Raw genomic sequence first — 72,089 nt, 5'->3', positions numbered from 1 at the left:
AACAGAATTAAAAAATGTGCCTCTCACGGTCACTACCTGGGGTTCCGGAGGGCAGGGGCCCCTGGGGGTGACGGAGGGACGTGGATCAGTGTCTCACCCTGAAAAACAATAATGGGAAGCCTACTGTTTGTCCCTGTCTGTGGTCTCAACATTCTGCATGCTCACAAAGCCTTTGTGAAGGATAACAACAGAGGAAGCAAATTAACTTTCTTATCCTTCCTGCCAGTTCGTTCTCAGAGGCCCCAAGTTGATTCTTTCAGGATATGTGTGGCTGTAACGGAGATGGGTAATAACCTACAGAAGCTACTTAAATAGTGTGTAAAATATGTATTTTCTAGAGAGGTAAGCTACAAAATATGTAATATAATCATATAAGGACTGCAGAAAATGCCATAAGACGTTATATAAGGTGATGTCCTCTACATCTCTCAATGTGGTATTATCAACACAGGAACCTAATAGCTTGTATATATTATGTTTGATCCTCTCTGACAGTGAGAACAGCTGTCCGTCTTCTCCATATGGGTCCACATGCTGCGTGGCCAGATCAAGTGCACATTGTTCAGTATTGTGCAGGGGCAAAGTTGGATGACCCAAATATGTTTTTCAAGTCACTTCAAGTATTCACCTTTCTGTTTTTGTTGTCATATTGTAAATTATTTGAACATTGCTTGATGTGCTTCTCGGCCAGAACGGGTCCATCTTTATATCAATAAACCTTCTGGAACTTGTTTAACCAGATGTGAAAAATTAACAATGATGGCCATTATAGCCCTATCTCTATAGAACATTTATAATAATTATAAGCAGGAAACAACTATTAATAAGACATTTGACATTTGTTCTTAAAGCAAAGCTATTACATTGTTAAAAACATAACTGGTCCATTCCCCATGAGCATTGTACGGGGGTACATTTTGCTTAATCTAGTGGTCTCCAGTGTGCTAGTTGCCTATGTCAGGGAGGCACGCAGACTTCCCTGGTAGTTTATAAAGAGATCCCAGAGCTCAGGGGAGTGGCAGTGCGGTCATGCCTCCCTCACTTCCTCCGGCTCAGAGAGCTGTTTCCAGGCATGTATGTGTTTAGCTTCCACCAGAGGTGTCCTGATTGTTTACTCACAAACATGTGCTGACAAATAGACGTGGCTCTGGACAGAATTATGGGTGGTTTGTTACATTTTATTGTTAACAGATTGGAGTTTTGTCAGCGGATCAACCAGCGGAACAATGTGTACTGTACATTTTGGGGAGGAAGCCCAGCAGTGCACATCGGAAAATAACCAAGGGAAACATATCCAATCTATATCCTATTTGAAGGTTTATTGCCTGTTTGAGGGATTGCAGGATTTACATTATCACTACTTACAGCATTTGCCCTAGGGATACAGACACTATGCCTTGCAGTGGGACTGCTGTAATCCTTTCTGACTTTGACATTTTGTCTGTTTCCCCAGTCATGACTTTACATTAAATTCATCATATTTTTCCCCCTTTTCAAGTTCTCGTCAAGTGGGTGGTGTTGAATGTGGGGCACACTGTTTGATGGGATTTACTGTGAAGTGCAGGTGTCGTGGCGCTGTGGACTGAGTGGTACCATTGTGAGATGAACAATGGCGTGAAAAGCTTGGGAACTGCTGCTCCGCTATTGTTCCTCTTCAGGATGTCCTTCAGGAAAATTACAGAGAGGTCAAGCAAACGACACACTGTACACTGCGGGGGGGGTTGAATTTTATAATTTAATGTTTCTGGAAGAACCCTGGACGACATTCCATGCATATATGTCTGTGTGTCTCTGAAAGTGTTGACGTGTGTGTGACTGATCTTTCAATACATAATATTAAGCCAAAACACAGCACAAAATGCAGTATATCATGTTTAAATCCCACATCCAAAAACAAAGACAAAACAAATAAATTTACTGGCTTCATACTGCTGTCTTAGTAATTGTTTGCTTACTGTGTACATAATGCGGCCCAACTTTACTGTATCCACAGGGCATAAGCAGCAGAGCCAGGGTAGGATAACAAAGCCTCCACACAGGCGTCAATGCGGTCACTGGGCTGGAAGATGTAATGCCCACTGTCTGGAGCCAGCCACAAATTACCCAGTCTACATGAAGCTCCTGTGATTCCTTATGAGCCATGTTTTTCGTATACTGTTAATATACAGCCAGACGCTGAGTATACACAGTGTTTGTTTAGCCCCCTTGAATAAAACCCAAGAAGAGGAAATCTCCTCTCTATCTATCCATACATTGGAATCCACCCAGCACCAAGCAGGCCTGATGGAATATACACTGCAGGCAAGACAGTACAGCACAGCACAGCACACAGTTATACAGTTGAAGTCAGAAGTTTACATACACCTTAGCCAAATACATTTAAACTCAGTTTTTCACAATTCCTGACATTTAATCCTAGGAAAAATTCAATGTCTTAGGTCAGTTAGGATCACCACTTTACTTTAAGAATGTGAATGTCAGAATAATAGTAGAGCGAATGATTTATTTCAGCTTTTATTTCTTTCATCACATTCCCAGTGGATCTGAAATGTACATACACTCAATTAGTATTTGGTAGCATTGCCTTTAAATTCTTTCACTTGGGTCAAACGTTTCAGGTAGCCCTCCAAAAACTTCCCACAATAAGTTGGGTGAATTTTGACCCATTCCACCTGACAGAGCTGGTGTAACTGAGTCAGGTTTGTAGGCCACCTTGCTCGCACATGCTTTTTCAGATTGCTCACAAATTTTCTATAGGATTGAGATCAGAGCTTTGTGATGGCCACTCCAATACCTTGACTTTGTTGTCCTTAAACCATTTTGCCACAACTTTGGAAGTATGCTTGGGGTCATTGTCCATTTGGAAGACCCATTTGCGACCAAGCTTTAACTTCCTGACTGATGTCTTGAGATGTTCCTTCAATATAGCCACATAATTCCCCCTCCTCATGATGCCATCTATTTTGTGAAGTGCACCGGTCCCTCCTGCAGCAAAGCACCCCCACAACATGATGCTGCCACCCCCGTGCTTCACGCTTGGGATGGTGTTCTTCAGCTTGCAAGCCTCCCCTTTTCCTCCAAACATAATGATAGTCATTATGGCCAAACAGATCTATTTTTGTTTCATCAGACCAGAGGACAATTCTCCAAAAAGTACGATCTTTGTCCCCATGTGCAGTTGCAAACCGTAGTCTGGCTTTTTTTATGGCGGTTTTGGAGCAGTGGCTTCTTCCCTGCTGAGCGGCCTTTCAGGTTATGTCGATATAGGACTCATTTTGCTGTGGATATAGATACTTTTGTATATGTTTCCGCCATCATCTTCACAAGGTCCTTTGCTGTTGTTCTGGGATTGATTTGCACTTTTCGCAGCAAAGTACGTTCATCTCTAGGAGACAGAACGCGTCTCTTTTCTGAGCAATATGACGGCTGTGTGGTCCCAGTGTGTTAATACTTGAGTAATATTGTTTGTACAGATGAACGTGGTACCTTCAGGCGTTTGTAAATTGCTCCCAAGGATGAACCAGACTTGTGGAGGTCTACCATTTTTTATGAGGTCTTGGTTGATTTCTTTTGATTTTCTCATGATGTCAAGCAAAGAGGCACTGAGTTTGAAGGTAGGCCTTGAAATACATCCATAGGTACACCTCCAATTGACTCAAATCAGAAGCTTCTAATGCCATGACATAATTTTCTGGAATTTTCCAAGGTGTTTAAAAGCACAGTCAACTTAGTGTTGGTAAACTTCTGGCCCACTGGAATTGTGATGCAGTGAATTATAAGTTAAATAATCTGTCTGTAAACAATTGTTTTAAAAAATGACTTGTGTCCTACACAAAGTAGATGTCCTAACCAACTTACCAAAACTATAGTTTGTTAACAATAATTTGTGGAGTGATTGAAAAACTAGTTTTAATGACTCCAACCTAAGTGTATGTAAACCTCCGACTTCAACTGTTCATGACTGTGAAGAGCACAATAATGTTTTTCATTACACAGCACATGCTATCTTAAATACAGACAACATCTCATGCAGAAACAGTGTACTGTAGCGACCTTATTTCCCACATCGATCACTTCTTGACGATGACAACCCCCTGTGGAATCTGCCACTCAGTATAACTGTAACAATCTCATTGTTAAACAGAAAACATCTGCACAGTGTGTTGTTCCTTCCCTCTTTGTTCTTAGTTAATGATGCCTTTCAACAGTCACAGCTATTAATAATCCGGAATTGGAAGTTCCTGACGCAGGGAGTCGGAAAGTAATTACACCAGGAAGTGACCCATGTCTGCGTTTACAGTTCTCAAAGCAAGGCCTTGAGGAGGAACTCCTGTAACAAATAAGGCCAAACAATCCCCCCCAGCAACAAGTGCTGCATGTCTCTCTGGCTCAGGCAGCACATTGACAAAGACTGAAAGGTCAATGTTCAAACACCAACCGAGTCCAAAATTGTAGTTACAAAAATGAAAATGAGCTAAAACAACATCTGTTTCAGATAACGACTGATACTCCAGATTATATACATCATGGTCAATTGTTTGTCCTGCACTTTGTTAAAGTAGATGTCAGAAACCCTGGATTTTCATCTTCATAAAAAAACATTATTAATTCTGAAATTCTGAAAAATATTAATAATATTCCACCCATGAGTTCAGAGCTAGCGTATTTTTGTCATTGACTGCAGGGAAGAGTTAAACAAATATAAAATAAAAATATCCTAACTCCCTGTATTCTGACACATTGGCCTGTGAATAATAGTTATCTAAATTGTACTCAAATAAAGTTACTTTCTCTAGGGGTGGAGATGACTTCCAGGAAACATTCACACTCGTTTTGGGCAAAGTCTGAAAAAAAACATGAATAAATCAACAGAAGGCTGTAGCATCAATGACAGGCTATAATTAGAGGGTGTTGATGCTCATAAAACCTCAATTCAAAAATAAAGCAAATAAAAGAAGCCAGACTATAACTTCCTATAACTTATAACAGACTATAACTGGGCAAATTACAGTCAATATTACAATAGAGAAAGGCTATATACAGTGTGTGCAAATGAGATAGGATAAGGGGGAGAGGTAATAAATAGGCCATAGTGGCGAAATTATTACAGTATGACAAATTAAACACGGGGGTGATAGATGTGCAGAAGATGAGTGTGCAAGTAGCGATACTGGGGTGCAAAGGAGAAAAATAAATCAAATAAATAACAATATGGTGATGAGGTAGTTGGATGGGCTATTTACAAATTGGCTATGTACAGGTGCAGTGATCTGTGAACTGCTCTGACAGCTGATGCTTAAAGTTAGTGAGGGTGAAATTAGTCTCCAGCTTCAGTGATTTTTTCAGTTCGTTCCAGTCATTGGCAGCAGAGAACTGTAAGGAAAGGTGTCCAAAGGAGGAATTGACTTTGGGGGTGACCAGTGAAATATACCTGCTGGAGTGCGTGCTGCGGGTGGGTGCTGCTATGGTGACCAGTGAGCTGAGATAAGGCTTTACCTAGCAATGACTTATAGATAACCTGGAGCCAGTGAGTTTGGCAACGGATATGAAGAGAGGGCCAGCCAACGAGAGCATACAGGTCGCAGTGGTGGGTAGTATATTGTGCTTTGGTGACAAAACAGATGGCACTGTGATAGACTGCATCCAATTCGCTGAGTAGAGTGTTGGAGGCTATTTTGTAAATGAAATTGACGAAGTCAAGGATCGGTACGATAGTTAGTTTTACGGGGGTATGTTTGGCAGCATGAGTTATGGATGCTTTGTTGCGAAATAGGAAGCCGATTCTAGATTTAATTTTGGATTGGAGATGCTTAATGAGTCTGGAAGGAGCGTTTACAGTCTAACCAGACACCTAGGTATTTGTAGTTGTCCACATATTCTAAGTCAGAACCGTACAGAGTAGTGATGCTGGACGGGTGGGTAGGTGTGGGCAGTGATCAGTTGAAGAGCATACATTTAGTTTAGCTTACATTTAAGAGCAGTTGGAGGCCACGGAAAGAGAGTTGTATGGCATTGAAGCTAGTCTGGAAGTTAGTTAACACAGTGTCCAAAGAAGGGCCAGAAGTATACAGAACAGTATCATCTGCGTAGAGGTGGATCAGAGAATCACCAGCAGCAAGAGCGACATCATTGCTGCATACAGAGAAAAGAGTCGGCCTGAGGATTGAACCCTGTGGCACCCCCATAGAGACTGCCAGAGGTCCGGACAACAGGCCCTCCGATTTGATACACTGAACTCTGTCTGAAATGTAGTTGGTGAACCAGGCGAGGCAGTCATTTGAGAAACCAAGGCTGTTGAGTCTGCCAATAAGCATGTGGTGATTAACAGAGTCAAAAGCCTTGGCCAGGTCAATGAATACAGCTGCACAGTACTGTCTCTTATCGATGGCGGTTATGATATCGTTTGGGACCTTGAGCATGGCTGATATTTTTAAGACGTTCTTGGGACATTGTGCCCCGTGGAGGTTTTGTCGAAGTCCCGGTTTTTCCCTGGGAAGTTCCCAAGGACATTTTTAGGATGTTCTTGGGACGTTGTTTCATGGTTCCCTGGAAGGTTTTGTCTAGTTCCCGGTTTGTCATGGGGATGTCCCTGAGAGCATTTGTAGAATGTTCATGGGATGTTGTTCTCCTGAAGATCCCCTTAACTTTATTGAGACATTGTGTCATGGTCCCTTAGAGGTTTTATCTCGTTCCCAGTTTGCCCACAAGGATGTTCTTGGGACATTGTGGCATGGTCCCCTGAAGGTCTCCTGAACATTCTTGGGATGTTGTGTCATGGTCCCCTGGACATTTTTGTCTCGTGGGGTTCCCAGGTGTCCCAAACCATTATAAGTAAAGTAATGAAATGGTATGGGGGGTTTAAGGTAAGTGGTATGCTGTTCAGCTAAAATAGTGTAAATATCTTTAATCTTAGTACTGACTTATCCTAGTACTGATTTGAACTCCTAACCTCTGGATTTGGAGTATGCTGATCTTTCTGCTGAACCATAAAGTCTGTAGAATTTCCCTTACACATTCATTACCCATGTGCACTCAGCAAAATAGTACCACCTGCACAGCTATTTTAGTTATCAGTTAATCTGATTATTATTCCTTGATTTCATGTACTTATTTGAGCAACTTGAGTTTGGATTTTCAGTATACTGTAGTTGTCTAATGTTGGTGGGGCATATTATTCTGTTTTAACGTTGCTCCTGAATCACTATGATAAATATAATAGTTTTTCTTGAATGTATTTTTAACAGAGTTGAGATTTACTTTGAAGTGCAAAGAGTAGGAATAGGCCTACAGGTGAAATCAGTCATTGATACAGACATGGTGGTGTAGTAGGACGTTTGAAATGCTGTGAACTGAGAGATTGTGACTTCAAATCCCAGGTGAGGACTGTAATCGTATGTCAAAGTAAGTAGAATATGTACGTTGAAAACACTATGTGTAAAGCACTGTTTGTGTGTGCCCAGTATTGCTAAAAGACAAAGAGCTGTGTGAATGGCTCAGTGGTTCACCAATCATGGCCTTGATGGGGTTGGCAACAGTTACAAGGGATGATGTGTAATGAAGTTTGTTTGCGATCATCAGGTGACGTCCACGGCACAACCTGGGAACTACACAAAAACTTTCAGGGGACTATGACACAATGTCCCAAGAACATCCTAAAAATGTCCTCGGGGACACCCTAAAAATGTCCTCGGAGACGTTCCGGGGGAGTCCTAATGACTCATTTTGGTTTTCAGGGTAGGTGCCATAATTCCTACGTTTTCTTGTAAATTGTCACAAGGTACTGAAAATGGCCTTTCAGAAGGGTGTTGAAAGCTCTTGGTGACATATCCCATGCTCAGGGTGTGTTTAAGCTGAGCTCTGTGTCTGTGTTTGTGTCTGGTAGCTGTCAGTAATAACACAGTTAAATCAGCTATGGGTGGCCGTGATACTCTCCAGAGAGCTAGTTTGATATGAATTACCTTCCTCAGACTCAAACCGACAATTACCACAATACCTGCACATGCCAAGTCATTTGAAATGTTAGTACAAAACACTTATTACTGTCATGAGTGTCACAATGATTATCATTATTCTCTGGCCCTCTAAGTGAGGTCTGAGAGTCAGAAAGGCTAAGACTATGGTATTTACCAAATCACTGAGACAAAACCCAGCCCCAAAATTGTATAAATAGCAAATCTAAAGCATGTGGACAATTTTGGACTTAAAAGAATAAATAAAGCTTTATAAAGTCACCCATATCATGAGATGCAATTATCCTGCGGAAGATAGAAATGCCACAAATAACAGATCAGGAGACATTAAGAGGAGGGTGCGACAGATGCGGAGGCTTCATGTTCTCGTTTGATGGGAGAGAAACGTGATTATGAAGTGGACATCGCTTCTAAAAGAAGCAAACCATAAACCACGCAGATAAACAACAACAAAACAAGACCAACAGCAACTAGAAAATAACACATTCATCCACGTTCAACCAATGCCACTAATTGTCACTTTATAGTATCCAGAACTGAAAGAGTTCTTCCTGACCATGTGAGCTGACCAGAATGGGCATTAGCTATTGGCTGCACTCTTTGACAAAAAGGGTTCCAAAAGGGTTCTTGAACTGTCCTCATAGCAGAACCCTTTTTGGTTCCAGGTAGAACCCTTTTGGGAAAGGGTTCTACATGTGTGCCAGCTGAAGAACCCTTATAGGTTCTAGATAGCAGCTTTTTTTCGAAGTGCGTATGTCCTCAGGTTACATGTTACGTGGACAGCAAAACTCCTGGCCCTACTCATGACTGAACAATGGATGGTGTTCTAAAAGAAATATGTGGTTGAATAATATTGTTTCATATTACTGGGCATGGCAGATCTGTCCCTCAGTATCCCTGCCCCCTGGTGTTGCAGCCAACAGGCATCAGGGATATGAAATAACAGGGAGAAATGTGAATCAACATGATAACACTAACCCCAGTCATCCTGGTACGGCCTAAGAGAGGGTGGGATCCACCCGTCTGCTGTTATATCACTGTGAAAACAGTTATCCTACAGCAGGGTAGTCTGTTTCATAAACATGAAATGATATTGCACCCTTTTACTCTGCGTGTTAGATGTCTTTGTTACAACGACTCTCCTTCAGTCTCTACCAGTCCAAAGCAGATCAGAATGAGATTCATTCCCTCATGGATTATTTGGGCTGTAAATAATCAGATACATTCAAATCATATGTGTTTACTGTGCCTGTAAAACTACTTTTGGTAGCCGGTGATATGTTTTGTAGCAATTTTCTGTCATTTTATAATTGTAAAAACAATATGCCACACTATGGGTATTAGAATTGAATTGTTATTATATGTAATGGTGTTTACTAGTGACAACATCATGCTTTTAATTAATTGCATTAATATCTAGCACAATACATGTCACCACCATTGCAATAACTCTATGAGGGTTGAGACATTTTGTGCATTTCCAAATTGGACAATGACATATTTCTGTTGAAAGTATACACTATTGATAACTAATTTCCATGAGATCTTATCAGGAGGGGAGAGCACCTTCTCACCCTTACTCTGTCTCGGTCATAACGCTCCCAACATTCCTGGCTTGCATAGTTCCCTGGGAGGCCATTCACAATGATACCTCTATGGAATAGAAGCATTATTACAGTAAAATGAAATATTAATGGGATTTAGGATGTTTCATGGCTTCACTGTGGCTCAACATATTCCAGGGCTGCTGCATAGGTCACCGAAACGGTTACAGTAGCACGCAGAGAGGATTGCTTTCTGATACACCGACTGTGGATGTACTTACACAATATATAATCTCGTGGGTTTTTTTCGTCTGTGAGATGCAAAGAAAAGAGAAAAGTGAGGTGATATTTCAGAAAAGAGAAAAGTGAGGTGATATTTCAGAAAAGAGAAAAGTGAGGTAGTATTTCAGAAAAGAGAAGAGTGAGGTGGTGTCACGAATATCACCGAAGGTGGCTCCCCTTCCCGTTCGGGTGGCGCTCGGCGGTCGTTGTCACCTGTCTACTAGCTGCTACCGATCCCTTTTTCCCCTTTTCGTTTTGTTTTGTCTAATTGGTTTCACCTGTTCCTTGTTGGGGATATTTAAGTTCTATTAGCCCGGCTGTATTCGTGCTGGCTTGTTTGCTGTTTTATCTAAGAGTTTCCTGTTTTTGTTGGGATTATCGCTGTCTAGCGTATGTACCAGTTTTGTCTTGATTAGGTTGTTTTACGCCTGTGTTTCGGCGTTACCTGTTTGTGCCTGTTACTATACGGACAATAAAGCATTTTCCCGAATCCTCTGCTCTCTGCGCCTGACTCCACACCCATCACTCTTCGAGCGTTACAGGTGATATCTTTGCAGCCTGTGAACACACCAGACATGGCAATCATGTGTCTGATTTCCTGCGCCTCTGGTTGTGACTGAGTGCTGACGTACGTAACGTGTCTGTGAAAGCCTTTGGGGAGTGTGCACTGTCCATCAGCAGTTCCTCAGCTGTGCGCTTCAGCACTGTCTTATGGAGCTACTCCAGACAAGTTTCAATTGCAAGGTGGACGTTTGGAATCATAATTATCCGTCTGCCTCTTAGAGCCTTGTGTAGTAAGACAGAGCTTAGCTCTCTGTGTGTGTGTGTGTGTGTGTGTGTGTGTGTGTGTGTGTGTGTGTGTGTGTGTGTGTGTGTGTGTGTGTGTGTGTGTGTGTGTGTGTGTGTGTGTGTGTGTGTGTGTGTGTGTGTGTGTGCGTGCGTGCGTGCGTGCGTGTGTCAGTGGAGGCTCCTCAGAGAAGGAAGGGGAGGACCATCCTCCTCAGTTAAATTTCATAAAAATAAAAACATTAGAAACATTAAAAAAGTTATCATTTTTCGATACAAATATATTTAGTATAGTTTTATGTCACCAAATAACTGATTGTTTTGCAATGAAGGTCTACAGTAACTTCTGGGGTAGCACCATGGTGTAGCAGGAGGACAGATAGCCTCCGTCCTCCTCTGGCTACATTGACTTTTTTTTCTTCCTTTATTTAACTAGGCAAGTCAGTTAAGAACATATTCTCATTTTCAATGACAGCCTAGGAACAGTGGGTTAACTGCCTGTTCAGGGGCAGAACGACAGATTTGTACCTTGTCAGCTCGGGGGTTTGAACTTGCAACCTTCCGGTTACTAGTCCAACGCTCTGCCGACTTCAATACAAAACCAAAGAGGCTTGTAGGCCTCACCCCCTTCCATAGACATACATGGTAATTATGAACACTTCCAGAGGACGTCCTCCAACCAATCAAAGCTTTTGCAGTATGAGCTAACATGTTGTTCATCTAATCATAGATTTAGGATCAGAGAACAATCCTAGTGTGTTGTATTGGAACTGTGCCACAGAGCATTATGGGAGTTCTATCTGTCGAGAAGCTTGATGAAATTGTTGGATTAAGAGTGAAGAGTGATAGTTGAGCATTTTTGGGATATTATTCAATTCAAATTGTTTTTTTTTTCAAATTACAGGAGATGAAGTAGGTACAGTATATACCCTGGTTTTAGAATAAATCAATTGTATCCAGTTAGGGCAATTTATTTTAAAAAAAATCTAAGGCCAATGTGGACAAATGTTGAGGACTTTTTGTTGAAGAACCACTTTCATTCTCTGAGGTACACAGAAAAGGTGCGAATTAAAAGCAAGAGTCCACCTTTGCCTGACATCAGTTTCAAGTAGAAGGATGTTAGGTGAGGACGTTCAATACCAACTGATATTAAAAAAAAGTATAGCTGGTTAACAGGGAGCCTTTCATCAAGCCGCCTGTATTGCTGGCCCTGCCTGCCTTTTGGAAAGTCTGAGCCTTGGTGGGTACAGTGACCTGAAGAACATTGATCGTTCAGATAAACGGCAAAACAAAAGAAGGGAGCATATAAATGCCCACATCAGATTCAAGATTCTGGGAAAAAGAAGTTGGTTTGGTAGGGAAGTTCCGGCAACAAGGGCAACTACAAGGAGCTTGCAGAGGTTATTGCACGTTACTATGTCTTACTTACTGAACATATTGAACTTTCAAATGTCTTTTCTAGGATGTAGAAATCCAAAATTATGAGCCGGAATTAATCAGTCAACATAATAGTGAGGACAGATATGAGTACATTTTTACAAGGCCTACAGTACCAAACATGCAAAAAACATGCTCAGCCCTGTGAGCTCTATTGTCTATCAGTTGTTGTCTGTGTCTGGGTGAAGGAAATCCCCCTACTATTCTAGTCTAAATATAATGTATATGAACAAATATAAGGTAGCTGCAGTTTGACAGAGTTTTCATCCCTCCAGGGCCAGGAGTTCTTTTAAACCATGTGACCTGATTAGGAAAAACTGGTCCCATCATAGCCCATATAAACCAGTGATCAATCACTGTCATACCTTATAGGGTCCAGAGTTTTCCTGGTCAGGTTAACAGATAAGGGAAAACTCCAGGCACCCGGAGGTAAAAAATTCCCCACCACTTTTGGGACCTATGATGCCACCAGACTGCTTGCATTGCAGGTGTTATCAGGTGTGTGGATGATCAGGGCTTTATTCAGGAACGTTCCTTGAGCTACTTTGATGTGTCAAGTGGGCGAGATGTGCAGTCTGTGTTTGACTTCATGAATTTTGAGATGTCTGAGTTTAACATCATGTTCAAACCTACAATGGTGCAGCTGTAATGGAATGTATCTGCTATCCTGTTCCCTGATTTAAGAGGTGATGACCACTCCACTCCACTATCATTGTCAACTCTCTCCTGACATGAACTGAAGCCATGTCTCATGTGCCCTCTCATCCATTGGCACATTGCATGTTTCCTCTCCAAGCACTGTGAGTAGCCCTATCAATTTTCTGTCATTACTGTATGTAGAGTCAATCACATACACAAAAACAATCATGTTATTATACATCATGATTGTTTTTTGTATTCTCAGTCAAATCCTGTCCTCCACTGGTCAAGCCTCTGAACACCTCAACTCATGCCTCATACCCTCGTTCAATTACTGCTATGATCCCTTTCCTACACTGTTAGTAGCCCTCTCATTCAGATTCACCATACTATTGTACTATAAATGTCTTTATTAAATGCTTCAGGTTCAAATTATTTTTGACGATTTTTGAAACACACTTTGTCGTCTCCATGCGTTCTACGCCTATACCGCGGGTCTCCCATCCTCCTCAATTTTTCAAGTCACCAGTCTCCACTGGTCTGTGTGTGTTCATATTTCTTATTTCTCACGTGTTTTTTTCCAGTATTACATTATTGATTATTGCATTGTTGGGTTTTGGGTTCGCAAGAAAGGCATTTCCCTGTACTTGTGCATTTGACATTACAACTTGAACCATGAAATTGAAACTGTGTGTCTGTGTGCCTGTGTGTGAGTGACATTGCATGTCCCCCTGTGTGTCTGTGTGCCTGTGTGTGAGTGACATTGCATGTCCCCCTGTGTGTCTGCGACATCTCCCTGAATCCCTGCACGTTGCTCCTTTGTCCCCAATGTCCTCAAATGGCTCCACTTCCGTCAGTGGCATGGCTATGGGAAGAAAAATAGCTCTGGGCTGATCAAAGGCCATGGGAGAAGCTCCCTAACATTGAGGAATTAGAGAGGTCAGACCAGACTTTCTGGAGAAAAAAAATGTGTGTTTACTGTTTTACAGCCATCAAGGCCAAGCAAAGCACATTCTAAACATTATGTTTCCCCACCAAAAAGTATTGTCTCTGTATTTGGCTTCTTTTACAAGCGATGGAAAATGTAATTAAAATATTTGTTTGGCCGCTCCAGATTTAAATGAAAGTGACCAGTGCTTTTTATGACAACTTTTTCTCACCATAAAGTTTGGGAATCATAACTAATTGCTTGTTGAGTGCTTGAAAAGAAAAATACAGACCTAATGTGCATGTCCTATGCAGTCTCGGTTTTCTTCTGTGTCACACAGATTAGTTACCAAAGTAACAGAGGCATTACTTTTTCATACATTTGACTATTTAGATCACGTGAAGAAAGGCAGAATTTCACAGCGTAAGAACAGGACATCCTGTAGGGCCCATAACAACTCAGTCATACTGTAGAATTGCACTACATGTGAATAGGGTGAGTCAGTTCATGAACAAGAACTTTAACTGTGTGGGTGAATGGGCAGTTCAGCACAAAATATTTCATGACTGGCTTTCTGCAACGTAAGCAAATGGAAAACACATTGAATGGGTCCAGAAAAAAACAAAAAACAAAACTTGCTCGGGAGTGGGGAACATCTCTTTTCAGACATAATGACAACAGGCAGTCATTGCCTTTATATTCATCACAGTCTCGGTTATTAAATCAATGGTAAATACTGTACTTAAAAGTGCCAACATATCAGTTCTGCCCACTAATTGCTGCAGTTTTCACACTCCTACCCCTCAGTAACTGTTGTCAACACTGCATTGCAAACCATGTGTTTTCCCTATGATCTTACTAGAGGTGGCTGCTGCTATGCTCAAAGACGTCACAACGGGAATGTCACACGCTGAAGCCAAGCAGGTCGTGGCAGGGGAGAGGCCAGCACTTTTAGCCGACAGTCAAGTGTTAATGCATTGAAGGGATGTGTATAGGAGTCCCCCTTCCAGTGCCTGGCTGACTTTTATACTGGATGTGAAATGGGGTCCTACGTACGTGTTGACAAGCTGTAAACTGAGATCCAAATGAAATTATTCCCCCTATTCAGTTCCAGTCGCACTCAACTCTGTCTCAGTGTGGCTGTGGCTTTATTAACGTTCCACTTCAATTCTGTGACTGCGGTTTTATTAACAGCCACCCATTACTGCCGGAGGTGGGAGCCAAGCAGTTTGAGCAATAGAGTCAGTCACTCACTACGCATGCAACACAGCTAAGCATTTAACACAGGGCCGTATTTTGGGGTATTTCGTTACTTTAACAGAACGTTTCCTAAAAGTTCAAACGGCTACATAGAATTTTACATGTTGGTAATGTTCTACGAACGTTCTCCAACTGGTTTGACATTGGGAAGAGACAACTTTTACTTGTATTGTATTTTTTTTCTTGGAATAAATGGTATCAGTCAATATGGGGAGGGAGAAACCCTTTGTATTCTGCACCAGGATCAGAGAACTCCTGTTGTATATGGGACACCATAAAGGAAGGTATGACCACTCTGACATGTTTTCCAAGTTAGCCCCATTACCACCTGACAAAATTCCAATTTGCACAGTAGGAATGACAATGAAAATGAAAAGATGCACATTGTTATATTAGCAGAACACTTCTTCTATGGTATTATGTAACATTTTTTGTATTCTACGTGGACCTGTTACTACATTTAAAAGTTACCAAAATGGCCTCCCGGGTGGCGCAGTGGTCTAAGGCACTGCATCGCAGTGCTAGCTGTGCCACCAGAGAATCTGGGTTTGAGCCCAGGCTCTGTCGCAGCCGGCCGCGACCGGGAGGTCCATGGGGCGATGCACAATTGGCCTAGCGTCGTCCGGGTTAGGGAGGGTTTGGCCGGTAGGGATATCCTTGTCTGATCTCGCACTAGCGACTCCTGTTGCGGGCCGGGCACAGTGCACGCTAACCAGGTTGCGTGGTGCACAGTGTTTCCTCTGACACATTGGTGCGGCTGGCTTCTAGGTTGGATGCGTGCTGTGTTAAGAAGCAGTGTGGGTTGTGTCTCGGAGGACGCATGGCTCTCAACCTTTAGTTTAGAATATCTACATGAATTCAGCCATTGTATTGTCATATTACTCTGTAGGCTACTGACCTGTTCAAAGCTTCCTCCGGCATCTCACCATACATCTGCATGTACAGTAGTGATTAAACTCAACCTGCAGGAGGTTTATTTGTTGTGATTTAGTATGGGGAAGGTTCTGACAGATGGGTGTCTCCGTTCACAGCATCAACAAAACTCTCTCTATCCTCTATCTTGTAAAGTGTATTCAGGTGCCTTGGCCGCATCCACTAATTGGCCACACCTGACCTTATTGACTGCTTGTTTCCATTGAAATGGGCTCTGTTTGAATAGACTGAAATTAACAGCTTCGCAACCTAAAAATAAATGTTCCCAGAACAGGTAAAAGGTTCACTTCTGTTCTCAGAATTTTTAAAAAACCGGTCGGAAAATGTATGGCTTTGTTCACACAACCAATGTGAAACCAAGAACATACAATCCCACAACTTCCAATGAACCAAATGCACTAGCTGGGTGGTGTCCAGTGGGAACAAACGGGGACAGTATATGCTGCTACAGTATGAGGTCACAGCCACACATAAGGGTAAACCCTGACCTCGACTCCTCTTCTTGTTGATATGCCGCTGCACTCGACGAACCATCCGCTTCCCACAATGGCACAAATACACGTGACCCACATGGACAAAAGTGGAGTCTGCTGAGGGGAGGACCGCTTATAATAATAGCTGGAACGAAGCGAATGGAAACCATGTTTGATGTCTTTGATACAATTCCACCTATTCCGCTCCAGCCATTTCCACGAGCCTGTCCTCCCCAATTAAGGTGCCAATAACCTCCGGTGATGGACACGTACTTCAACACATGGGAACTTGTGTCCAAGAACACGGTGCACTGGTGTTACACTTCTGACATCGCTGGCCAGGTTTACTATCTAATACTGTAGCTCTATGCATTATATGGAGAGTTATTTCAGACCGGGGTGTGGAATCTGGATGTATATAATCACACAACTTCAGCTCATAAACATATGCATGAACTCTAAGAGCTGAATTGTAAAGCAGTTTATACACTATGACTAAATTGAATGACTCAATGAATAGTATTGTATGTGTGCCATATTTTAGCATCCTCATCAATACATGGCACCATTGGAGCTATTTTCATGCCTCCATGAAATGCATCCAAGAGTAGATTATGTAACATTGTTTGGAAAAGTGGCTGGGTCTGCTACGTCATGGTTATCATAAACCCCCTTAGAGCTGGTTACTGCATTGCGCAATCATGCAACAGTGTTTTCAATAACAGTGTTGAGCCTGAACAGTTATGGTTCGGCAGACATTAGTCTTTCTCCTAAGTAATTAACTATTTCTCCTAGACTTGCCAAGATAAGCAGGCTTATATTTGATTTGTTTATAGTGTTGGCTGACTTTTTTCTCTCTCAGCTCTGCAGATGAAATGTCTTGGCAGTACCCATGAAACTCTTAATGGTGTGGATGATTATCTTAAGGCAGGAACTAACTCGTGCGACCATTGACGTGAGGCAGTTTTATATGATTTCAGTCCTGCTACTAGCTATTACTGGAACTCTGTTCAGATAAAAATTCACCATTTATTCAATTCAATTTCCCTTTCTTACTGTATGGGTTTTTTTCCAGCAGGGTGGGGATACTCTGGGGAGCATTCTGAAATACCCCTTTTCAGCATTTTATGTGGACTCTTCAAAATGTGTTTCTCCTACCTTTTTGATTAAAAAATGCATTACTTGTTAAACAAAATCACTTTCTCTGAGCAATTGTGGAGAATACAATATAGCTCAGTATTGGAATTATTTTATAGTCTTTATTGCTCATCTTTATCAAGGGTGTCAATCATTTCAGACCCCACAGTATGTTGTTGGAAATGAAGATTAGTCTGTTAGCACTGCTGAAACGTTAATGCACTTCCGCAAGGTCAAATCTGCAAGGTCAAATCTGCAAAGCATTCATGTACACTTTACACACTTGCCTACTTAAAAAAGGTTTAAAAAAATAAAAATGAATTAAAAGACATCAAGTCGCTCAGCACTGCTATTTTTTACGTTGGTGTTGTCAGATAATCTGACAATTATTGACTTGATTCTTAATCAACTTTTTCCATAGTGCAGAAATGTATTCTTGCCATTAAATCTGTGCCAATCTCTGTCATGCCCACAGACCTGGTGGTGTAGCAGGGCATTCAGGTCATTAGGTTGTGAGTCAAACCCCAAGTGAGGTACAGTTTCCAGTACCAGCATTCATCAGCATACTGTTCTTTTACAGAAATAATACCTTAATTCAGCAGTATAAATGAAGTCACTTATTGTTGTGTACCATACAATTACAGGAACCTTTTAACAGTGTAGAATTTCATGGCATAAAAGGAACACATGGTGGAGAGGGAAATAACTATCACACCAGTAAAGAACCCTTCCTGATGGTTGGTTACACATATCACCCTCACCTTTAGTGTATGCTGGTCCAGCTGGTCTGCAAAACCATGCTCATCATTATCATATTTCCCAGCATGCTCTATTGCAGTCTGATTTGTAGAGTTGTTTCAATATCTATATATGTGCATGTACATTGATTGATTAATTCAACACAAAGATAAATAACATATATTTTTCTAAACTAATCCAATCTGTTAGTTGGATGTATTGCTCCCGTTACTGAAATGGTTGTTCCAGTTGAGATGGTTTAGTCAGTTTTGTTCATTTTTCTTTTTAACCCTGGCAGTCATTCTGAATGCATTTTGTGGCTGAATAAAAGTTCAAATTGTTGGATATCCCTAATTCCAATAGGAATTAGACATCACTTCGTAAACCAGCATAATGTGACTTATTGCTGGTTTTGCAGGTGACCAACATATGCTGGTACAGTACATTGCTGGTCACCAGTGCCCAAAACTCAGCGAAGGCTGGTCCCCAGCGAAAACACAAGCTCATGGTTATTAATAGAGGTTCAGCACATGTGCAAAAAATGTTGTCTGCAACTGTTTCCGTTTATAAATTCCATGACATTTGTCAAAAACAAAGAATAAACTTTGGACTGACACGCTGCGTTCCATTCAGCATCCTGTTTGTTTACAGGGAGAGATATGCTTCTCCTTGTGTGAGTGACCGCGTTGCATACTAATTGTGCTAAATACCATATGTGACACATACTCTCTAACTGAATGTGTGTTGTTTTCCTAATTAAGGTCACAGTTAAGGTAACATGGATAGGGGATGGTGGGTAGTTGGAGGGGGCGCGGATGGGGGTTTGGATACTCTACCTCCTTTCCTCTGATTGGCCAAGAAGGGGGACTATACAGCTACTGTCTGTGGCCGGCCCTGTTTCTCCTTCACTGCACTGGGTCAGCACTTAGCATCTGTAACCATACATTCCCTCCAAATTAGACACGACGCCACCAGTATGGGAACAATGCGCCCAAGCCATCAGCAGAATGGCCTTTGTGGAAATAATTGTTTAAGGCCACAATCCAGCAAGAAGTGTGGTTATGAGAGGGCTTAGCCCTGAGATCCTTATGGAAAAAACAGCTGTTTTCTCTTTCTCCTCTCCATCTATTCTTCCCTCTATTCTCTATCAGACCAGTCAGCTGCTGCTTCTGCATGGTGTGACCACAGAATGTCAAAAGAGCCAACTTTGTCAAGAGGAATTCCAATTCAAACACACTGAGATAGTATGCTTCTAGAGATGGAGCTGTTTGTTTGAATTTCTCCAAGTTTGAAACTTTCTATCATTCTATTGTTCGCTCTACGTTTCCTTAATCATTCCTATATTTATGAGATTGATATATAGTTACAAACAGTACCTCAGTACCTCATTATGCTCAGCATCAACAGTTAGATTACAAATAAACAAACATCCTAGATTATTAACATGCACCACAGGTCTATGTCTATCTTTTCTTTCTTCCTTTCTACCATCAAATAGTTTTCCAAATGACGGAACTACTTTGTCTGCCTGACGCTCCCTCACTGGCGAATCACGTGTTAATTAGAGGGGATTAGTTCAAAAATAGAGCGGCAGGCATTGACTTGTCTGACAGGGACTCTTTTCTCCAATTAAAATGGATGGGACAGTTTTTGGTGTGAAGTCGACCATTTCTCCTGTTTACAAAGGAGTTTTTAAAAATAAATGAATACAGTGAACAGTTCATGAAGTGTCCATTATAACACGGGAGAGTTATTGCCCGTTTGTTTTAAAGAGGGATAAAGCTCTTTCGCCATCACTACCCACATCTCCCCTCCTCCTCCCCTCATCCTCACACCACTTGCTTTCATAATTGCTTAGTGTCTACCGTTTCTTTTAAGAGGGCGGCAGAGGCCTCTTCTGTTTTCATGAAAAACTTCAGCATAACTGGGCCATTTATTGTGTAAAACGAATACAGTTTTATGGGAGTGAAATAACAATGTGTAATCTCAGTCGTGTGAGTTATATCCTTTGCTTAATAATGCAGTCACTGAGCTGTATTGTGTTCTGTTGTTTATTTGTTGACTCCTGGTAGCATTTTGGAATACTGTACATTTTCTCAAACATAACTGAATCAGTGGCTTGTGCTGAGACACTGCCTGTTTCACATAACATCTTATCTACCAGCTCTCATAGCAGTATTGCAAATTATATTTTCAGGGATGACACTTTTTACTTGTCCTCTTGGTTACAAAGAATAAATTGTTTATTCATGTGATAAATGTATTCTTATTGAAAACCTCATTCTCCAGTGTGTGTGTGTGTGTGTGTGTGTGTGTGTGTGTGTGTGTGTGTGTGTGTGTGTGTGTGTGTGTGTGTGTGTGTGTGTGTGTGTGTGTGTGTGTGTGTGTGTGTGTGTGTGTGTGTGTGTGTGTGTGTGTGTGTGTGTGTGTGTGTGTGTGTGTGTGTGTGTGTGTGTGTGTGTGTGTGTGTGTGTGTGTGTGTGTGTGTGTGTGTGTGTGTGTGTGTGTGTGTGTGTGTGTGTGTGTGTGCGTGCGTGCGTGCGTGCGTGCGTGCGTGCGTGCGTGCGTGCCTGTGCGTGCCTGTGTGTCTGTCTGCTGTCCACCTCAGCTGCTAGCAGAGGGTGGGGGGAGGGGGGTGAGTGTAGTCTGCAGCTCTCCAAATCTCTCTGTATGAACCACAGTATCCTTTTACAGAGGAGCACTAACACCATGCTTTCTGTACCCAGGCTAGCAGCCTTTTATGGGTTTCTCTCTTCACGCCGCCAGCTTGGCTCTGCTTGTGAGGAGCAAACGAACAAACACCACACTATGCTACACTATAAAAGCTGCACTATTGGAGGAGGAAAAGAACAAAGCACTTTGCTTTCTGAAATCCTACACATCTTCTGAAGTCCATGCCAAAATGAGAACAATGTAATGTGGGGTTCAAGAACACCTTAGCTGCTGCAGCAGGACACTTGTGAAGTAAAGACATGAACCAAACTCTCTTGAGCTATACTTGTTCTCTCAGAGAGCTAAAACTATAATATATGCCATTTAGCAGACGCTTTTATCCAAAGCGACTTACAGTCATGTGTGCATACATTCTACGTATGGGTGGTCCCGGGGATCGAACCCACTACCCTGGCGTTACAAGCGCCATGCTCTACCAACTGAGCTACAGAAGGACCTATAGTTGTGCTTATCACCTCAAAGACATGAATCATTCCTTTCTCTGTCATGGATGACAAGGTCTTCATTTGGCATGTCAGGGTAAGCCTATGGTTTCTCTCTATTCTCTCTCAGTGGGTTAGCTGCATGATGTTTAACAACTACATACTGTACACGGTATCAAGCTTTCTGCAGAGTCACTTTTTGTCTCCAGCACGTTATTGATTGTCCTGCAGCCGCTCTAGCCAAAGGCAGTTAAAAATACCCTCGTGAATCAAATGAAGTGCAATTTGTTTGTTTCTCCTCAAGCTTGTAAAGTGGAACCATGTGAAGCAGACGTATATCTCAAAAGAGTTTGCAAATAATTGGAAATCCCGATTTCTAGTTACCGCATTTCAAACATAATTACAAGTTGCAGGCATAGTTTGTTGTGTCTGATGTGGTCTCTGCCTTTTCTTTCCTCTGTTTAAGGCTTTGAAACCAGTATCAATAACTTTTTCTTTTTATTTAGGCCAAACAATGCCCTGATATAAAATGAAGCTAGAGAAAGCCCCCCCCAACATCCACAGCTGAAATAATTTTTTGAAATATACAAATGTTTTCTGATTAATCTATTGCAACATTTAGTTTACTGTTCAGGTATTCTACACACATCTTCAGTAAGCGCGATAGGTAGGTGATAATAACATATTTTGAATTTAAACCATTTACTTTCTCAGAGGTCTGATGTTAACTTAGCTGAAATAGCACGGGAGTGTGGTCAGGTGGTTCAGCTGTGGAGAGGGAAAGCCCAGTTCCATGCTATACTTACACGTTGGAGAGATGGAGGGGTGAATTATCTCCTCCTGACATACTTCTTGTTCTGCCTCAGCTTCTTTCTTTCCTCCACAAGGGAAACCTAGCAGAATTAGGATAACACCTTCAAGTTAAAGCTTTTTTAATGGCTGCGACAGAACACTTTACAAGACCCTGAGACGACTTGTTTATGGTCTGTGGGTGATAGAGTGCACTAGGTGGGGCTCTCTTGGAGCCATACACGGCCACAATTATGTCACGTGGGCTTTCTGCCCCTGACCTGAAAAAAGGCTGCTTTTCTGAGCTTATGTAAAACACTGTGACCATTCCTCAACTCATGAAGTTCGGCAAAATATAGTCATACGTTCTCCTCAAATCTTAATTTTCATGTTTCTTCTGAGGGGAACACTATCCAAATAGGACCTGTTTGAGCTTTTGTGTCGTTGCACTGAGAAGAGCTGTCTGTGTAGTTTAGCTTTCAAAGTCTTTTCAGCATCAATTACGAAATGTTCCATAATGCCTGTGGTCTGTTCCCAAATGCCCTTTGAACTATTTATAAAATATATATTTGCACTGGCAAGTTCAATGCAAGTCTAAATATGACTATTAAAGATGTAAAACAATCTAGGTCATCCTTGAAAGTATTCTTTTTGACTTAATGGTAGATTAAATGTTAGAGAGTGCTTTCCTTCAGTAGGAATTAAGGTGGTGTGGTGGAGGTCTATGTACCAACCAAGAATGGGAGATGGAAGTTTCATACTGTCCCTTACTCCTCCAGCCTCCAGGTGAAGGCAAATATGTTAGTGCCATGCAAGAGATATTTCATTGCTCCCATACTTAAAACAGTTCAGAAATTGCAATAAGCATCCATTTACAGTGTCTTCAACACTTGATTTCCCTTCAAAATACTTGTATGTCCCTCTATTCTGAGCAGCATGTGCAGAGCAACCATGCTAATGTAGCACCCTTCAGATAAGTCTCCTTCCTTAGATGGGAAGATAAACCCTTCTGACAGAGTGATGGATGGTTTGTATGTCTTCAGAGGCAGCTCTTTGAAAACCAGTAACATTGGGAGAAAGCTTTATGGACACAACAGCCAAGAGCACTTAGTGTTAAAGGGATACTTTTTTGTTTCAGCTTCATGCTGACTGCACTCAGTGGAAACAAAAAAACAACTATTTTTAACATAATTCAGACTTCATCAGAGAGACCCACGATGTGAACTGCACATAACCAGAGGGCATGAAGCATTCTGAGACATAGATGGGATTCACCCCAGTGAAAGTAACAAACTCAGTCTCAGACACTGTCTCGATAAGTGAAGTTGAGTCTGATTTCTCAGAAGTATTTCAATTTTTTGAGGATTCAATTAGCTCAAATATAACAGATGACTTATGACGATAATCTGTTTTGTGTAGATCTGATATGAGCACTTGGCGAACCAGCATTGTAGTGTGGCGTAGTGCGTGTGAATGGGCCTTTACCATCACCCTCCTTAATGCCAGGTTGGAAAGGACAAAATGAAGACGTCAGATCTCTTGGTTGTCTGCAACATTACCAAAAGATTGCACATAATAAGAGCTTGGATGGCTTAGGCAATCAGGGCCTGATTGCTTTGGCCACTCATGAGAGTTACTGTGCTGTTTGATGTGCTAACCAAAAAGCCCATCTCCTCTGTGTGACCGCCTGCTTTCTCATGATAGTGGTATTAAACAATGCTAAACTGATGCAGCAGTCCCAAAACCAGCTGATACATAAGTGGCTCGGACAAATGCTATGTAAGAACAGAAGACAAAGATCTCACAAGGCATACAGGGTGAATTTCAGAGCCACAGTACATAGAACCCACAGTGCATTGTGACCCTTTTTTACAGGTTCAGTCACCAAATAATATAGCATTTGTTATGAACACAGGCTTTAGTTTTTGGGGTTTCATTTTTTTTTTTACATCAACAGGCTTTAATGACCATATAATTAACTATTCAATTCAAGGTATAAATCATTTATTGTGAAGTAAGCTTATACTTTATAAGGATTTCATGGTAGTTGCAATCACTAGATTTACCCGTTGACATCACTAACTACAAGGAACAGTGAAAAGCTAACATCGGCCCTTCATTGATGACCTGCCTACTAATGAGGAGGAAATAATTTCTCTGGTTTCCTGGAAACATGTCCAATGACCGAATAACAGATCGGTTCTTCTGTCTCAGAGAAAGACGTACTGGATACAAAATACAAACAGATGCCTTCAGAGTACCAACTTTCTATTATAAAGTTTGTCAAATATACTTACAGTGAAGAATTGTTACTTAGTTAGCAGTATGCAGGGACGTTTAAATGTCACCTTTAGCTCTCTATGTATCTGTATATTGATGATGCAATCACAGATATACTTGCTAGGGTTTTCTTCCTTTCACAGAGACTTGATAACTCACTACACGAGGAGCAAACATGCATATACTGTCGGTTGAGCCCTAATTTAAAGCCATGTAAACGTTACACCAAAGACTATTTTAGTAAACTGAGCTCACTGACACACTCCTCTATAAGAGGCAGGAAGTGAACAAGTCCAACAGCTCTACAGTATATCACCCTTCTACAGCAGCTGAGTCATGTCATACAGGCATATTTTGGATGTGAGCTCTTTTCTGTATGGTGAAAATGGCTTAAACGTTACATTGTAGAGTAGAATGTCATTCAGAAGGAGTAGTTCTGAGAGAGTAATCGTGGTGTCTGTTTGGTCAACCAAGAGACTGCAGAAGGAAAGGAATAGCTCAAATGTCAATCCCCTTTTTGTTCAATCAGAGATACTCCCCCTTAGGGGACACATCACTAGAAGTATTCAGGTAGTCAATACAACTCTCCTAAAATGAAGACTAACTTGAAAAAGCAAAACGGTTACTGGTGCTTACTCTACCTTATAAGCCATTTTGAATGGGAGGCACACTGTGCAAATCACGCCTACTGTATTTTTAGTACATCCGTTTTACACAAAGTTCATAGTTTTCCACTAAATCTACTTCTAAATCATCATATCTTTCTTTCAAGTAGTTAATAATGGGTTATTAATACATTTGAGATTTTATTACAACTTTACAACCACTCCATTTTGAAGAAAGTGACGCAGCTGCGCCATAAACAATGTACCATCACCCAGGCGTATTGGTCCAATAAAAAGGGTTGAAATGTGAGACTCATCTAGGGCCTGTGGTGATGGTGACGGGGGGTCGGAGGGGACCCACAGGGAGCTCCCCTTGTGGCGTAGCCACACTGCCCCTGGCTGGCCCCACTGTCCACGGGCCAAACACACCCAGCAGGTGATACTGGTAGCTACTGTTAATGAAGCTGTTTTGTGGGCAGTAAAACCCAAGAAGAGGGTTATTAGGCCCTGTCTATGTCTGAGAGACCCAGTCCAAACAGTTCAGCACGCCTAATTACAGCATTTAAATGCTGAACTGCTTTCATTTTCATTACTTATCGCTGAGCCCAGCAAAAACGAAAGATTATTGGACAAACATATCTAGTATGCAAATTACTGTATGGTTGTCCTCCATCTTGCTCGACTCAACTGACTGTCTGATTCAGCTCCAATGTTGGTGACAAGGATGCTAGAGGTTCAAAAAGGTTTTCCAAACCAATAATGTATAATACTGAACCAGGATACTGTGACTGGGTGACATTATTTCCCCCCAAAACATGACAGAATGTGTTTACAAGAGACTTGGCCAAGCCCACCTGACTGACTTCATCTGAAACACCATGGGAACATAATGGTGGGAACATTCAAACTGAAAAGGTGTAAATAATAATTTCCTCAATAATTATGTTTAGACAAAACAGACCGTAACCATACATAGAAACACATGATGTATTGGCAGCATAACGTATGATTTCATAATCATGGAGTAAACTTTGTCTGGGTAGCAAGTTCATGAACATAACATCATAGTTTAATGCCATACTCTTTTCATTAGAAACAAATGTTGTGGGCAAAAAAATGGGCTTAGTCTCCTTGAAAAACAAAAGATCAGCAAATCTCAAGAATCCCCGAGGTTTCATGTGGGATTTGAATTTCAGATAATTACACGAAGTGTGAGGAGAGTAATCCTATTTTCCAAGATACAGTGTTTATTTTCTGATTAAGACCAGATCATATAGGTTTTTTAAGTTGCAATTGCAATCCATTCTCATAATACTCTCTTATAAATGTATTATATTTGCTAAATATAAGCTATATCCTATTTTCACCCTCTGTGCACTTTCTTATTCACCAGTCTAACGAGAAAGTATTTTTATGATCTGAAGTAAATCATAAAAAGATGGACAGGAATTTCTCTAGGCTAAACCCAGAGGCTATCAGAACATTGGGAAGAGTGCTTGTACAGACAGGAAGGAAGGACATAACGTTTGGTGAAAGGGACAGAGAGCCAAATTAAACACTTGTCTGTTGCTGCTCAGCTTTGCTATGGTTACCATTCTTCACACTTTTCTATTGCATGTGGACTATATTGGTACAAAGAGGTGCAGACATCAGGAGCGTATTGCACTCCAGTATGTGGGGGAGACCTACCCAGTCACCTGGGGTGAACTTTCAGTCCATTACCTGTTAGTTAAATAGTACTTCATCTCAGTGGTGTAAAGTACTTAAGTAAAAATACTTTAAAGTACTACTTAAGTAGTTTTTAGGGGTATCTGTACTTTACTATTTATATTTTTGACTATTTTTACTTTTACTTCGCTACATTCCTTACGAAAATATTGTACTTTTTCCCTTGACACCCAAAAGTACTCGTTATATTTTGAACGTGTAGCAGGACAGGAAAGAAGTCAAATTCACAAACTTATCAACCGGACATCCCTATCCTTATCCCAAAAACTCTGATCTGGCAGACTCACTAAACACACATGCTTCATTTGTAAATGATGTCTGACTGTTGGAATGTGCCCATGGCTTTCTGTAAATAAAAATAAATAAAAAATGGTGCCATCTAGTTTGCATAATATACAGAATTTTTGATGATTTATACTTTTACTTTTGATAAGTATATTTTAAACCAAAAATGTTTAGACTTTTACTCAAGTAGAATTTTACTGGGTGACTTTTACTTTTACTTGAGGCATCTTCTATTAAGGTATCTTTACATTTACTCAAGGATGTACTTTTTCCACCACGGCTTAATCTTACTCTCACATAACCATATCCTAAATGATTTTTCCTTCTGAGAAAGTATTTGAAAGTATACACTCTTAAAAAAAAGGTGCTATCTAAAACCTTAACGGGTTCTTCAGCTGTCCCCATAGAAAAAAGCTTTGAAGAAATCCTTTTGGTTCCATGTAAAACCCCTTCCCCAGAGGGTTCTACATAGAACCAAAAATAGTTCTACCTGGAACCAAAAAGGGGTTTCCTATGGGGACAGCCGAATAACCCGTTTGGAACACTTTTTTCTAAGAGTGTATGTAATACTACAGCTGTAGTAATTGTTGACCATAACAATGACTGAAGCATAAAGATGTGGTCATGCCCTAATTATATCCACTTCTCTAGATGAAGTGAGATCATTGCTTCTGCTGTGCATATCTTAAATCAACCCACAGAAATAATAATTGCTGTACAAATAGGCAACACTGATTAAATACATTCAGTACTTTTGGACTGTTTCTTTTAAAAGCTTCCAGAGCATGGCACTGCATTTAAGTATGTGTCGTAACTCTTTGTTGCCAATATCACAAAGACCGACAGCCAAGCATTCGGAGACGTGTGAAGCAGAGGCGGGGTTGCGTAGGAACTACATTCCTTAATTGGGCTCATGCAGTAAACATTTTAAAAAGCAAAACACATTTAGTTGCATGTGTGGGAGGGTGTCTTTGCAGTTGTGTTTCTGTCAAAAACATTGAGACTAACTACTTGCATTTATTTTATAAATTAGGTCTGTCACTTTGCATGCTACTGTCAAAGGGCAATGAGAGCTCATGTAAGTGAGGTATAAATCCTGAGTGTGTGCCTGGATAAATAGTTAGTAAATAGACTTTGAATGGACCACCCCTTCACTAAGGACTTGGTTTTATTTGTCAGCATAATTTAGAATCTGTCAGCATTTTCAGTTGATTAGCTCTGGCAGTGGGATTGAGGTGGAACATAGAAATGTGCCAATACTCTTTGGGTGAGAAAGTATCTGTCTCTGGCTGTACTCAAGTCTAAGTGAAGGATTTGAGGTCTCCGCTGAATCCTGTAATAGGAGTTAGGTGCATTGCTTCACATGAAGTAAAATGTCCAGGTTTCAAACAATAAAGAAACAGGAACAATTTATCAATGCTAATGATAGCCTAACCGTCTTCTGGTAGATGGAAAGGCTTTCCCCAAAACCATCTCTATTAAATGTTAACTAGCTACAAGTAGCCCATGCCTACCTGTCAGAACTATATCATGGTGATTATTTGCATCAGTCCACTGGCCATTTATTTTACAAACTCCATCTCATGTGCTACAGAAACACTGCTAATCAAACAATAGTGCTAGGTGCTTGCACACTTGAATTAAAAGGTAACTACTCTCAAAAGTCAAGGTCTTATGTTTTTCCCAGGCCTCAAAAGTGGTCTCCTGATGTGGTTTAAGCATTGTTATGGACATAGAATATATATATACGTAAAAAGAAAAGAAATCTCGAACATTTCTGACCCAGTTTTTCTGTTTCAATAGTAGACCTACTATTAACCTACTGCAGAGTGCAGCTCGGGTTGGCCTGACTGTGAAGACCAATATGAGATGTGTCATTTTAGGTCATTCATTCTGTATGTCACTGTTTCTCATAGAATATTTCACATAAGGCACCTTTCTTTCTGCGGGCGGGCCATTTAGATTATTGTTTTGCAAAATTAAAGTATACCTACTTCTTCAGGCACCAATACACCACTGAGGCAGGGTTAGGGCTGGTTATTCTCATGGAAAATACTGTCAGTCCAATGGAAATTGACTGTTAAGTAACATAAGCATGTTTAGTGTCTCTAGGCCTCCACGCATACAGGCCTCATACAAGCCTCATGCTCTGGAACATCTAGCCTACATTTAAAATAAGTCTAGCCTAATAAATCCATTTAATATACACCATCACAATAAATCCATTATTTATTTTATGCAGATATTTTCTTGAGCAGATGGTTGGGGGGCCAGATCATAATTACAAATAATTTGTAGACTGCAAATTGACCACAAGAAGCTCGAACATTTATAATATTTGACAACAAAAAAAATAATTTCAAACCTATTATGCATGGAAATACTTGGGAACAGATTTTCAAAAGGAAAATCACTTGGAGCTGATTTCCTGGTGTTATCTTTTATGTCCAACAATGGGAGGGCGGGATACCTAGTCAGTTGTACAACTGAATGCCTTCAACTGAAATGTGTCTCCTGCATTTAACCCAACCCCTCTGAATCAGAGTGTGGGGGGCTGCCTTAATTGACATCCACAGAACAGTGGGTTAATTGCCTTGCACAGAACAACAGACTTTTACCTTGTCAGCTCAAGGATTCGATCCAGCAAGCTTTTGGTTACTGGCACAACACTCTAACCACTAGGCTACCTGGCGCCCCAATGAATTCTTCTTATTTTTGTATTTTTTTTCATGTATTTATTTATGCTCAGAAAACTTGGGAGGCCAAATAAAACCACCATTCGGTCACCAGTTGGGGAACCTGCCATAGACTGTAGGTTTGTTCATTTAGCAGCCAATATGAGAATGTTTTAGAAATCATAACGTATATATGCTGCATTATGCGACTATAGGCTATTGATGATTTGAGTATGCTACTTCAGCTCTTTCACTCCAAGCATCAACCATTGTTTGAGGAGCATCTAGCCTCTCTCTGCATGACAGGTGATATTCCACCAAAACTCTGTATGCCATGGGCTCTCCAACCCTTTTCCTGCATCTAATATATGCCATTTAGCAGACGCTTTTATCCTAAGCGACTTACAGTCATGTGTGCATAAATTCTACGTATGGGTGGTCCCGGGAATCAAACCCACTACCCTGGCGTCACAAGCGCCATGCTCTACCAACTGAGCTACCCAGTACTCTGTATGCCATGGGCTCTCCAACCCTTTTCCTGCAGATACCCAGTACTCTGTATGCCATGGGCTCTCCAACCCTTTTCCTGCAGCTACCCAGTACTCTGTATGCCATGGGCTCTCCAACCCTTTCCTGCAGCTACCCAGTACTCTGTATGCCATGGGCTCTCCAACCCTTTTCCTGCAGATACCCAGTACTCTGTATGCCATGGGCTCTCCAACCCTTTTCCTGCAGCTACCCAGTACTCTGTATGCCATGGGCTCTCCAACCCTTTTCCTGCAGCTACCCTGTACTCTGTATGCCATGGGCTCTCCAACCCTTTTCCTGCAGCTACCCAGTACTCTGTATGCCATGGGCTCTCCAACCCTTTTCCTGTAGCTACCCAGTACTCTGTATGCCATGGGCTCTCCAACCCTTTTCCTGCAGCTACCCAGTACTCTGTATGCCATGGGCTCTCCAACCCTTTTCCTGCAGCTACCCAGTACTCTGTATGCCATGGGCTCTCCAACCCTTTTCCTGCAGCTACCCAGTACTCTGTATGCCATGGGCTCTCCAACCCTTTTCCTGCAGCTACCCAGTACTCTGTATGCCATGGGCTCTCCAACCCTTTTCCTGCAGCTACCCAGTACTCTGTATGCCATGGGCTCTCCAACCCTTTTCCTGCAGCTACCCAGTACTCTGTATGCCATGGGCTCTCCAACCCTTTTCCTGCAGCTACCCAGTACTCTGTATGCCATGGGCTCTCCAACCCTTTTCCTGCAGCTACCCAGTACTCTGTATGCCATGGGCTCTCCAACCCTTTTCCTGCAGATACCCAGTACTCTGTATGCCATGGGCTCTCCAACCCTTTTCCTGCAGCTACCAAGTGTTTCATTTGCAAAACCAGGAGAGATCTGTTCGAGAACATCAATGTTTTCACAACTAAACATATTTCATTAAACTGTTGACAGCCCCTCTCTCTGCGGGCTTGAAAGGAATGAAGGAGAGAGGGGAGGAGATGGAAACGCATGGTGGTGAGATATTCTGTAGCTAAAGAAATGAAGGAGAGAGGGGAGGAGACGGAAACGCATTGTGGTGTAGCTAAAGGTGATGTGTTATTACTAGGCTATTCAACATAATGTACAAATTCACTATAATTGTAAACTACTCTGTACGCCACCCAGCACAGTCAGTGAACCAACACCATCGCCTAGGCCTATATGTTCTCTCCCAGACTCATGGATAGAACGTTTGGAGCATAGCATAAGGTAACCAGTCCATCCAGTATGCATAATAATACAGTCCACAGTCAAAGGTAATTACTAGAATTGGTTTCATTTTGGAGTACAGACTAGACCAATTATGTACCAAAGACATTTTAAATCAGTTTTTTTGTCATGGTTTTCTGCCATACGTAATATGCGGTAGGCTACGTATTGTTTAAAGGCACAATCAATATTTTCATTTGTGGGTTGTTTCGGACTTGGTCTCAAATATAGGCCTATGTGTATGCATAAAGTCTAGTATGAGTATGGGTGTTTGGAATTAATCATCACCTTAGAAAGCACTGTCCATTTTGTTGTGTTAGGGTTTGAAACAGCATCCTGTTGTTGAATTTATTTCTTCAAAATGATCAATCACAGTGAGGTGAGTTTTAAAATCAGACTGTTTTGATAGGGTTTGATGTGATTTTCAACAGCATTTGCATTGATGTCAGAATGGTTAGACGGACAATAGAGCCATGAGTACCAGGCCATTAGCAACCTGATGATCATTAGCGAGTTTGTTACTACCAGCGCGTGTCTAATGTACATACTAAGTGGAGATTACCGTGCACATGGAATTTTACTGCAGTCATGACACATGACTGCCGGTGTGGCGGTAATATGGTCACCGCAACTACCCTAGGCATAGTACTGGATGGAGGCCAGCTAGTGGTGTCTATTTAACAGCCTGATGGCCTGGAGATAGAAGCTGTTTTTCAGTCTCTCAGTCCCAGGTTTAATGCACCTGTAATGTCTCTGTCTTCTAGATATTAGCGGATGAACAGGCCGTGGCTCAAGTGGCTGAGGTCCTTGATGATTTGCATGGCTTTCCTATGACACTGGGTGCTTTAGATGTTCTTGGGGGCAGGCAGTGTGCCCCCGGTAACATGTTGGGCTGAACGCACAATCCTCTGGAGAGCCCTGCGGTTGCTGTCGACATCTTGAAGCAACACCCACATTCCAACTTAAGTTTCAGAACCACTTCTCTGCTCTCGCCCACAATATCCCAGCCAATCCAGAAGAGATCTGGACTGCCTTTAAGAACAACATCACTGAAAATACACAAAGAAGAAGGACTTCATCTCAGAGGCAACCTTTAATATAATTGGGGCCAGAAGAGTGGCCAGACTCAAAGGACTCAGGAGCGAGTTATGAAGGTTGAACTCCACAAGGACAAACAGAAGTGGCATGACACCATTGCTGATAAAGCCAAGGCTACTTCTAAGGTAGGAACCATGGAGCCTTTTACAAAACCCTCTGGACTCTCACTGTGAAGAATACACCGGTCTGAGTTAGAGACCTCAGAACAGCAACTTGAGTGCTGGAGTAAACACTTCTCCAAACTTCTTAACCTCCGTCCTCTACCTCCCTCTCTAATCCCAGATGAGCTGGCGTCCTCCTCAGTGGAAGACTCTACCATCATGTCAGAGCCTCCCTCGGAGGCAGAGGTTGACGAGGCCATAGGGAAACTGAAGCTAGGCCGAACAACAGGTTCTGACTATACCCCCCCAGAGCTTCTGGGGGGGTATAGGAAAAGCACTCACCCAAGTCAGGAAAAGCACTCACCCACATACTCCTGAAATGCATACGCCCCCTACTTCTGCAAAAACAGAGCTGTGAACAAAGCGGATTCACCCCTAGTCTTTCCACTACCGACCAGATCTTCTCCCACAAACTTCTTGCAGAAAAGAGAGTTCAGGAAGCCACTATACGTTGTCTAAGTTGACCTAAAGCAGGCTTTTGGCAGGATGCACAGGGAAGCCCTCTGGAAGTTTCAGGGAAGCTGACCGGTCTGCTTTCCTTGCTGTACAGGAACACCATCTCTTGAGTTCAGGTCAGCGGGCGAACCTCCCCCACCTTTAATAACAGTGGAGTTAGACAGCGCTGTGTTCTGGCACCTACCACCTTTAACACAACCATCAACTTTGTAATGGGAAGGACTGTTACCCGAAGCATGTGTGGTACCAGTTATAGCAGTCTCAGCTTCACTGACCTGGAATATGCGGACGATGTGGCAATCCTTGCCGAGCTCTTGGACATCATACACCTTGCTGTTGAATGAGGAGACCCAGCCACTTGGCCTCTGTCACACCCGGATCTGTTTCACCTGTCTTTGTGATTGTCTCCACCCCCCATCCAGGTGTCACCCATCTTCCCCATTATCCCCTCTGTATTTATACCTGTGTTCTCCGTTTGTCTGTTGCCAGTTCGTCTTGTTTGTTCGAGTCAACCAGCGTTTTGTGCCTGAGCTCCTGCTTTTTCCAGTCTCTCTTTTCTCACCCTCCTGGTTTTGACCCTTGCCTGTCCTGACTCCGAGCCCGCCTGCCTGACCACTCTGCCTGCCCCTGACCCTGAGCCTGCCTGCCGACCTGTACCTTTGCCCCCCTCTAGATTGGAATCTCACCCTGGACCTTACATGTCATCTGGACGCCTTTGACTCCCCGATACGGACCAACCTCCTGTCTCCTCCCTGGTCAGAGCCTCCTGACTCCAACTGTTTGGTCACCTGGTCAGATCAAACCCACCTTTGGAGCCTGCCCTTATCCTCAAGGAGCCATCCCCCAACTGGACATGCACAGGAGGAAGACTGAGAGCCAAATGGTCCAACCAGTTGGAGGACGACCTACACAACCTAGGACTCAACACCGTGGAGATCTATTTGTTGAGGCGCTATGCTACAAGGAGCGAGCGAAGGTGCGTGAGAGTGATTTAGTACTTCCTCAAGATGCTGTGGAAAAGATTACAAATTATCTATTGAAACGTTTGGTATTTGTATCTGTTTTAGTACACAAAACATGTGCAGTATATTGGAAAATGGCTTAGAGTTCAGTTAAGGACATAAACCAAATGGATTATGACATTAGTCCTCAGTACAATTACCATTTGTCTGGGACAATGGAGAGGAAATATGTCAGTATCTCTGATGTTTGGATATCTCATCACCACCACTGGCCCAAAGTAGTGGCAACAGCACATTACCTTTTGACCTTTATTATAAATGCCATTCAATCCTAGTCATTTGTGCAGCTACGTCCTTCCCTCCTTCCCTACCTCTTGAACATAATATTTTGTTCCACACTGGGTATTTTTGTTCTGTCCAAAGAAACTTGTGATTGTCTCCTTTCTATCACATTGTGAACATTTCGAGAATCCCTTTTTACTGAACAAAGGGGGAAATTAATGTTGAGGGTCTGGATGGTATCCAGGAACAAGCAGGATCAACATCCTCAGTCTTCTTTCATGTTGCTTTGCAAAAACCTGTCCAGTCCCTACTGTTGGTAAGCACACATACCTCCACTTCCTGTTCAATTTCCTCAGTGGCCTGTCTCCTTTTCTACACGAGCTGCATATGCTACTTTTCATTCTGCTTCATTCTGCTTTATCCAGCTAAACGCCCAAGCTCCCACTGCGCAGGTTTGTACACTAATGAGAAAAGCAGTACCCTCTAAGCATGCTAGACTCATTACCAGTAACCGTGACACTGCCCCCGATAAATCTACTACAACTCACAATATCTCTCTATGATCTCAAATGTCTCTTGAGAGGTATTCATCAGGCTAAGACAGTAGCCTTTCATTTTTAACTTTTCAATCTACCTATTCAGAGAGAAGAAAAAGTAGAGACTGCATCCCTCGTGTGTGTTTCAGATGCCCAGTAAGAGACGGGAGCCTAAGATTTTGAGGCAAAGTAATGAAACTTTAAGTATTTTTAACTTTAAAACAACCATTTGTCAGACAATGTTACTGTATATGTTTCGACATACGGAATAGTTTCCTAAGTAATCACACACCACACAGTCCTCCCTGCATCAAAAATCTTTGACATAATCGGTGTCTCATGTACATAGCCTTATATTGCGAAAATAGCTCACCAATGAAAACAGGCTATATTTTGACATTGGTGGATGTGTTCTTCAACTTGTTTGTTGAATAAGTCCACAGCTGTTAAAGGGGGTGCTATGTTATACCCAGCGTGTTGTAATGGCCTCTGAAAGTAATTTGTAGCCTACATTTCACACTAATCTACTGGATCTAGTAACTAACAAACATGTTCTGTAAAATATTCAAAGCGTAATATGAAAACAAATATGTCAAGGGTTTGCATTCTGGTTGGCCCATATTGGTGTAATTTCTTGTGAATTGTATCTTGTGATCAAATCAAATCAAACTTTATTTGTCACATGCATTGAATACACCAAGTATAGACCTTACCGTGAAATTCTTACTTACAAGCCCTTAATCAACAGTGCTGTTCAAGAAGAGTTAAGAAAATATTTACCAAATAAACTCAAGTAAAAAAACAATACAATTAACACAATAACATAACAATAACGAGGCTATATACAGGGGGTACCGGTACCGAGTCAGCGTGCGGGGGTACAGGTTAGTTGAGGTCATTTGTACATATAGGTAGGGCTGAAATGACTATGCATAGATAATAAACAGTGAGTTGCAGCAGTGTACAAACAAATGGAAGGGGAGGGTTGTCAATGTATATAGTCCGGTGTCCATTTGATTAATTGTTCAGCAGATATAGGCTTCTGTGGTGATGGATACTGGGGCAAACTGAGGACTGTAGTCATTATGGTCAGGTAAGCTTTAGCTATTGCTACGAGTGCAAATCCAGATCTAGCTTAAACACCAGATTTAACTGGTTCTGATCATCAATCACAACATACCCACTCGGCACAGATGTCAACTCAACATGTTTCTCACATTGGTTCAACATAATTGAATTGAAATGACATGGAAACAACGTTGATTCAACTAGTGTATGCCAAGTGGGTAATGATAATCAGAAGCCATTTTTTTCCTAAAGTAGATTTGAATCAGTTACCAGTGAGTAACAGTTTCCACTTGGCAGTCTGTTCTGCTCTGTCCTCCTACTGTCTACACTACAGCCATCCAACTTATCACTTGCTTTGGGAATACACATAATATGTTATTATGATTTGGGGGGTCTTGTTTCTTTTCAATTGCACAAGAAGCCAGGTGGTGTATGTACAGGTGGATCTTGAACCAAATGGCTACATTCATTTTGTTACGCAAGAGAGAGGTTGACTTTGGGCCTTACCCAGTGACTGTCTGAGCCATTCATCACACATTACCTCTGGTTATTTCTCTCTGTTCCCTCTGCAAGAGCAAATGTAACTGCGTACAGACCTTTCCCGATGAAATTACTGCTATGGCAAATATGTACAGTATTGCTAAAATAATCTTGCGCAAGTGATTCAATCGCAAGCATATTAGGTATCTGAAAAATAATGTAGGACTCGCCATTCTTAGAATACACCTGGCTTGATTTTCGAGATTTGGATCTTGTCATGGTAAACCAGGACCCAACTGGCCAAATAGAGACTAACCGGCATTGCCAACGCACCGACCAGGCTGCATTGTTAGTGGATGCTGATGTGGAGGAAAATACACAGAACATTATTTAGCGAGATGTGGAAATAATTAGTGTGCCAGTACAATTAGCTATTACATTTCTATGCCTGCTACGTAGTGTCTTTATTATGACCTTTCAGAGAATAAAAAGCTGTCAAAAATTTTAGCCTCACCAGTTTTATGATAACAGTTCCAGTCCCATCCATCTAAATCCAAGTGTCTTGTTTCATAGGCAGTGGCTTGAACTGGCTTATAATACTTCAAATGAACTTGGACACCTTTCATATTGCAGAAACCACTGTACTGTAGTTACCTGCCCCTGCACTTTACCATAATCTGTTCTGAGACCCTGTTTTTCTGCTCAGTGCTTCCTTCTCTGTGTCTCTCCCTGCCTCAGGCTCCAGTTGTTTGGGACAAGGAAGCTCATGAACCATGTGCCTAATGTGCTGCTCACAGACTTCAAAAGCAAAAATGTCTGGGACACAGCTTTTTGCAATCAGTGGTTTATGTGCCTTGAAATAAAGGCACGTACAAATATGAATTGACTCTCTTTGTGTGTGTGCGTGTGTGTGTGTGTGTGTGTGTGTGTGTGTGTGTGTGTGTGTGTGTGTGTGTGTGTGTGTGTGTGTGCGTGTGCGTGTGCGTGTGTGTGTGTGTGTGTGTGTGTGTGTGTGTGTGTGTGTGTGTGTGTGTGTGTGTGTGTGTGTGTGTGTGTGTGTGTGTGTGTGTGTGTGTGTGTGTGTGTGTGTGTGTGTGTGTGTGTGTGTGTGTGTGTGTGTGTGTGTGTGTGTGTGTGTGTGTGTGTGTGTGTGTGAATGAAAAGATCAAAAAGTATGAGTTTAAGGACCAATTCAGTCATTTGAAAATGGTCAAAAGAAACTAAAATATCTTCTTAGCAAAGAGAAATTTCTCAAGCAAGAATTTAGCTAGGAGTGGTCTGAGTGGGGATGGGAATACTGAAAGCAAGCTGTGATTGGCAGAGAGGTTTGGTCTGTAATTATTATTGGTCTCTAATTTCATTTACCAACTGGTGATGTCACCAAGCAGGCCAAAGCATCCCACCAAAACAGGCTGAAATTTCAGGCGCTCTTTTTTGAAAGCTCTTACACTAAAAGGGTATTATTATCATTTTCACAATTTCACAGTATTATTCCAACCTCATATTGTGGAAATATATATATATAAATATATAAAACACAGAAAAATCACGTTTGTTACTGCACTGGGCCTTAAAGTTGAATTAAGTGATGTTTTATGGCTGATATTATGGTAAGAACTCCCCAAGAATGCTTTTAGCTTTCAGTGATTGGTAATCTGGTTAAACGTTTCAACAATAATTTAACTTTTCTTATTATGTCAGTTCATTAAACAATTTACCAATATTAACACATAGTTCAGATACATTTCTGTTTACCTTGTGTTTTTGTGTCCTTTTCCATGGGAGGAAACCCTGGGGTCATATGCTCCCATGCTCTGGCACCCCACATTTCAGCACAGACATCCTGCTATGGCTTCAGTTATGGTGGACACTTCCAGGGCACTTCCCTTATAGATTGGGCATGGTGCTGTGTGTTTAATATAACCACAGTTCGACGGCCTCTGTCCAGCATTGAAAGAAAATGGATTGGGTAGGAATCTAATTGTAACCGCAAAGAAAGCTGGGACACCTTTTGAAATCTTCTACTCTTTTTTTAAAAGATCTGCTACTCTTGCCATTTAAAATTGGAAGTATCCGATTGTTTTCCTTTACTTCTGCTTATATACACAGTTGGGAGCAGGTAGACAGCTCAGGAAACAAGACTGAGCATGATATCTGCACTCACTGTGGAGCTGCACGTTAAAGAACAACTGGGGATGCAATTCACATGTAGCACACATAGTGACTTTAGTTTCCACTGAATCATATGAGATCTCCCACATGTTTTCACACACACACATGTGGAATGGCTGGGTTTACCCTTACTCTCCATGCTCCATTTGAGTCTGATCTGTTTGAAGGGATGAAATATGATGTTCTGTTTCACCAATAATCCTGGCCGCTGCCAGCTAGCAACAGGTGGGAAATTTCTATGCAGTGATTTTGCCAGAACTGCTTGTCAAAGTTGGTTAGCTGCAGCAGCGATTTTAGCAGGTAAATCTTGGTGGGGCAAAGCCCAACATTTTTGGGGGGAAGCATGCCAGCATAGCCACTACACAACACAACACTAAACAATACATTAATTGTACTAAACCGGTGACAAATGGTTCCCATAAACTGTTAGGGCCTACATAAAGCTGTCCCAACAGCAGAGTCCAAACAGCACTCCCAACACCTTACTACTGCTACACCTGGCTATCAGCGGAGCCTTGTCTGGCAGTGAAACAGTTCATTCAACCTCATTTACTGCCTTTTAAAAAAACATAGCTGATATGGCTAACTTGCTTAAACATGTGGGTTCTACTGACAATTGAGATGTACAAACTATGGCATAAAGGGACGACAAGCGGATAAGAGACAATCCGTAATTTCGATTAAGACATTAATGAGCGAGCTCGGACGGATGTAGTCAATATAACGATTTGTTCAGCACTGTACAGCGGCAGAATTCAGGACATGGGCCAGAACATCTTACAGTATTCTCCCTGTGCATCAAGTCAGAACTGTAGGATTATTTAAAGGGGACATATAAGCAGACAATGAAAGCGCTTTCAATATTCAATGATTACATTTCTCTAAAACAGGTTATAGGCTACATGTGCACCACCAAGTCAGAACAGTAGGTGAAATGAAGACAGGAAAATAGATCAAATTATTAGGGTTAGGCACATGGGCTTCTAACAGGTTAATACACAACATACACTTAGTATTACTTTCTTAGCAACAGTATACATATCTCCCTGGCATATTACATAATTTATGCAGCAGCATACAAGACATTCTTGGACTCACCTTGTTGTGATGTGCTCACTTGAACAGGAAGGTGGCCCGGCCGTCCTTCGTGGGCAAATTTTGTCATCAATCTTTGTCATCAAAGTCTGACATCCTCTGGATTTATGGTGCTTTCAAGACAACTGGGATCTCGGGAAAAAAAACAAAATCGAATCATGATGACATTAGTGATCTTCAGGTCGGAGCTCTAGAAAGAGGCTCGAGTTCCCGACTTAGTTGGATGACCGTTCAATATGTATTTTCCCAGTCGGTAAGGGTGAAGTGACTATGCATAGATAATAAACAGCGAGTAGCAACAGTGTACAAAACAAATGGGGGGGGGGGTTGTCAATGTAAATATTCCGGTGGCCATTTGATTAATTGTTCAGCAGATATAGGCTACTTCCGAGTTCCCAGTTGTCTTGAACTCAGTTGTTTTGACCGTGGCAGAAATTATGCTGGATTGACAGCACGACCAATATTGAATGTTTATCATTTTAAGCTTGGAAAAGAGACCCTTAAAACCAGACTTGGGACCACAGAGTCACTCCACTGAATATCAGACTAGTGCCTGCTTTGCAATGCTTGCAGTTAGCCACTGATTCCTTCCTAACCACTCATTGTTGAATTTGCAATTTCCAACTTGTTCTGTAATGTTTATGTCCGATGGCCGATGAGCACCGATACGTTTTATCTATAATTTCTCTTAATTATTTATCTACATATGACAAGGATTTAAAATGATTTGCCAGTAGATTGTTGACTTGATTCATGATGATGACTGCTAGCTATTTTGAAATTATGATGTTGACCATGATCAGTCCAATCAAAGCTATTGTAGATATAACGTGATTTGACGTAATTTTATCTGTGGCCAATGACCTTGAGCCTTCTTGGATTGGCACTTCTAATGTAACTCTATGGCAGCACCCAAGGGGCTTGAATTTCCTAGCTCTACCCTTAGATTTGGCAGTGACGTCTTGTCCCCAGGAGTGACAGAACACTGAACTAATCACGGCGCAAATACATTACCAACCCCTACGCTCCGTATTTTCCGCTGGCTGCCCCACCACAGAAAGCACTGAGCTAGACTGAAATATCTGCAATTTGGAGCTGACTTATTCAAGAAAGCAAAAAAGAAAGCAAAAAAGAGACCATGTTTATATGCAGCTTCATTTATTTATTTTATTTAACTAGGCAAGTCAGTTAGAAACAAATTCTTATTTCTAATGACAGGCTACAGTGGGTTATCTGCCTTGTTCAGGGGCAGAATTACAGTTTATTTACCCTGTCAGCTGAGGGATTTGATCTAGTAACCTTACTGGCCCAACACTCTAACCACTAGGCTACCTGCCACCCATAGGATTTTTCATAGATTTTTTACATTGTTTGCAAACTGATATGTGACATGTATGAATGCCAAAATAACATGCAAAACAGGCAACCCAGAATTTAAAAAATAATTATTATTTAAAAAATTATAGCTAAAAATGTGAGGCTCTAAACAGTCTGGGCTCTGCCCTGAATGACGGGTCACCACTGGTTAGCTTACCCAGTAATGGTGACCACAAAGTAAATAGGGTTAAGTATGTCTTATGAATCCACAGGTTTGCCCTAACAAGAGGTGGGAAACTGAAGAGCATATAAAAAATAAACATCAATTAGGTCCAAGTTAGTGACGCTAATGGTCTCGCTATAGACTCCATAGGACAGTTCAGTTACTAATAAACTCTGCAGAGAGGTGAATGATATATCTACCATGTACAGTCGATAGTTTCATTCACTTTTGATGTGTTGTGCTACTCATTTATCTGTAGTTTTGCAAGCTGTCTTTCCTTTAGAGGACAGGGAATGGCTAATCTGTCAAAGATGCCTAATAAAACTATTTCCCACCCCACTGACATGATAAAAGGAATAAATAACTTAAAAGCTTATTCTGTGATGAGAAGTCTACACCAAGCACCAGCTGTTTCTGTTAACTCTGTGGTGACGTCATGATGAAAAGTTCATCTAGTTAGATTTACCAGATTTACCATGCATTGGTAGCACCGCCCTGGCCTTGAGGTCTGAGTGGTTGTACAGACAGCGGAAATGTAACTTAGACATTGAGGTTTCCAGTAGTCTTCGGGAGAAATTAAAGCTGTACTCATTTGAATCCTCGTTGTCTAAAAATAAGCATGCACAAACACAGTAAAACTCTAACCTAACCACTGCACCAAGTACAGTTACTTTATTTGACATTCATCAAGTATGCATGTGGTTAGCATCTGCACTAGAGAGACAAAAGTTGTAGTATCGCATTTTGTTTTCCGTTACCTTCTGAATGCTTTAAAATTTACTAGGACTACCATTTTAAATTGGACAAATCTGTGATGTAGTTTTGCTAATGGACTTTGAACCATTTCTACCATTTAGTATTCCACAGTATCAGGGGTCATGTCTTTGATTCACTCACACAGAGAATCAACATTTAAAACATATTTAAGAAAACTTTATCTTAATTAGGTGAACTGCTGTGTTAGTTTTCATACTCAGCACAGTTCTTAATTGTTATGATATCTTCTGTTATGTAAATGCATTATGTAATACTGATTTTTCGTAGAAATGGTATGTGTTTTAACCATTTTTGTGTTGACAGTTGTACTTACAGTAACGTCTTGTTTAAAAGTCCTGATAAAAACTCATCGTTAAATAAAAAATCTAGATGAATTAGCATTGGAACAAAGTATCGCTTTTTTCCATTCTGCTTCAGCCACATGTGGTCTACAGATTGGGTCCAAACATGTGGTTTTATTTAGCTTTGTGGAAAGGTTAAATAGGAAACTTGGATAAGAGAAAAGCGCTGAGTCTTTTCATATTATGACATTTTCAAAGTCTCCGAGGCATTTTCAGTACATAATACTGAATAACTCTTGTCATTCTCTCAATATCCCCAAGCTGACTTTAACATAAATGATTCATTGTTTAGGGTTCGTTTCCTATAAAAGAGGAAAGTGTGAGCTACTGTAGTCTCAAAACATGACAAATGTATCTTTTAGCCATAACATTGATCTATTTGATACCTATTAAACAGTAGGTCCTTCACTGAGGAGGCTGGACTAGACACATAGCCTGTATCAAGACGGACAAAGGCTAAATGAGGTGCAAAGGATAACAGACTTGTAAAGAAAACAATCTTAAGAAAGAAAAAATCTTTATTGGGTTAAAATAGCTTTTCACAGATATGATTAATGAGGTTTTTTGCTATCATGCACTTACACACTGTACAACAGTGGATTTCCATGGAATGGCGTTATTTGATCACGTTATCAAACAAATGTACACCCAAGTTCGTCCTGTACTCTGTATGGAGGCCCTTTGCTTTAGCCTTGCAAGATCATTGAAACCAGTGGTCAAACAAAAGCACTGTCTGAATGTATGCACTGAAGTGATTTCTGCCTGGTGTTGTAAAATAAATTAGTAACATGCATATCCGAAAACACTTGGCACTTTTTGAATCCTATTAAACCCTAGTCAAGATCTCAGTGCAAACACCATCGTAGCTGAAAAACCCATGAAACTCTCTGTTTGAGTACCGAAATACTATAAATGCAAAATTGGAGAAAAAACCCGGAAAGAAAACATGAACATTTCCAATTGAAAATCCCATTTACAAGTGTATGGTAGGTGTGGAGCTACATTGGCATATACCTTTTAATATATTTGACTAAATATTAGTCCGGCTCTATAAGCAGTCTTCTAAAAACTCACATTTGTGACACAGTTAGCTTGATTTACAGTACTAAATATCTATCTCTCAAGCAGCAATGATTACATTGAGTTTGGGAAAAAAAATCATTCACTCAAAAGGCAAAACAAAAAAAAATCATTCTATTGCCCTCCTCTACCATCCAACAGGAAACAACATTAAAAAACAAACACACTTTAAAATGAGAAAAATATAAAGCCTTTAGTTCAAAGATGCTTCCGAGACACATTGCAATACAAAACTGTTGCTCTGTATTTCTCTTCCAGCAGCTTGAGTCCACCCTCTGACAACAAACTCAAAAAATTAAAAAAAAATAAAAAAACATAAAATAAATCAACTGACACCACATAAATTCAAAGTTTATCAGGAAATGACAGTCCACAATAATAAAAATCAACCTCTTATTTGTTGAACAAATTGTACTGCTGTAATTTGGATTATTATCAATAAATATGCAGTTGGGTGTATGGACATGACCTTGGATAGTAGTCAATCTTTTTCTAGTGGTGGATGTCCTGCATACTAATAAATACATATTTATTCATGAATTTGAGCATCCTTCTCACAACCCAGTTTGACAAGATATACTTGGAAGTCATACAGACAATGAGTGTGATGGAGACTTAAAAGCCAAGTGTTTTTCAAACTACTTCCAAGGCCTGGAAAAAGACACATTGCTATTATATTGAATAGTCATCTTTCTAGATGTAATGTCATTGTGTCATTGTGTGTGGCCATATGGTGGAAGCAGGTTGAAGTTTATTGTCATAAATCTTGCACTGGAGGCAGAACTGAGCAATTTCTGCTAGATGGGCCGGCAGCTGCAAAGTCAAAATTGGTTTTATCATAAAAAAATTAAAATTTAAAAGCGGTCTTAATTTAAGGTTTGGGTTAGACATTAGGATTAGCAGGTAAGGTAAGAAGTTCAAATGAAATTGTATGACTTTGTGGCTGTACCAGCTAGTGACCACTCAGCAGAGCTGCCTCCAGGGCAAGATTCATGACAATAAATGCCATCCTGCGTAATGAATCCTACAGGTAAAAACATGATAACTAAACCAAACACATCACCAAGGCATATTCCTCTAAAGTGAAATGAGGGACTGTTAGGCACAGTTATCGGAACACGGTCACATGTTCTTCACCAACGAGTTGTTTTCTCTTTAAAGCTTGTTAGCTCCACTAGTTTGAAAGTAATCAATAAATGTATAGTACCTCCAACAGTGTAAGTATTTGAATGTCTCTTTATTGACTAGATTCTCTGGTGAGGACAGTGAATGGGCCCAGTCCACTTCAGCACTTTGAGAATGCTTCCTGTTCTCTGTTCTCTGACACCAATGGGAGGGGGGCTAGACATCTAGATCATCTGGCCTCGGCCGACTGCTCATGCGACTGCTGGCCCGACTGCAGGGCCTGGGGTCCATCAAGGCCAACGGCTGCAGCTCGTGCCCTGGGGTCAGTTTCTTACTCTCCTGGGTGTCGTCAGGAAAGTCAAAGGCCTGTGCATGGGAGTTGGAGATGGTGCTGCCATTCTGGCCCAGGCGGTTCTGCTCCGTGCTGTAGTTGGCCCAGTTTTGCTCATTGGCTTGCTTATTGTAGTTGCGAACAGAGTTGGTTCTCTCCCCAGTGGCCAGCTTGTACCCCGGGGGTGACATGGGTGACAGGGGGGCAGTGGGAGAGGAACAGCCATTATAGTAGGCATACTTAGTGGTGGACAGATCCTTGGGAGTGGGGCTTAACGTCCCAGTGCCAGGGTAGTGGATGGGAGGTTGTTTCCCCTTCACGCGGTCCTTGATCCTCTTGAACATCACGTAGAAGAGCTCAATGACGTTCAGAAGCAGGGAGACCAGAGAGACCACCAGCATGAAGATGATGAAGACGGTTTTCTCAGTGGGTCTGGAGAGGAAACAGTCTACTCTGTGGGGGCAGGGGGACCTCTCACAGGTGTAGACAGCAGCCAAACTGAAGCCGTAAATGTACCACTGTATGACCAGGAAGCCCACCTCAAAAATGGACTTGAAAAAAATGCTGAATATGTAGGTTCTCAAGAGGGCTCCCTTCATCTTAACCTTCCCATGCTCCTCCAGCCCATGCTTGAGCTTTTTTAACTCAATCTTCTTTAGCGGTATGTCCACGTCGCCTCCGTCGTTCTGGATGGTTTTCAGCCCTTCCTCTTTGCGGTTAATCTTCTGCTCTATTCGCAACAGGTAGAACACATGGGCAAGGTAGAGAAGAGTCGGCGTCGAGACAAAGATAATCTGTAGCACCCAGAACCGTACATGTGATATAGGAAAAGATTTGTCATAACACACATTCTCACAACCAGGTTGCTGGGTGTTGCACTTGAAGGCGGACTGCTCGTCCCCCCAGGCAGACTCCACAGCCGTTCCCAACACCAGGATCCTGAAGATGAAGAGGACAGAGAGCCACACCTTCCCTCCAGCCGTGGAGTAAGCCTGTACCTTGTCCAGGAGCCTCCCTAAAGCACTCCAGTCACCCATGATGAAGGAGCTTTAGCTGCAATTAGACAGAAAATAATTTAATGCAATATATAAATAAACATTCCTATATACAGTCTCAACATCTCAACGTTCTATGAAAAAGTGGGATGACCACATGTCTTGTGATAGCTCTTTCATGGCTCTGGAGTGAAATCCACTTCCTGTATGGACTAGACCAATAATGTCTTATTGACCACAATATGTCAATCCCTTATGTTATGCTTTATGAATCTTCAATCCAGAAAGTGAATTTGATTGCTATTGTCTTCCTATTGGAAGTGATGAGAGGAAAGTCACTTTGTGTGGTCCTACAAGTGTTGATGCTACTTCTTAAAAAACTGAGTAAGTGAATAGTGTAATGGGAGATGATAGAGCCCAGGTTTTTGAAACACAAGCACAAACATTTGTTTCCCCTTCATCGGCAGGCTATAAAAACATGACCTGTTTCTCATCAAACCATTGTTTGTTAATTTGGTCCGCATGTCTTATTTCTACATTGTTTCATGTTTATTAGGGTTGTTAAAAAGATGTTAAAAAGATGTCAAGTAGGGTGTGTGTGAGCATTTCTCAATGTTAACTTGTGTTGTACAGTGTAATTGAAGGATTGTTATGAAAATACCCCCAAGTCTCAAATAAATGTCACACACAGTTTCAGACAAAGTTACTGTTCTTCACAAAATACATCAATTTACTAGTCAACTGAGAATATAACTGTAAGATCTTCAGAATGCAAGATCTATTTGCATTCTGACTATCCTGGATATATAATTTTTTATTATTTTTAAGTATCATCTTCAAGTAAATATTGTTCCTAAAAGCTGGAGATGGAATTGAACCAACTTCCACATCCAGGTACAAACTTTACTTTACTATGGCCTAATAGCTCTCAGAGCATGCCTCAGATTGGGGAACAATGGCTCTCCTGCTGGGGCCAATAGCAAGAGTGTCTGGAGCGCACTCAGACAGTCCGTCTGCGCTCTGAGACTACAGCACAGGGCCCGTTCATTGTGCGCTTATTAGTGACCTGCCTGCTGTAGCTCCGCTACAGAGACCCAACTCTCACAGATACTAAACTCACACTGCATGTCATATGAGATTCAAGTTTGTGAACACGAATACCATTTGAATAAAGGTTCTGAACGATGCCAGTACGCAAATAAAGTCCCGAGAATGACTGCACAATGAACAAACATGGATAAGTAGAAGCCATCTGTTAGGAGGGTGTACCAAAAGCATGTGTCTTCAATTAGCTAATAATGTACTGCATATACTGTAGACATACTGTACTAGAGTCTGCAACTTCACATCACAAACAACCTTTCACATGCAGGTTTCACATGCATGAGCCCTAATGCCGAACCCCAATCTTGAGGAACATCAAAATTGTCCATATGTAATTGTCATTCAATTTTGATGTTTAGCATAAAGGAAAACTTCTAAACTCCCGCCAAACCTCAAAATTATTCTCACTTGTGGACCCACTTCTCAAAGCACTGCAGTAAAGTGAAAAATAACACATCAATCTAAGGACTGCTTCTTACTCAACAATGATGGTACCATGATAAAAGCCTTTTCAAATAAATAATTTGTAATTCAAGAAAAATTGTTTAATCAATTTCACTGGGTAATTTATAGACCTATTTAATATAACAGAATCATTTCGTGATTTGAGGAAGAAGAAAAACGTCCACAGGGAAAATTCTGATCTAGTGTAAGAAACCCACTAAAGCTTAAGATCTCTGATCTTGTAATGATGTTATTACATCAATTAAATTAAACGTTGAGCGAATATCACAATGTATGAGATTGTAATAAGTACATCAGTTCAACCTCAATGTTTCCTTACAGGAGAAGCGTATTTTAAACTGCGCTTCCCAGATGCAAGGAAGAACTTCACAAATCTGAGTAGAAAAATTCGACAATATTTAATTTTAAAATAGTATAAATAAGCATGTCAATATGCTTGGTTAGGATTAAGTTTAGAAAACAAATCTATCTCCAGTCTACAGCTTATAAGCAGTTCAGTTGCAATTCTCTATAAGCTTGACATCACATGCTGCTTTTAGAGTAATTGGACCCAGGTTACTCGTGTATCTCATAAGCAATGGTCACACCAAATTATAAAATGAAAACATCAAAAGTAACAGATGAATCAATGTCTCAATCTTTCCTGGAGGATCATTTACACTTCTCCTTGTTAAACACGTTTTTTTTTAAAGTATATATTATGGATCATACTATAGCGGATAGATAGCCTATATTAATACAATGCGTCTGTATTGGCACAGTGCATCTGGATTCTGAGCAAATTAGGTTCTCGGCAAAAACTGAAACTAATTTGCTCAGAATCCAGATGCAGTGAATCCAGATACTTCTTCAGATCAATATTGGCACTGGAATTTAACGCAACGCTTACCTGGAAAGTTACTCAGAAGGAAGAAGACAGCCCCTAGGGACTTTCCCTGTCACTTCTTGAAAACAGTCACCACTTTCTTGAAATCCAAGTTTGGGACCAGGGAGAAACTTAGACTGACTTGTCAAACTTTGCTTGCCTTATAACAGTCCACATACAGGCTGGGGGGAGAAAAAAAACGATGGAGAGAAAAGTTTGGAGTCACCTGACCCCTACGTCAAGGCTTAGACCTCCTTACGCTCGGTTTCTGTACTTAAAAAAAAAAAAAACATTTTCTTTAAATAACAAGATTAACCGCAACTTTTTCAGATCACTGTGTATTCAAAGCTTCACCGAGACCAAGTCTACACCATATGATAGGTTAGAGCGATCCGTTGATAGGTCCTGTGCGCCAATCCGTAAACCAGTAGCCTAGTTGAGGAGTATGTTTTAATTGTTTAAGATAATATCCATTGTAATGTAGATCAAAGCCCACAGATGGTTGCTTAACATGTGTGACAGTCACCTTTTCTTGTTAGTTGTAATGACAGACCACAAGTGTCATTAATCATGATGAGAATAACTCATCAAGACGCTTAACGATTTAATGTTGCACTGATAATATGAAGCTTTGACATGAAAGGTATCTTGTGTTGCATGTGTTTATAAGCATAGAGGTAGACATTTAGATAAGACTACAGCCTATTCTGCAGAACAAAGTCGGACCACTGGTGCTGGTAAAATGTGATTTCAATCACCAAGTTTATGCTGCCATCTAGTGTAAGCCCTGGGAATGTGCGGCCGTGAGTTATTTTTCACGTTTCTTTTTCCAGTACTTTTATTTTGAACAAAGATATGCATATCCTACAAAACATTAGTCATCACAGTGTCAGCATAGAAACAAACTGTAATATTTACAACATTCAGTAACAAGGTAATCTATTTGACAAACAAAACGCAATACACTCTGGAATGTTTTGTTTCCCTAATTTACTGGAAGTGTAGCCAACTAATTGGATATGATTACATCAATTCACATGTCAGAATATCATCACATGAAATCTATTGCAAACCTAAGGAGTGTTTTTCTTTTCCTCCATTAGTTCAGCTTCTCTTTGGATGTTGTGAAGGGGTGAGCAATCTTCATGTCCATCCAGGTTACCTTTCCATTCTGATGCAGGACAGTAAAGAGTGGTTGGGTTCTCAGTTGAGATGATATGCAGTGGGTATTGTTTCTTGTTTCCACATTTTACTCTGGTGCAAATCAAATAAAACACCTCGATCACATTCAAAAGCAGAGAAACACAGCCCACCACCAGCATGAAGATGATAAAGATGGTCTTCTCTGTGGGACGGGACATGAAGCACTCAGCACCCAGTCTGGAACAGGGCTGTTGTTGACAGAGGAACATGGGTTTCATGACAAACCCATATAAGTAGTACTGTCCCACAATAAAAGCGAGCTCTAACACTATCTTAAAGAACAACTGGGTCATGTAGCTACGTAGCAGAATTCCCTTGATTTTGATTTTCCCCCGGTCATCTGTGTATTTGGGCCTCTTCAACATGCCATTATCAACCTGGCTGTGCAGTGCCTCCCTCATTTTATCCTCCTGTTGGATGACATGCATGGCATGGCCCAGATATAGAAGAGTTGGGGTGGAGACAAAGATGATCTGCATGACCCAGAAACGGATGTGTGAGATGGGGAAGGCCCAGTCATAGCACACGTTCTCACACCCAGGTTCTTTGTTGTTGCAGTAGAAATCAGACTGTTCGTCTCCCCACACGCTATCTGCTGCTGCACCCAGAACCAGGATCCTGAAGATAAACAGGACACTCATCCATGTCTTTCCGATGGCCGTTGAGTGGGACTGCACCTTGTCCAGTAACTTGGAAAGATATGACCAGTCCCCCATTGTCACTGATTATATTATCTCTGTTGAAAACATAGGTCAGATTTCATTCATGAATACCATTTTAGAGAAAAAATGACAACACACTGAGATAATTAATTGCCTTTGATAGTAGTGAGCTGTGAAAAGACTGGGAAAGTAAATTGGCTTCACAGCACTATTTCAAAATGAAATACTAGTTATTTCTACATATCCATGAGATATTATCTTCAGTTTGTACAAAAATAAACACATTTACTCACTTGTTATGTTGCAAAGATCAGAAATCTTTTTCATCAATAAACCAGAGGCAAGGAATAGCGTTCGTGAACATGGGATTAGGATATTGAAATACTCAAAGAGTAGCCCATTCTTATAAACCTGATGGGTTTGGTCAGCATGACTCACAGTTATACAAAGTGCTTGTAGTAACACTTATACACCAATCAGACTTCCATGCAACAATTTCATAATCTCTCTCTTCCTCTAAAGTGGGTTGACCTTTTGACATCCCACCCCCTCCTCACATTATTGTCAGCACAAAAGATGTGCTTGAACTCCCAATCTAAAAATGTGAACTATCACAAACACATTTTGCAGGGTCATTCAACCTTCTCTGACATATTTTCTACAGAAAGTTTGTTTCTTACTGGATTTTTGTGTCAGTACTTTAAATTATTGTACACAGCTGAGATTCTCCATGAGCAAACTCATCTGTTAAAGTAAAGCATCTTTGGAAAGTCTCAAAGGAGACATCAACACAAACATAGAGATGAATAGTAGCCTACCCCTCTAGGTAGGGACCAAATGCCATGGATCGTGTTTGATAACATCCCTGAATCCACCATGACCTTTTACAGTCGATTGATTGCTTCACAAGGATGAGGCATTGGGTGGTGACTGACCAATGATGACATATTGGGGGCAGTCATGAGTTTCTGCCTTCCTTGGTTTAAACATTTGTAAAGAGGAATGAACGACGTGCAAGTTGTCAGAGAGTATGGGGCTGGATGGGGTTGACCGGATGATTCAAACTGATGTCAAACTATAAGAGGGGAGAGTTCAATTCATTAAGAGAGAATTCCCCACAGTAGAGAAGAACTGGTGTGGGGAGATTGTGCTCACCTCTGAGGTAAGAAACCTGCTTTATATACTCAACATTTCAGCAGACTACCATGTAATTTAGTTTACGCTGCAGCAAAACGTGTTACATGGAACATTGGCTGACTACTGTATCTTCATAGAGTATACAGATGTATGATCTTAATTTGACCTATGTTTTCACAGCAAAACAATCCTGCAGCAAAGGGATTTTAACGTTTAGTCCATAGTGTTGCTTGATCAGTGGTTATGCTATTAGCTGTCCAAAAGTAGGCTACATGAAAAGCTCTGTTAATATAACCGTGTGTTAGCGTGGTTAGTTACTGCACCGTGTGTCAGTGGATTTATGTAAATCACAAAGCTTATCTGCATATCCTTCGGTGCAGAAAAATTCTCAGCAACAACAGAGTGATCAAACTAAGATTCATATGTAGTAGATACAGTACTAACAACACTCATCGTGTTTTATCTCCTATTATCCTATCTATCTTTGAACATCTAGCCATACCTGAAAAATGGGGGACTGGTCCTTTCTTGCTTCCCTGTTGGACAAAGTACAATCCCACTCTACAATTGTTGGGAAGGTTTGGCTGACAGTCCTGTTTGTGTTCAGACTGCTGGTTCTGGTGGCAGGGATAGAAAAAGTATGGGGGGATGAGCAATCACGTCTGGTCTGCAACACACTGTCACCAGGTTGTAAGAATCTGTGCTACGACCGGGCTTTCCCCATCTCCCACATCCGCTTCTGGGTCCTTCAGATCATCTTCGTCTCCGTCCCAACTCTGGTTTACCTGGCACACGTCATGCACGTCATCCACAAGGAGAACAAACTGAGAAGACAACAATCAAAAGGATTGAATGGAATCGTGAAAGTGCCCAAATACACTGATGACAATGGCAAAGTTCACATAAAGGGGACCTTGCTTGTCAGTTACATGTCCAATGTGTTTTTTAAGATTCTATTTGAGGTTGGATTCATAGTGGGCCAGCATTACCTGTATGGCTTTGTGTTGCCCAGTAAGATTAAATGCAGTGGATACCCATGTAAGGGAGACCATGTAGAGTGCTTCATATCACGGCCCACTGAGAAGACTATCTTTATCATCTTCATGCTGGTGATGGCCTGTGTGTCTCTGCTGCTCAATGTGGTGGAGATGTTCCACCTGATTGGATCAAAGGTTAGGCAGGGGTGTAACAGACAACCTCCTGCAGCTGAGAGGCATGCACTCCATGATAAACACAAGCAGTTTGATAAAGAGTCATTCTTCTGAATATTCAGTTGAATCACTGTCTATCTTCATTTGTTTTCTCATGTACAGTGTGACGAGAGCCATTGACCTCACAATTATAACAAGAAATCCCCAATACAATATGTTGTTGTTTTTACTGCTGCTCTCTGACTCTGTTGTGTAAAATGTATTGAATGTACTGCCTATATGTTTAATGTGCAGTAAAAACTGGGATGTTCTAACAAATTCTAAGACATTGCTGAGTTGTGACTAAAATATCTCTGAAGTCTGACGAATACTAGAGGAGACTAGATGCATAGGCACTACTGACAACCGAATTGGTTCTTTTTGTGCATTTTTTGTTTGGGATATGAATCATGAAATAGTGCTGTGCATTTGATAAGGACGTGCCTTTTCAACAAATACAACCAATCAAATCAAAGTCTATTTGTTGCATACACAAATTAGCTTGTCTGGATCCATGCAGTCATATATCAAGCATCAAATTTGAGTTCACTGAGTTTTATAATGTTACATAATTTCTCTTCACATATGCAGCTGTATACTAACACATTTTTTCACGACGTGGTAAAAGCAAACTTTCACTGATTGGTACATAGGTGATTAACTTTTGAAAATGCTACCTCATCGAAATCTAACTGATGAAGTACTTATACTTGCATCTCCTACAATTCAACCATAATTGACTCAATATTATAGTACATTCCTGCAGATATAAATACAGTGTGTAGACTACAGCCACTGGGCACAGACATCAATTCAACGTAATTTAATTGAAATGACGTGGAAACAATGTTGATTCAACCAGTGTATGCCAAGTGGACAGCCTCATTGTACACATATTTGTTATGGTCAATTACCATGACAAGTTTGTTTGACCTCTTGACTCATGAAGACTATGCTGTGTATATGTTTTATGTTTTGGTCTGAGTCAATTACATCACTGATATAATATACAGTACACATAAAGTCCTGTTTTGCTGCACAATTTACTTTTTTATATATGATGTACATATAGAGAAAAAAACATCTCACCAGTCCCCTGTTTATATTATTTATCATCTTTCCTCATCTTATAACATAAAATACACTCAAGTCAACGCTCACAGTTTTTTAATTTTATAAAACCATAAATAAAGGACAAAATCAAATTAACATATTCACATGATGAAATTACAAATATTTTCTGAAACCATTTTTTGTGTCACTTTAGGACAGTGTGGGTTCAATAACCAAAACAATGTATGCTGAATCGGCAGGGTAGCCTAGTGATTAGAGCGTTGGACTAGTAACCGAAAGGTTGCAAGTTCAAGCCCCCGAGCTGACACGGTACAAATCTGTCGTTCTGCCCCTGAACAGGCAGTTAACCCACTGTTCCTAGGCTGTCATTGAAAATAAGAATTTGTTCTTAACTGACTTGCCTAGTTAAATAAAGGTAAAATAAATACAAATTACATCAAGGTTCACACCTCATTAGAGAAAGACCCTGCGGTGACTAGCTCACTGAGGAGTGACAGCAAGACTGCTGAAAATTAGGCTGCTCCTAGTGCACATCATGAACAAATAAAAGACAATGATGCAAAGCTCAATGCATCAGTCCTGCTCCACCTAGTGTATTGTATTAACCCTTACTTGTCCTCAACTGTTCCTAGGCTGTCATTGAAAATAAGAATTTGTTCTTAACTGACTGGCCTAGTTAAATAAAGGTCAAATTAAAATAAATTAACGTACGGAATCAAGCCAAGCCTAAAAATAATCTTAACGGTCCAATGCATTTGTTTTTATCTAATTATTTATTTATCTCAATAATTTCAATGAGGTACCTTACTGTGATTGTTTTCAATGTAAATGGTCAAAAAGAAACAAAAATAACTTATGAGCAAAGAGCAATTTCTCAAGCAATAATTTTGCTAGGACTGTCTGGGTGTGGTCTGAGTAGGGAGGGAAAAACTGAAAATTAGCTGTTAGCGATGTTTGGAACTCTCTTTCTTATTGGTCTATTTAACTAATTACCGCATGGTGAGGTCACTGTGGAAGGTCAAAACTCCATCCGAACTCCAATTTGAGGCAGCCATTTCAAACAGCTTACACTGAAAGGGCATATCATTATTCTCACAAGTTCACTGCATTAGTCAAACCTCATAGTGTGAAAATACATATAAAACACAGGAAATTCACATTTTTTACTTTACTGGGCCTTTAAGACCCTGCATTATTGTAGGGCTGACAGTTTTAGTGGCATTCTTCCTCTGTATATCAACAGAAATGTCAATAGTGTTTACAATAGTTGATTGGTGATCAGTGACTTCAGGCTGTGCTGTGACCAGTTGCATGAAGACTCATCTTCTCCTTCTGCATCATACTGCCTCCATCCAGACAGCTGTGGATTGCGATGGCTGGAACTGCTTTGGCTCGTCTTCTTGAGCCAGAACCACACTTGGAGCAGATCAGATAGAATATCTCCACCACATTCAACAGCAGAGATGCGCACGCCACCACCAGCATGAAGATGATGAAGATGGTCTTCTCTGTTGGTCGTGACATGAAGCATTCTACAGTGAACGGACAGGGAGCTCTGCTGCATTCAATCTTGGGGTCCAGCACAAACCCATACAAGTAATACTGACCCACTATAAATGCTATCTCCAGCAAAATCCTGAAGAAGATATTGACCATGTAACTGGCCAACAAGTCACCTTTGATTTTGACATGACCCTTCTCATCAGAATACTTAGGCATTTTCCCCATCTCCTTGCCTGCCTGACTTAGCCGTTGCCTCAGTTTGTTCTCCTTGTGGATGACGTGCATGACATGTCCCAGATACACCAAAGTTGGGGTGGAGACGAAGATGATCTGAAGGACCCAGAAGCGGATGTGGGAGATGGGGAAGGCGTGGTCGTAGCACACGGTCTTACAGCCGGGCTGTTTGGTATTGCATTTCATATTAGACTGCTCATCGCTCCACACCTTCTCTGCCCCGGCACCCAGGACCATGATCCTAAAGATAAACAGGACGGTCATCCAAACTTTACCCACGACCGTGGAGTGTGACTGCACCTTGTCCAGCAGCGATGACAGGAATCCCCACTCTCCCATGTTTGCGGATTGTTCTGGTTGGAAAGAAATACGAACATAGGAATGACAAATATGATGCTGATGTTTGGGAAAACAAATGTACAAGTTGAGTACAAGTTGAAAAATCTATGATAAAATTAAATGATGAAATATCAAATGACTAAAGCAGAATCACACACAGTAGGTAGCTCAACAGAGAACAGTCTGTGTTGTGGAGATAAGAACAAAAGCTGTGTATGGGATAGTAAGATAGTAATTTCCTAGAGCCAAGTGAGCTATAAAACATATCGCATAACAGGAGAGATATCCCATGCTGTCTGTGAACAACCAGATTATTTTTCTTCTTAGTCAAAATCTAATGTGTCATCTTTCAGCATCTAACATTGAAATTCAGTATTTCGGGAGCAAAATACACTGAGTGTGCAAAACATTAGGAACACCTTCCTAATATTGAGTTGCACCCCCTTTTGCCCCTAGAACAGCCTCAATTCGTTGGGGCATGGACTCTACAAGGTGTCGAAAGCATTCCACAGGAATGCTGACCCATGTTGACACCAATGCTTCCCACAGTTGTGTCAAGTTGGCTGGATGTCCTTTGGGTGGTGGACCATTCTTAATACACACAGGAAACTTTTGAATGTGAAAAACCCAGCAGCGCTGCAGTTCTTGACACACTCAAACTGGCGAGCCTGGCACCTACTACTATGCCCCATTCAAAGGCACTTACATCTTTTGTTTTTCCATTAACTCTCTGAACGGCACACATACACAATCCATGTCTCAATTGGTCAAGGCTTAAAAATCCTTCTTTAACCTGTCTCCTCCCCTTCATCTACACTGATTGAAGTGCATTTAACAAGTGACGTCAATAAGGGATCATAGCTTCCACCTGGATTCACCTGGTCAGTCTATGTCATGGAAAGAGGTGTTCCTAATGTTTTTTACACTCAGTGTATATCACTTATTTATACCTACAGTATAAAGTATGTATTCTATTTCGATGTGATAACATTTTGTTACAAATTCTATTAATTTATTTGTATGATATGCCCAAAAACATTGAGAAAGTGAGTAAATGTGATATTTTTTCCATGCTGTAAGCCTCACGGGGCTCTTATGTGGTCAGTATACCAGTATAGGTGGTCTGTGTGTTTAGTCTGCATCAATGATTTACTTGCTTCAAGTAATGGACACAGACGGCACGAGGCTATCAAAGTAAAATGTCCCAAATACCACAAAATCAATATCTAAATAAAAACTATTACACTTGTTTCAGATAATAATTTGTAGGTTATGTTTCACTTAGGTTGTCCATCTTAGAATGGTTCAAGCTTATCAATAAATCATTTTTTGATTATATTAGATTTTCATTCTCATGTCTATTCATGTTAGATGAAAACAATACAATTATTCATAATTATAGGCAACATAAAAAGAAGTAGAAAGATCAGTTTAAAAAATGCTTTACCTTTAAAGAGACCGTTTCTGGCCAGAACACAACAGCCACCAGCTGTAGAGACAAATTATAAAATTCTGCGTAGTAGCCTACAACCGTCTACCTTGAAGTTGCACAATTAGCCTGTTGTGCAAGGTGGCACGTTGTGCATGACATCTTGAAATGAGAAGTCTGCTGTTTAGAATTTGGCTGTACCTGGGGTGATTGTGAAGGTTAATAATTGGCAACACAATGATAAAGTTAATTATGTATCAGTATTTCCAATTGAATCAGTAATAACCATGAAAGAGCATTGTAGTCTAAGCCATGTTCTGTGCTAAGGATTTCTAATTGAAAATGTGGGTGGTCCAGGTAGGTAGAAGGTAATATGAGGTCTTGAAATCTGAAATATATATTTTTTAATACAATATACGCTTTCAGAATATGTGCCTGGGTTGGTACTGTAGGAAATCCAGTTCTGGCAAAACAATAAGGATATATCTGTTATATTATACCTGTAAGCCCCTTTATGGTGAGGGGTTGGGAGACATACCACTCTTCTATGCCCCTTTATTGTGAGGGGTTGGGAGACATACCACTCTTCTATGCCTCTTTATTGTGAGGGGTTGGGAGACATACCACTCTTCTATGCCCCTTTATTGTGACGGGTTGGGAGACATACCACTCTTCTATGCCTCTTTATTGTGGGAGACTTTATTGTGAGGGTTGGGAGACATACCACTCTTCTTCTTTATGGTGAGGGTTGACATACCACTCTTTATTGTGAGGGGTTGGGAGACATACCACTCTTCTATGCCTCTTTTTGAGGGTTGGGAGACATACCACTCTTCTATGAGTGGTTGGGAGACATACCACTCTTCTATGCCTCTTTATTGTGACGGGTTGGGAGACATACCACTCTTCTATGCCTCTTTATTGTTGGGAGATGCCTCTTTATGGTGAGGGTTGGGAGACATACCACTCTTCTATGCCTCTTTATTGTGAGGGGTTGGGAGACATACCACTCTTCTAGGGTTGGGAGACATACCCTCTTTATGCCTCTTTATGGTGAGGGTTGGGAGACATACCACTCTTCTATGCCCCTTTATTGTGAGGGGTTGGGAGACATACCACTCTTCTATGCCTCTTTATTGTGAGGGGTTGGGAGACATACCACTCTTCTAGGGGTTGGGAGACATACCACTCTTCTATGCCTCTTTATGGTGAGGGGTTGGGGGTTGACGGGTTGGGAGACATACCACTCTTCTATGCCTCTTTATTGTGAGGGGTTGGGAGACATACCACTCTTCTATGCCTCTTTATGTGAGGGTTGGGAGACATACCACTCTTCTATGCCTCTTTATGGTGACGGGTTGGGAGACATACCACTCTTCTATGCCTCTTTATTGTGAGGGTTGGGAGACATACCACTCTTCTATGCCCCTTTATTTGAGGGGTTGGGAGACATACCACTCTTCTATGCCTCTTTATGGTGACGGGTTGGGAGACATACCACTCTTCTATGCCCCTTTATTGTGAGGGGTTGGGAGACATACCACTCTTCTATGCCTCTTTATTGACGGGGGAGACATACCACTCTTCTATGCCTCTTTATTGTGAGTGGTTGGGAGACATACCACTCTTCTATGCCTCTTTATGGTGAGGGTTGGGAGACATACCACTCTTCTATGCCCCTCTTTATGGTGATGGTGGGGTTGGGAGACATACCACTCTTCTATGCCTCTTTTTAGGGTTGGGAGTGATGGTGGGGTTGGGAGACATACCACTCTTCTTCTTTATGGTGAGGGTTGGGAGCCTCTTTATGGTGAGGGTTGGGGTTGGGAGACATACCACTCTTCTATGCCTCTTTATTGTGAGGGGTTGACATACCACTCTTCTACGGGTTGGGAGACATACCACTCTTCTATGCTTCTATCTTTATGGTGAGGGGTTGGGAGACATACCACTCTTCTATGCCTCTTTATGGTGAGGGGTTGGGAGACATACCACTCTTCTATGCCTCTTTATGGTGGGGGAGACATACCACTCTTCTATGCCTCGGGTTGGGAGACATACCACTCTTCTATGCCTCTTTATTGAGGGGTTGGGAGACATACCACTCTTCTATGCCTCTTTATGGTGGGGTTGGGAGACATACCACTCTTCTATGCCCCTTTATTGTGAGGGTTGGGAGACATACCACTCTTCTATGCCTCTTTATTGTGACGGGTTGGGAGACATACCACTCTTCTATGCCTCTTTATTGTGACGGGTTGGGAGACATACCACTCTTCTATGCCTCTTTATTGAGGGTTGGGAGACATACCACTCTTCTATGCCTCTTTAGGGGTTGGGAGACATACCACTCTTCTATGCCTCTTTATTGTGACGGGTTGGGAGACATACCACTCTTCTATGCCTCTTGGGAGACATTACCACTCTTCTATATTGTGAGGGTTGGGGGGCCTCTTTATGGTGGTTGGGAGACATACCACTCTTCTATGCCTCTTTGATGGGGTTGGGAGACATACCACTCTTCTATGCCTCTTCGGGTTATACCACTCTTCTATGCCCCTTTATTGTGAGGGGTTGGGAGACATACCACTCTTCTATGCCTCTTTATTGTGAGGGTTGGGAGACATACCACTCTTCTATGCCTCTTTATTGTGACGGGTTGGGAGACATACCACTCTTCTATGCCCCTTTGTGACGGGTTGGGAGTGCCTCTTTATGGTGGGGTTGGGAGACATACCACTCTTCTATGCCTCTTTATGGTGAGGGGTTGGGAGACATACCACTCTTCTATGCCTCTTTATGGTGAGGGGTTGGGAGACATACCACTCTTCTATGCCTCTTTATTGTGAGGGGTTGGGAGACATACCACTCTTCTATGCCTCTTTATTGTGAGGGGTTGGGAGACATACCACTCTTCTATGCCTCTTTATTGTGACGGGTTGGGAGACATACCACTCTTCTATGCCCCTTTATTGTGAGGGGTTGGGAGACATACCACTCTTCTATGCCTCTTTATGGTGAGGGGTTGGGAGACATACCACTCTTCTATGCCTCTTTATTGTGAGGGGTTGGGAGACATACCACTCTTCTATGCCTCTTTATTGTTGACATACCACTCTTCTATGCCTCTTTATGGTGACGGGTTGGGAGACATACCACTCTTCTATGCTTTATTGTGAGGGTTGGGAGACATACCCTCTTTATGCCTCTTTGTGACGGGTTGGGGGTTGAGGGGGGAGACATACCACTCTTCTATGCCTCTTTATTGTGAGGGGTTGGGAGACATACCACTCTTCTATGCCTCTTTATTGTGACGGGTTGGGAGACATACCACTCTTCTATGCCCCTTTATTGTGAGGGGTTGGGAGACATACCACTCTTCTATGCCTCTTTATTGTGAGGGGTTGGGAGACATACCACTCTTCTATGCCTCTTTATTGTGACGGGTTGGGAGACATACCACTCTTCTATGCCTCTTTATTGTGACGGGTTGGGAGACATACCACTCTTCTATGCCTCTTTATGGTGAGGGGTTGGAGGACGGGGCGATCCTTATTTTCAAATGACGCTATAGACATATTTTCATACTCTCACTTCTAGAACATTTGTCTTGATTGGTAGTTTGAGTCCTGGTAAAAAAAAATTAGAGTTTATTTACAAGCCCCTTTATTTTAGCATTTGGAGACCAGATGTCTTATGTTCAGTGATGTTAATTTGATAGACATATTTCCATAAATGGTGGACTAAGATAATCAACTATTTCCTAATGTGTGTTATTTTGTTATGTTTCAGTGATTTTATTGATGGGTTTTCAGTCTCTCATTTTCATTCAGGCACCATTGATACAAATAAAACACTACTAACTTTGGATTTTATTTTTTTAATACACTTATATATCTTGACACATTTATTGTATCACATGACAGAAAATATCTCAACTGTAGTCATTCAAGTGTGAGTTTACAACTCAATTCAAGACCCCAGCTGGTAGTTGCCATAACTTAAGGACAATTTTAGAAACGTAATACACACTACTAGTGCACTGTGCCTAAAACAAATAAAAAGACAAAGACAAAAAAGGTAGTGTATTCATTCAGATTTTCAACAATACAAAAGATTAAGATACATTCAAGGAAACTTAACTTTCAAGTGTTTTAGTGGTTGTCACCCAGCAAATGTTTCTCTTCCTTAGCTCTATCCAGACTACCCCCTAAATTCCGGCTACACTCATACTCCAGATTCATCTTGTTCTGTCTCAGGGCGTCCATTTCAGTATCTACGTGACCAGACCACCCAGGAGCCGGGAGGGTGGCTGGGTTCGCTGTTGAGGTAGTGTGATACCTGCGGCCTTTGGAGCCACCGCATCTTAATCTTGTACAAAGCAGATAGAACACCTCAATCACATTCAGAGCCAGAGACACACAGGCCACCACCAGCATGAAGATGATGAAGATGGTCTTCTCTGTAGGACGGGACATGTAGCATTCGACAGTGAAGGGGCAGGGAGATCTTGAGCAGGGGATCATGGGGACCATGACAAACCCATACAGGTAGTACTGACCCACAATGAAAGTGATCTCTATAATGATCTTAAAGAACAGCTGGATCATGTAACTACCTAGCAAATTCCCCTTAATTTTGATCTTCCCTGCTTCGTTGCTGTATTTGGGCTTCTTCAATGTGCCATTGTCAACTTGGCTCTGCAGTATGGCTCTCAGTTTGTTCTCCTGGCTGATGACATGCATGGCATGGCCCAGATATAGAAGAGTTGGGGTGGAGACAAAGATGATCTGCATGACCCAGAAGCGGATGTGTGAGATGGGGAAGATATGGTCGTAGCACACATTCTCACAACCAGGTTGTTGCGTATTGCATATGAAACCAGACTGTTCATCGCCCCACACGTTCTCTGCTCCGGCACCCAAGACCATGATTCTGAACAGGAACAGGACACTCATCCATATCTTTCCGACGACTGTTGAGTGAGACTGCACCTTGTCCAGTAACTTGGAAAGAAAACTCCAGTCCCCCATGTTTGCTGATGTTCAATGGTTATCTAGAGTAAAGAAGAAGACATGAAACAAGTTACTGTCGATGAATATGAGGGCAGAATGGGCACGAGGGGCTCAGTACACAAGGGCCGTCTTATCAATGAGTCAGGTTTTCAATGTTTTTCACCCAGTTTTCAGCCTTAATCATTAATCGGACCATTGGGAAATGCACACAATAGCCTCAAGCCAAGTGCCTAAAACTGATATCCCTTCGATCGCTATAATTTACCTTTAATAAGAAAATGATTGTTACAAAACATTGTCTTCTAATTCAGTGTGTATCCAAAAACTATTAAAACCCAAAATAAATCAAATGTAAGCAGTTTGACAAATGTAGAGAAACCACCGATTGACAGTCTATTTGATAGTAAATGTATAGTATTAAATGTAAACGTAATCATTCTGAGATAAAATGTTGGTATAACTTTGGAATCATTTATATTTAAACATTTGATGATAATGCCTGTTATTCAGTAAACTTCAAAGACAAATATCTACAGTGGAATCCTTATATCAAACATTATTATAAATTGAACTGCTGTTCTGTTCATTTTTCGTTAAATTTTAAAAGAAAATGTTGCTTCTTACCTTGTCCTGACCCTATGGAGACTGTGTGGCCAACTGATGTTAACATAAGTTGAACCTTGAGATTTTAGGGCTGGTGGTAAGAATTGCGTAACCCATCTGCAGTTTCACAGTCATCATAGGGAAATGGGATTTTAAAAGTTAACCCTTGGGATTGACTGGAAGGTTCCGTGTAATGATTGACAGATAGATACCAACAACAGATTAAACAGGAACACATCTACATAAATGATTTTATATTGCATTGAATTAATAACATAAAATAGGCATCATGGAGGCAGACATTCTGAGACTAATTTATAATAACAACAGAAGAATCAAACCAAACACAATGATAACAGCCAGAATAGATTCTTATAAAAGAGTAATTTATTAAATCAAGACTATGGTGATATATGAATTACATTACATCAACTCATACAAGCAATGGCACAACCAATAATACAAATCCCAAAGAAATACACACATTTATATTATTTATCTGTGGGACAAGCTCAAAGAAATCCTCTATTCGATGAAAACATTTTTTATTTATGAGAAATAGACTTCCTCCATATTAGCAATGTTGTCCTCAGAAGCCACACTTTTCGTCACCCCACTGCCCAGCTTCCTCCCATGCAGCTCCAACTCCAGATTTTTTACAGTTCTGGATCATCTGGTCCCTGTTCTCAAAGGCCTTTCTCTCCAGGACAGGGGTGACCAGGGTCACACTGGATAAAGACAGTCTCTTCTCTGTGGGTCTAGACAGAAAGCATTTCACCTGGTGAGGCCAGGGGAAGCGGCTGCAGACAAAGCGAGCCTGGAGGGTGAATCCATACAGGTGGTATTGACCCACAAAGAACTCCAGCTCTAACCGGATCTTCACCAATATGTGCACAATATAACAGAAGGCCATGCAGGTTAATCATCACATTGACGTTGCTGTACTTGGGGACTGTGTAGCCCTTCTTCAGGAAGTTAATGGCCTTCTCATACTGTACTTGTTAATTCTTCTCGCACTTTGTCCAGCAGCTGGCCCAGCAAGTCCCATTCACCCATTTCGATTGTCCAGTTGGACAGTTTACTGTGAAAAAATAATATATATACAGTTGAAGTCGGAAGTTTACATACACCTTAGCCAAATACATTTAAACTCAGTTTTTCACAATTCCTGACATTAAATCCAAGGAAAAATTCCCTGTTTTAGGTCAGTTAGGATCAATGACTGGAACGAACTACAAAAATCTCTGAAACTGGAAACACTTATTTCCCTAACTAGCTTTAAGCACCAGCTGTAAGAGCAGCTCACAGATTACTGCACCTGTACATAGCCTATTTGTAATTTAGCCCCCTCTTTCCCTACTTTCCCTACTATTTTGCTCCTTTGCACCCCATTATTTTTATTTCTACTTTGCACATTCTTCCACTGCAAATCTACCATTCCAGTGTTTTACTTGCTGTATTGTATTTACTTTGCCACCATGGCCTTTTTTTGCCTTGACCTCCCTTATCTCACCTCATTTGCTCACATTGTATATAGACTTGTTTCTATTGTATTATTGACTGTATGTTTTGTTTTACTCCATGTGTAACTCTGTTGTTTGTGTCGAACTGCTTTTCTTTATCTTGGCCAGGTCGCAATTGTAAATGAGAACTTGTTCTCAACTTGCCTACCTGGTTAAATAAAGGTGAAATAAAAACGAAAAAAATATCCACATCATTTTCCTGCCACATGATGCCATCTATTTTGTGAAGTGCACCAGACCCTCCTGCAGCAAAGCACCCCCACAACATGATTGATTTGCACTTTTCGCACCAAAGTACGGTCATCTCTAGGAGACAGAACGCGTCTCCTTCCTGAGCGGTATGACGGCTGCGTGGTCCCAGTGTGTTTATACTTGCGTAATATTGTTTATACAGATGAACGTGGTACCTTCAGGCATTTGGAAATTGCTCCTAAGGATGATCCAAATTTGTGGAGGTCTACACGTTTTTTTCTGAGGTCTTGGCAGATTTCTTTTGATTTTCCCATGATGTCAAGCAAAGAGGCACTGAGTTTGAAGAGAGGCCTTGAAATACATCCACAGTTACACCTCCAATTGACTCAAATGATGTCAATTAGCCTATCAGAAGCTTCTAAAGCCATGACATCCTTTTCTGGACTTTTCCAAGCTGTTTAAAGGCACAGTCAACTTAATGTATATAAACTTCTGACCCACTGGAATTGTGATACAGTGAATTATAAGTGAAATAATCTGTAAACAATTGTTGGAAAAATTACTTGTGACATGCACAAAGTAGAAGTCCTAACTGACATGCCAAAACTATAGTTTGTTAACAAGAAATTTGTGGAGTGGTTGAAAAACTAGTTTTGATGACTCCAACCTAAGTGTATGTAAACTTCCCACTTCAACGGTATATATTTATCACCTGGGGGATTATCACTTATGACAAGAACTATATAAGATATTGCATTTTTTAAGCAAGGTTTTAGAGAATGAATAGATCTCATAACAGCATTATTAATATGTACTAATTGAAATGTACCAATGAGCGCTCAGTCAAAGACCCTCTTTATGTGTTCATTTGGACCAGTGAGTACATTGATACATGAAGGCCCATGAGGCCCAGATGTCAATAGCCGTTCCAATAACAGACCTTTCCAATCTGGTGGGAACCAAGGACCTGACCTTGTTCAATCCCTAAACATTGATTGTTTTATTCAGAAGGCACATGAAGACATGAAGATTGTTTTCCTACCTTTTCATTACATTCAGTTTGCTGTGCCACTATTTCATTCAGGAACATTTATTGAATACATACTCAAAATTAAATCTTTGCCTATCAAAGTTTTCTTTAGGAAAAACCTCCCACTGCAGATAGTAGTCTACTTTTCATCAAGGCTGTATGCGTAGTCTATTGGTAAACTGGTATGGTCACATAATGTTATAATTATCTGCCATTACTTTTTGTCAACGTCAGCAATCCCATCCATCCTTACAAAGCAGGTGGTATATCTCTAATGTAAAGCTCATTTGATTAACCTCACTGTCTATGCATTATGACTGTCTAATACCAACAACTACCCAGAGGCAATTAACCATTACATCTCACTTTCTAATGTCATGAATGCAATTTTCACAAATCTGGTATTTGATCAAGTAATTATCATAAGTGAATTGTTTGCTTTTTCAACTTACCAAGGGACAAGCCTGAAGAAAGGTTCGAGCTCAGTCTCTCAGGATGGTGATGTCAGGGTGAAGATGAGAACCTTCTCAACCTTCCCCTCTTATGGACGAGGCACCATCCAAAGCACAACAAAGACTACATATCCCACCTCTTAGGCATGACACCATTCAATGACCTGTGGTAGTGCTGTGGCCCAAGATGAAACCTGAAAGTGATCATGTAGGTTCCTATGATACCTAGTGTACAGCTATACCAAACATAGAGGCAGGGTATGTCAATATTCAAGAAATTCTAGAAGTTTGACAAATTATTTAAAAGTCAGAGACACTGCCAACCCGCAACAAGATTTAATTGTCTATAGATCAAGTATTGATTTTCATACACAACATGCATTTTATGTGTCTAATGATTAGACATGTTGTAATTTCTTTGTCAATAGTTACTTTCTAATTGTTCCATCAATTGTTTGTTTGTTTTTTACAGCAGACTTTGCTTCACATGTTTGTAATCTTCACAATAACAATGTCTGACCTCATTTTTTCCAAAAGAATATGTCAACAGTGTTGGTCCTTCTAAGTGTAAATTATTTACTAAACTATCTTGTCTTTGTTGATTAAAAACATATTTTTGTTCAAAAATGAAATCCTCATGAAGTACATCAACAAATAATTATTTAGTAAGGATTATCTTTATTGAGCTACATTTTGTATTGTGCTATGCATAACATATGCATATTCACCAAGCATAAACCAGATGGAATGTCATTCACAAGCACACAACTTATTTCTGCAATCACATCACCAATAATTAGAATCTCAGCACCATCAGTAAATAAATAACTAATTTCAAAATGTATTCTCAAGTACTCTGTAAGTTGTCAAAACGACTGGCATTACATAGGAACGCCAGTTAAACACCTCAAAGACCACAGTTCCTCAAATAAACATCTCAAATCACTGCAAAAAAAGATCTCCATCACCTCACATATCTGTGCATTTCAAAGACATCATCAACATAATTTGGGAGCGACACTCCTGGAGATTATTTAGTATTACATTCACTGAATAAATATAGATTTTTAAGATACAACTATTACACACTCATTCACTCATCATCTGTTTGATGCCTGTATTAGCTAGGCATAACTTTGTTGTCATGAGTTTAGTGACTGGAGTTCAGTTTTCTGTATGAAGGAGACCTTTCAGCATGAGATTGTGAGCATACATGACCGAAAAACACAAATCCATTCTGGCATTGACTGCACAAGTCCAAACTAGAAAAGATAACACAAACAAGGGTCATGGTTGGCCTAAAGTTTAAAATGGACTATGGACTACTAAATGTCTATCCGTCACCCCATTTTAATCAGCACTGATCTGTGTACCTGCAGTTCATGGGGACAATAGTCTGTGGTCTTGTGTGAGATGCCCAGGGTGGATATGGCATGACAGGCATAAACAACTGACTGTGGTACTAGCACAAAGTTTCTAAACCCAGAGGCGCAACATCGCAAGCTTTCCAGGAATACTTGTGATATAGACCAACAGACCCAGCTTGGGCTTCGGGTTTGAGAAGTCCATTTTATTTAACTAGTTAAGAATTTACAATGAAGGCCTACCATGACGAAACCCAGACAACGCTGGGCCAATTGTGCGCCGCCCTATGCGACCCCTAATCATAACCAGTTGTGATACAGGGCCACTAACCAGGGCCTGTAGTGACACCTCTAGCACACATATGCACCACTCTGGAGCCCAAATGAGAGTCTAACAGTATTCCATAGTTGTTAATTTTCTCGAAATCAAAAATTTGTGCCAATGTTTTAAGTAGTTAAACGTTATTACAACAACCTCATAAAAGTGACAGACAGATACGTTGTCATTTTCGTCACCAACAACTTTATATCGAAGGAGCGCCTTTGATATGACGGCTTTCACATGGGCAGTTCGGCGCCAGATGACCGTTAGACCCGATGACGTGTTTTTACGTATGAGCTTAGCTAGCCAACGCCTTCATGGCCTCGCCTAGACTTATGGTAGGCGATTTTGATTAGAGAAGCACTTTAAGACTGGCCCTTTTTTTTGCCTGTCTTCATACTGTTCTATTTTTGATGTGGCTTTTGACAGACGTTCCTTTCCCGGAAGAGAGTGTAAACATGGGGGACCACGTGACATCTAACGGACAGGGATTTAAAGGAACAGGAAAAAGCATAGTGCATGAACACTTTGGTTTAAAATAACACGAGTAGCTGAAATTGATTGTATATCATAATTGTCAGTGTTAACAAACAAAAAAATATGGTGTTTGTTTGCACCCCTTTTCCAAAGTACTGTTACATGTTTCCATGTTTCTGCAGGAGGTTGGAAATTGTTGCTAACTGCACAACTATATTGGCGTAATGAGCAGTACGGTATGGAAGTCGTACACTGTTTATTACAATGTGATACATTTGCAATGGCTTTGCGAAAATGTTTAACCAAGGTCTGTCATGCAAATGACTTTATCTCCTTACCTTCGTTGCTCGCAAGCTAACGTTAGCTACCATGTCAAACAAACATAAAGTCAACTAGCTGCAGTAACGTTACATAGCAAGAGAAAGCATGCCCACGTTTTAATACAATGGCATCGTTTGTCTAGCTATATTTGTTATATTTCTATTTGTTTTCTTCTTCAAACTGCACTGTTGGTTAAGGGCTTGTAAGTAAGCATTTCACTGTAAGGTCTACCTGTTGTATTCGGCGCATGTGAGAAATACGATTTTAGTTGTTACATTAAAGTAGCACTGTAGCTAGCGAGCAAACTGAGTTGCCACTGGATAATCTCCATTCTGTGGATATTTCTGCAGAGAAGAGTGAATCCACATTAGGACCATGTCTCAGATCTCAGCTGAGGAGGAGTCTGAACTTCAGTCTGTTGAGGCAACTGCTAAAAAGCATCAAGACAGAATCTCAGGTGCATCTACCAATTTAACGTGCAGAGGAAATATTGCTTAATCTGGAGGAGATGGACAAGAACTTCCATAAGTAAGCAGAATTTAATACCTTCTCATTTGCTACAATCAAATCTGTAGTAAATTATATCCATTATTATCTAACGCTTGTTGAATATCCGTCTTTTTCAGTTGTGAATTTGTTAAGTACCTGCGGCAGTATGTGGAAAGCTCTCTGAGAGCCGTTATCGAGGAGGTGACAGAGAGATGTAACAGGAGAGGGACATGCTGTTGGGTCCGGTCAGGACACCTTGGTTCATGCTGTTACAAGGAGGACTAGAGAATCTGGAGAGTATGTATGGTGTCTCTATAAAGCATTCTCAGTGAAGACTTGTCACAAGTGACTTCTGATGAACTTTATCCTTTACCGTATTCCCAACATGGCTCGTCACTTACTTCACAGAATATGCCATTGCTTACAGGGAGTCTAAAGTCTATGTGCTTGTGTGCTTCACAATGAATACAATCTTGAAGCAATAGCGGCAAGGTAAAAATCTGTCGTTCTGCCCCTGAGCAAGGCAGTTAACCCACTGTTCATGGCACCAAAGAAGTGGAAGTGGATTATGGCAGCCCTCTGCACTCCTCTGATTCAGAGGGTTGGGTTAAATGCAGAAGACACATTTCAGTTGCATGCATTCAGTTGTACAACTAACAAGGTATCCCCCTTTCCCTTAGTGTAGACTAGATTTTTCATTGTATTTACCTGTCTCATTTACTTTGTGTAAAATTTCATCAGGTAACAATAATGTAAATTCCTGCGCCAAAGCATGCGATCTTATCCTCCATCGGATAAGTTTCGTGATAAGTGCCTAAATGTCCTTTTATCTACTATACTTTGTTTCTGTGTATATTAATGCATGTGTATAGATGACCTAATGTATAATAACTGTTACCAATAATGTAGAAAATGTAATGTACATGACGCGAAAGGAACCACTGTACCATGTCCGACTATGTTTGTTGCTCTACCTGAGTGGTCCACATTATGGTAAAAAATCTGTAATATGTGATGTAAATTATTGTGTCATTGTGGAATGACACTTAAATACATTTCTAACCTCTACTTTGTCATTTATAGATACAAGCAAATAATTAGAAACACTGAAGAACACGATGATGGTAGTTGTTGAACCATTGATGAATACGTTTGAAGAGGACCAACTGAGAAGGAAGGAGATGCACAGGGAGAGCCAACATCCTCAGTTAAACAGCCATTACACAGACAACTGCTCCGACAGTCATTCTTCCTTCAATCAGGTAGTAAGTACCATGTTAAAGAATTTGCCTAAAAGTCACTCTTGCAAAGTGAGGATCCACCCAACGATCCATTGAATGGCTTTTTATACACTACCGGACCAGTATCATTATACCGTATAAACATATTTTGTTGATCTGGATAAGTAATACTAATATACTTGTAAATCATTACATTATAGGCTTAAGTTGTTTGTGTTGCCTCTGAGTTGAGTTTGCAATCAGTGTAATTTATGCTGTCTAATTATAACTCCCGAGCACAAAAAAGTGAATGTACAGTAATTACACATTAACTACAGTTGCAAATGTTTCCTTAGGGTTATGTATTTATCAAACAATAGCAGCTGCAAGTACTTGCTGAAAGGTTGGACCCTAGTAGGCCTAAAGAGTTAAAATGATTTCAATATGATTTCTATTCTGTATAATTTGCTAGATTATTACTAGATTGGTAAAAGTGTTATTAATTGCATCCAATGTTGTGTGGTCTCTGAGAGTGACAGTGATGTGGTGTGCAAGTGCACTGGGAGGCCATGCAGTGTCTGTGTGGTGCATAGACCTCGGATGTGCTGAGCTGTGGGAGTTGGAGCAGCCTGCATAGGAACCTCTCAGCTGCACTGGCTGACCCAGATCCTGACCTCAGTGTAAGTCACTGAAAAATGCTCACACAAAAGTTGGCACTTATGATTGGAGATAACATGTCCTCAGCAAAATGCCTTTCTTATGTAACTTAGAAAGTCATATTAATGTACTACTCAAAGGAATGCAGTCATCCTGGTTTTGCTAATACAACAAAATGTTAAAAGGTAAAGAGCTGGACAGCTTAGTTTGGCAACTGAAGATGTCTGATAGATTAACTCAAAGTAAAGTAGGCCATCTTCATACGCTATTAAACATTAACAACAACGCTTGTAGGCATTCTTAGAGTAGACATTTAAAATCTCTGTCTTTATACTAGGTCTTTAAAACCCCTTAGAGTCGATTTCCGCACCCCGCGGACATCGAATAAAAACAATTACCATAAAAATCTGTCTATTTAAGCTAAAGATATCTGTTTTTTGCATTGGATTTACCGCATTTGCTGATGTCACACTTCTGCATCTGCGGTGAAAGGTTACAGAGCTAGGACGGTGTTTGTCAGACAATGAGACATCCCGAAAATCAGTCTTCTCACAAAATCGTCTGTAGCATCCGAACAGTTTGGTTTACATAATAATATGGAAATGTGAGACTCTCACGAACAAATACATGTCGGTTGTTTTGCTCTAGGATGCCCACAGGCTTCACAAGACTTGTCTGAAGGTCCACTGGTACCATTTGAAAAAATGGATGGAAGTATGTATGGAGACTGTTAAGTGCCAAAAATAAGGGTATAAATACATGTAAAAAATGTTTCCTGATCTTTCTTATATCTCTCAGATATAGGACAGATACTTCAGAACAAACTTCCCTTTTTATTTAATTTTTGGGACTGTTATTCCATGTAGTGAATCTGTTATTCAATGCGTTTGTATGGGCAAATAGCAGTAAGGCCAAATAAAATGTTCATGAAATACTTTTAAAATATATTTTTTGATACTTCAAGGGGTCTTAAAATTCTAAATCAAATAGCAAAATTATCTTACGTATGACCTTCTTAAAACAATTCCATAAACCTTAGTGAAACCCCTTACCCCAGCTTAGACAGGGCTTAGAATGTAATGGGCTAAATAGAATAAGATACTCTAATATGGGAATTCACCCCCTAGGGATTTTGTGTTCTGTTTTGTAAACATCTTTCGTTTTTTATTGGTCTGATGAACATTTGTCACAGTGAAATTGCAAAAATTCACACCTGCATGAGTCATAGTTTTGTTGATCCTCTATTCAAGATAAGGTCCGGGGCTTTTTGATCAAAAACATTCTCTTCTCCACTGATTGTAATAAGAGAGATCTACAACAGTTTAGGT

At 40.9% G+C, this 72,089-nt stretch overlaps 5 protein-coding genes and 2 long non-coding RNA genes across 14 annotated transcripts in view; 3 read left to right on the top strand and 4 right to left on the bottom strand.

Annotated features, from left to right (window-relative positions):
- Positions 1-42,860: 42,860 nt before the first annotated feature.
- Positions 42,861-48,517, bottom strand: LOC118398693 (gap junction alpha-1 protein). Its single transcript, XM_035794313.2, has 2 exons — positions 48,350-48,517; positions 42,861-45,949 (listed from the first exon to the last, which is right to left on the bottom strand). The coding sequence occupies exon 2, from the start codon at positions 45,931-45,933 to the stop codon at positions 44,782-44,784; it is 1,152 nt and encodes a 383-aa protein (XP_035650206.1). The 5' UTR covers positions 45,934-45,949; positions 48,350-48,517; the 3' UTR covers positions 42,861-44,781.
- A 601-nt stretch (positions 48,518-49,118) lies between these two features.
- LOC118398696 (gap junction Cx32.2 protein-like) lies at positions 49,119-50,669 on the bottom strand. The gene is made up of 2 exons (XM_035794317.1): positions 50,484-50,669; positions 49,119-50,264 (listed from the first exon to the last, which is right to left on the bottom strand). Exon 2 carries the CDS (start codon positions 50,242-50,244, stop codon positions 49,399-49,401), a length of 846 nt encoding a protein of 281 aa, XP_035650210.1. The 5' UTR covers positions 50,245-50,264; positions 50,484-50,669; the 3' UTR covers positions 49,119-49,398.
- A 527-nt stretch (positions 50,670-51,196) lies between these two features.
- On the top strand, positions 51,197-53,397 carry LOC118398698 (gap junction Cx32.2 protein-like). Its single transcript, XM_035794320.2, has 2 exons — positions 51,197-51,352; positions 51,824-53,397. Exon 2 carries the CDS (start codon positions 51,837-51,839, stop codon positions 52,590-52,592), a length of 756 nt encoding a protein of 251 aa, XP_035650213.1. The 5' UTR covers positions 51,197-51,352; positions 51,824-51,836; the 3' UTR covers positions 52,593-53,397.
- A 272-nt stretch (positions 53,398-53,669) lies between these two features.
- LOC118398697 (gap junction Cx32.2 protein-like) lies at positions 53,670-57,251 on the bottom strand. Its single transcript, XM_035794318.2, has 2 exons — positions 57,115-57,251; positions 53,670-55,681 (listed from the first exon to the last, which is right to left on the bottom strand). Exon 2 carries the CDS (start codon positions 55,665-55,667, stop codon positions 54,879-54,881), a length of 789 nt encoding a protein of 262 aa, XP_035650211.1. The 5' UTR covers positions 55,668-55,681; positions 57,115-57,251; the 3' UTR covers positions 53,670-54,878.
- Positions 57,252-60,960: 3,709 nt separating this feature from the next.
- Positions 60,961-62,872, bottom strand: LOC118398695 (gap junction Cx32.2 protein-like). The gene is made up of 2 exons (XM_035794316.2): positions 62,736-62,872; positions 60,961-62,152 (listed from the first exon to the last, which is right to left on the bottom strand). The coding sequence occupies exon 2, from the start codon at positions 62,127-62,129 to the stop codon at positions 61,251-61,253; it is 879 nt and encodes a 292-aa protein (XP_035650209.1). The 5' UTR covers positions 62,130-62,152; positions 62,736-62,872; the 3' UTR covers positions 60,961-61,250.
- A 3,714-nt stretch (positions 62,873-66,586) lies between these two features.
- On the top strand, positions 66,587-69,545 carry LOC118398702 (uncharacterized). Its single transcript, XR_004828675.2, has 3 exons — positions 66,587-68,310; positions 68,746-68,923; positions 69,022-69,545. It is a non-coding gene; the product is annotated as an uncharacterized LOC118398702 (long non-coding RNA).
- Positions 69,546-70,008: 463 nt separating this feature from the next.
- LOC118398701 (uncharacterized) overlaps positions 70,009-72,089 on the top strand; it is an 18,049-nt gene continuing 15,968 nt past the window's right edge. For 7 of the 8 annotated variants that reach the window (XR_004828667.2, XR_004828674.2, XR_004828672.2 and 4 more), the window contains exon 1: positions 70,009-70,784. This is a non-coding gene — a long non-coding RNA (uncharacterized LOC118398701). The remainder of the gene's footprint in view (positions 70,785-72,089) is intronic. The other variant, XR_004828668.2, reaches the window with a different exon arrangement.

This window comes from Oncorhynchus keta, chromosome 19 (assembly GCF_023373465.1).
Source record: "Oncorhynchus keta strain PuntledgeMale-10-30-2019 chromosome 19, Oket_V2, whole genome shotgun sequence".
In the NCBI taxonomy this organism is placed as follows: domain Eukaryota; kingdom Metazoa; phylum Chordata; class Actinopteri; order Salmoniformes; family Salmonidae; genus Oncorhynchus; species Oncorhynchus keta.
This window is presented reverse-complemented; position numbering and strand designations above follow the sequence as displayed.

What these genes read in the sequence shown, in the direction of transcription:
- LOC118398695 (XM_035794316.2), bottom strand. Translation starts at nt 62,129, where the DNA reads ATGGGGGACTGGAGTTTTCTTTCCAAGTTACTGGACAAGGTGCAGTCT.
- LOC118398698 (XM_035794320.2), top strand. Translation starts at nt 51,837, where the DNA reads ATGGGGGACTGGTCCTTTCTTGCTTCCCTGTTGGACAAAGTACAATCC.
- LOC118398697 (XM_035794318.2), bottom strand. Translation starts at nt 55,667, where the DNA reads ATGGGAGAGTGGGGATTCCTGTCATCGCTGCTGGACAAGGTGCAGTCA.
- LOC118398696 (XM_035794317.1), bottom strand. Translation starts at nt 50,244, where the DNA reads ATGGGGGACTGGTCATATCTTTCCAAGTTACTGGACAAGGTGCAGTCC.
- LOC118398693 (XM_035794313.2), bottom strand. Translation starts at nt 45,933, where the DNA reads ATGGGTGACTGGAGTGCTTTAGGGAGGCTCCTGGACAAGGTACAGGCT.